General features: G+C 42.5%; 1 protein-coding gene across 1 annotated transcript; it reads left to right on the forward strand.

Moving 5' to 3' along the window:
* Positions 1-9,796: 9,796 nt before the first annotated feature.
* On the forward strand, positions 9,797-24,908 carry LOC140714207 (uncharacterized). The gene is made up of 6 exons (XM_073025195.1): positions 9,797-9,941; positions 12,313-12,395; positions 16,205-16,319; positions 18,740-18,852; positions 23,552-23,666; positions 24,223-24,908. The coding sequence occupies exons 1-6, from the start codon at positions 9,884-9,886 to the stop codon at positions 24,396-24,398; spliced, it is 660 nt and encodes a 219-aa protein (XP_072881296.1). The 5' UTR covers positions 9,797-9,883; the 3' UTR covers positions 24,399-24,908.
* The last annotated feature ends 47,181 nt before the right edge of the window (positions 24,909-72,089 follow it).

Raw genomic sequence — 72,089 nt, forward strand, 5'->3', positions numbered from 1 at the left:
GAAGTTAGAATAATCGATGTTCACGTCATCAGGCTAGGGGCTACCCAGATGGAATATGAGGTGTTGCTCCTACAACCTGAGAGTGGCTTCATCTTGGCAAAGAGGAGACCATGGAACGACATGTCAGCACGGAAATGGTGACTGGATTTTAAATGATTGGCCACCAGGAGATCCTGCTTGTTGCAGATAGAGCGAAGGTGCTCGACAAAGCTGTACCTCAATCTACATCAGGTCTCACCAGTATAGTGGAAGCCATACAGGGAGAACTGGATACAGTTTGAAGCCCTGAACAGTGGTGAGGGAAGAGGTGAGTGGGCAGCTGTCCACTTGCAAGGAGGGAGATCAGTGGGGAGAGATGGTCAAGGGAATCATGGAGGGAATGATCTCAGTGGAAAGTAGGGAGTGGGGCAGAGGTAAAGAAGTGTTTATTGGTAGTATCTCAGTGAAGATGGCAGAAATTGTGGAGAATGATGTGCTGAAACTAGAGGTTCATGGAGTGGTCAATAAAGATCAAAGGAATGGAGGTGGATACAATACGATCTTTTAAGAGACTCCTGGATAGATACATGGAACTTAAAAAATAGAGGGCTATGGGTAACCCAAGGTAATTTCTAAAGTAAGCACATGTTTGGCACAATTTTGTGGGCCAAAAGGCCTGTACTGTGCCGTAGGTTTTCTATGTTTCAATGAACTCTATCCCTATTAAAGGGACAAGAAGATGAAGTGAGAAGCAAGTGAGGAAAGCATTAATGGCAGAGGCAGGGAACCTCCATTCTTTGAAGAAGAAGGTTATCTCTGATGATCTGGAAAGGATAGCCTCAACCTAGGAACAGAGATGTAGCAACTGAGAAAAGGTGATGGCATTTTTACAAGTGACAGGGCGGGTAGAAGTATAGTCAAGATAGCTGTGGGAGCCAGTAGACTTATAAAAGATATCAGTTGACAGTCTGTCTCCAGAGATGGAAACAGAGAGATTGAGAAAGAGGAGAGAGGTGTCAGAAATCAACCAAGTAAATTTGAGGGTGGGAGGACATTGGAGGCAAAATGGATGAAATTGACGAGTTCAGCGTGGGTGCATGATGCAGCACCAATGCAATTGTCAAAGTAGCCAACGAAAAGACAGACATAGCTGGGTATATGTGGATGCTATGGCTAAACCACAGATTTGCAGAAAGTGGAGGAGCTAAAAGAGAAATTATTGATTGCGAGGACCAATTCTGCCAGAGGAGTGGAACTCATGTTTAAGTCTATTTTCTAGAAATAAGCATAGAGCTTAAAGACCATCTTAATGGGGAAATAGAATTATACAGGGACTAGGCATCCATGATGAAAATGTGGTGATCAGGGCCAGGGTATTGAAAGTTGAGGAGATCAAGCGCATGTGAAATACCATGAATGTAGGTGAGAAGGGAATGAACCAAAAGGAATAAAGTTGAGGTACATGGACATGAGTTCAATGAGGCAGAAATAGTAGGCCTACCTGGACAATCAGTTTGTGAATCTTGGGTTGAAAAGAGCAGAGCTGGTTGGGGGTAGTGGATGGGAGCTCTCCAAAATTGATGAGGTTGGTGATGGTGAAGGAATATTCCTTCTTTTTCAGCCCTTTACCTTTTTCATTGATCACCTCCCAGCTTCTTACTTCCCCTCTCCCCTCACATAGCTTCACCCATCACCTCCTACCTTCTTATTCTGGCTTCTTCCTCTTTGCTTTCCAGTCCCGATGAAGGCCTTGCCCCTGAAATGTCACTCTTTCTTCTGTTCCAGAGATACTGCCTAACCTGCTGAGTTCCTTCAGCATCTTGTGTGTGTTTCTCTGGATTTCCAGCATCTGCAGAATCTCGTGTTTGAAATTTATTTAAGGGTGCCAGACAGTGGGAGACTGTTAAAGCAGCAAGAAAAAACCTTCTGGTCCATCAAGCCTTGCCCACACCACAAAGGTTGAAGCATCTGGAACGAACTGCTCAGTTGTTTTCTCCATTACTAAGCTTCCACATTCCACAGTGCAGAGCCTATAAAAAGTATTCACCCACTGGAAGCTTTCATGTTTTACTGTTTTACAACACTGAATCACAGTGGATTTAATTTGGCTTTTTTGACATTGATCAACAGAAGACACTTTCGTGTCAAAGTGAAAACGGATCTCTACAAAATGATCTAAATTAATTACAAATATAAAACACAAAAAAATTGATTGCATAGGTATTCACCCCTGCACACAAGTCTCCAGAAACAGATCTCCATTTAACTAATTATGTGAACTTTAAAACCAATTGGCTGCAGCAGTGATGGTTTAGTGTGTCATATTAAAGGGGTGAACCCAAAGATTATAAAGCTCTACCTGTGGAGAGATGAACAAGAGGTTTACAGAATTTTAATAAAGAACTTGGGGGGAAAAAAAAGCTATGTGAGACTGAGGCATGGCTGACACAGTGCAGGAACACAAGAGAAACGCTGCAAACTATTAGCAACTGAAGATATAACTGGTAATAGTGGATTTAGTAGTGAGTATCTCCACTTTACTTACTTGAAAACCTCAGGGTGAAACCCCTGGAGGAGAGATGATGGTGATAAAAGACCTACTGAAGCTACAACTATAACAAGTAATCTGCAGAGGAGAGTGTCCAAGATCTCTACCATGTAACCGGGAATTAGTTTTGTTAAATCACACAAAGGGATTTGGTCAGTTCCTTTTCGTGTATGTATTGCGAATCGACTTTCCGTGGATGATCAACTGTTCCATCCAACGAACCAAGAAACAAGATGGCAATCCTCCCAAGGTTGAAGAACCAGCGCGGGAACAAAATGTTTAATGACATAGAGGATTCAATGCAGTTGGATCCATAAGTTTAATTTCATTCGAAGGGTCTGAATTTGATTTTCTGCAAGAACTGATCATTTTTGCAAAGACTTTGATAAGTTACTGAATGAGATTTACTTTGTTTGAAAGTTGTGATGTTGGAGAATTGCTGCGAAAGGAGTTAAGATGTATAGTTACATAATTTTTGAATCTTAATTTGTAGACATACTGACTTGAACTGAAACTGAAGTTAACCATAATACCTAAGAATAGGAATTCAATCAGTTTTCTAACTAGGGGTAAATAAAAAGGAAAGGTTAGTCTGTAAACCTTTAAATAGGGAATAACACTAGATCTAATTAGTTAGAGAAATTGGAGTAACAAAGGTTATTCTGATGAATCTCACTGATTCTAACTAAACAGGAATTTGGTTTTTGTTGATATCTGAGATTTGGAACCTAAACAGAATGTTGGATTTTGAATTGTTCTTACTCATGTAAATATTTTGCATATCTTTTTTTTAATAAACAAAACCTACCTCCAGAAGTGTGTGTTTTCCTCTGTTCACTGCCTCTTTCCAATATTTAGAGCTTCTGATGGCCTACTGGCACCTAGTGTGGTACCGTGTAATTTGATTTTTCTCATAAACAGTGCGGTGACAGATCACATGAGATAAGACAACACTACACAAGGCTACCCTGATTCCCCCGTTGTTCCTGCCTGCTCTTGCCCTACTGAACACGGCACCTCGTACTGCAACTATGTTTTATCCCACACTGTAGATCTTCCCAGCCACCATTTTAGCATTTTTCAATGCCCTGGCTGTACCACCTCATCTGCTGCATGGACTTCCAGTCTCTAGTCACTTCCATCCTCCATCAGGCAGCCCTTATAGCTCCCTGTTACCTTCTAAAGCACAGAATCAATTACTTCCTCTCTATCACCTTCATCTGCCAAAATTTGTGGTGACTCTGAACAATCCCTCTTTTGAGATCCAATCCCTCCTCCTATCTATTAAAAAAAAACACTGCAGATGCTGCTTGGCAATCTTTGAGTTCCTCCAGTATCTTCCTTGTTGGTTGCAATATTAACTTGTGCTAGGTTTGCTGATCTTAGAAGAGCTGGTGATCTAAGACACTCACTTGAGGAGGGCTCAGTAGCAAGACTGTAGCCTCACACCACCAGTGACCCAGTTCCGATCCTAAATTCCAATACTCTCCACGAGTTCTCATGTTCACCCTGTGATAGTGTGACTTTCCTTCGGGTTCTCCAGTTTCGTCCTAACAGATCCTGCTCAGAACTGAATCATTGCACTTCCTGAAAAAATACATTTAGAAACCATGCCGTAATTTAAAGGGAAATCAATTGCAACATTACATTATTGGCAAGAGGAACAGAAATGATTCATTTTCCTTAGCAGAGAGTTTGGTAACCATGGCTCATTCACTTTAAGTTCATTGGCATAAGGATAGAAGAGAGTTGATAATGAACTATTTCAGTCAGCACTTGACGGGTGACTGGGATGGTATTTTCAGAAAATGCGACAGAGGCAGATACCCACAGCTCTTCTAAATCTACTTGGATGAGCACATGAAGCCATGTAACCTCCTGAGCTATGGATGGAGAGCTGGGCTCCTCATCAACTCCGAAAAACTCCCGTCCACTGCCACCAGACTCATAGTTACCTTATCCTGCACTGCTCACTCTACCTCCTATCCAAGATCCACAAATCTGGCTGTCCAAGTTGGCCTACTGCCTATGTCTACTCCTGCCCCTCTGAACTTGTATCCTCATACCTCGATTCCATTCTATCCCCCTTGGTTCAGTCCCTTCCCACATAAATTCATGAAACTTCTCATGTCCTCCATCTCCTCAGTAACTTTCAATTCCCTGGCCCTGACTGCCTCATCTCCACCGTGGATGCTCAGTCCCTATACACTTCTATCTCCCATCAAGAATGCCTCAATGCTCTCCGCTACTCTTGACAAATGAACCAACCAATTCTCCTCCACCACCACCCTCCTCCTTCTACCTGAACTGGTCCTCACCTTCAACAATTTTTCTTTTGGCTCCTTCTACTTTCTCCAATCTCAAAGTGTAGCCATGGGAACCCACATCACTCCAGCTTTGCCCGCCTCTTTGCTGGCTATGCAGAATAGTCCATGTTTGAAGCCTTCCTTGGTAATACTTCCTAATTCTTCCTCCACTACACTGAAGACTGTATTTGTGCTGCTTTATGCACCCATGCTGAGCTCATCAATTTTATTAACTTTGCCTCTAACTCCCAACCTGCCCTTAAATTCATTAGGTCCATCTCTGACATTTTCCTCCCCTTTCTCCATCTCTCTGTCTCCACGTCTGGAGCCAACTGTTAACTGACATCTTTTATAAACCTACTGATTCCCATAGCTATCTCGACAATACCTCTTCCCACTCTATCTCCTGTAAAAATGCTATTTCCTTTTCTCAGTTTGTTTGCCTCTGCCACATCTATTCCCAGGATGTGGCTTCCATTCCAGGACATCAAAGATGCCCTCCTTCTTCAAAGAACATGGTTTCCCTCCCTCCTCTATTGATGCTGCCCTCACCCACATCTCCTCCATTTACCGACCATCCACACTCACCTCATCTTCCTGCCACCTTAACAGAGATAGAGTTCCCCATGTCCTTACACACCACCTCTCCGCATTCAACACAACATCGTGTGCAACTTCCACCTTCTCCAAAGATATCCTACCACTAAACATATCTTTCCTTCTCCCCCTCCAAACCTCCGCATTCTGCAGGGATAGCACCCTCTGTGATTCCCTGGCCTATTTGTCCCTCCCCACTAATTTCCCTTTTGGCATTTATCCTTGCAAACAGCCTAAGTGCTACACCTGCCCATGCACCTCCTCCCTCACTTCCATTCAGGGCCCCAAACAGTCCCTCCAGGTGAGGCAACCGTTTATCTGTAGATCTGCTGGGGTCACCTTTTGTGTCTGGTGCTCCTTTTACGGCCTCCTCTACATTGGAGAGACCCGTCGTAAATTGGGGGACTGCTTCATCGAGCACCTCCACTCTATCCGACCCAATTGGAATTTCCTGTTAACCAAACTTTTTAATTCCCATTCCCATTCCTGTTATGACACGTCAGACCATGGCTTCCTTGTTTGCTAAGATGAGGCCATCGTCAGGATGGAGGAGCAACAGCTTGTATTGCACCTGGGTAGCTCCAACTTATGAATATCAATTTCTCCTTCTGGTAAAAAAATTCCTCCACACCCTCTCCTCTTCCTCAATTCCCCACTCTGACCTTTTATCGCTTCTCACATGCCTATCACTTCCCCATGGGTCCCCTCTTCATCCCCTTTCTCCTCTGGTCCTATCAGATTCCTTCTTCTCCAGCCCTTGACCTTTTCCACCCACCTGGCTTCACCTATTAACTACCAGCTAGCCTCCTTTCCTTCCCCCCAATTTTTTATTCTGGTGCCTTTTCCCTTCCTTCTGAAGAAGAGTCTCAGCCCAAAATATCGACTGTGTATTTATTTTCTTAGATGCTGCCTGACCTGTTGAGTTCCTCCAGCATTTTGTGTCATCATTTCTTTAGATTTCCAGCATCTGTAGACTTTCTGGCCTTTATAGTAAGGATAACCGTGTCCATTTCTGGCTAGCATGGACACAATGGCTTAAACAAAGTGTCTCTGTTCAGGTAAGAAAATGAAGCTGGTTAAATCAGTGTTTGCAGATTCCCTTTTCTACTCCTCTTATGTCCAGCTATTCTGGACAGAACTCTCTCTCACCCCTCCCCCATTATCTTTATTGTCTGCGTCACTGGTCATTGCAGGAATTCTCTGAGAATACTTCACATAAAAGTTCTCCGATCTGCCTTCACTTTTCTGAGGGACAGTTTTACATTGATACTCATTTACATTCTCATCAAATTTAACATTTGAACATAGAGCATAGGACATTATAGCACACTACAGGCCCTTTGGCCCCACAATACTGTTCCAACCCTTTGTCTACTCTAAGATCAGTCTTAGAGTCATCACTCTGTGTAAAGAGCCTGCGTCTGTCATCCTCTCTGTATTTTGCTCTAGACACCTTAAAATTATGGCCCCTTGTGTTATCCATTTCCACCCAGGGACAAAGTTTCTGCCTATTTATTCAATACACAATATGCCACATATCATCTAATACACCTCTATCAAGTCACCTCTTATTCTCCTTCACTCCAAAGAGAAAAGCCCTAGCTCGCTAAACCTATCTTCATAAGACATGCCCTCTAGACCAGGTAGCATCCTGGCAGATGTGCTCTGCACCCTTTCTAAAGTTTCCACATCCTTCCTACAATGAGGCAACCAGATCTCCAAGTGTGGTCTAATCAGGTTTTTATAGAGATGTAACATTACCTTGTGAACTCATTCCCCCAACTAATGAAGGCCAACACATCACACACTTTCTTACCAACCCTAGCAACTTCATGGCAACTTTGAGGGATCTTTGGATATGAACCCCAAAATCCCTCTGTTCCTCCTCAGTGTTAGGAATCCTGCCATTAACCCTGTATTATGCCTTCAAATTTGATCTTGTAAAATGAATCACTTCACATTTTTCAGGTTGGAGTTTCATCAGCCACTTTTCAGCCCAGTTCTGCATCCCGTCAATGCCCCGCTGCAACCTACAACACTGTCCACAATTCAACCAACCTTTGTGTCACTGAAAACTTACCTCAAAGTACAACGTAAATTTATTATATCAGTACAAAAACTGTTTGTCACCGTATACAATGCTAAGGGGTTCATTTTCTCACAGGCATTCTCAGTAAATACATGAAACCTAATAGCATCAATGAAAGGCCACACCCAACAGGGCAGACAACAATCAATGTGCAAAAAAAACAACAAACTTTGCAAACCCAAAAAGAAAGAGAAGAAATTAGACATGAAAATAATGATAGTACTGGATTGGACAAAAACAGGGTATCAAATCAGAAACAACAAACCAATTGAGACAGTTTGAAATTATCAGTAAAGCTGAAGCAATTAGTTCAAATAGTAGAACAATTTGATAAAGATATAAACATCGAACTTAGGACTAGATAACTGCAGAACATTAAACATAAAGAAAGGTGCAGTAGAGCCAATAGAATTTGCACAGTTAGTTGTCCATTGATCCTGTTTACAGTTAATGTTCTATAGATTTGCTAAGTGTACCTGCAGAAAAATGAATTTCAAAGTTGTATGTGATAACACGTATGTACTCTAATAATAAACTCCACCTTGAACTTTGAACCTAGAACTCTAAACTGTCTGTTTCTGCCAATGTGTAAAGAAGCTTCACACATACTATATCTCCAGGGATACAGTGAAGTAATAGTGCTGTTGCTAGTCTGGAAATGAGAAGTTGAGACTAATCAAGGAACTGTTACTCTCTCCAACCATGATAGTTTCAGAATTTGCATTCAGTTTAAAAATTACACATTTTTTGTAAATTGGCACAGTTCTTAAAAGAGAAAAATGATCACAGCTTAGTCTGATCTTCTGTAAAATTGTATTCCCATGAAACATTTGGTCTTCCATAAATTCAGCAATCTTTTGTCTGCTTGACAGCAGCGAGAGAGAGTGAGAGACCATTTGAAAGCAGGAACCTTCCTTCAGGAGCAGTAAACAAGAGGGAGAGAGAGAGACTGTCACACGCAGACACCTTCCTCTGGCAGCAGCAAGCGAGAGGCTGGTTGATGGCATTGAACACTCGCCTCGATGATTTCAATCTTCTTCGGCACTTTAATCGGCCGGATCGGTGAGAAATGGGCTCATGCCCCATCTCCAGGCTTCTTGGCCTTGAGGCCGCATGCTTTGCCCGAGTCTCACCAATCCCCCTTGGAGACAGCACAGCACCAGGTCACTCAATTAGCCCAAAAACACACCACCAAAATGTAGATCACAGACACTGAACAGGAGATCACAGACTCCAACAGTGGCAGAACCACATTTGGAAGAAAAAGAAGTCGTAAGAGAAGCAAAAGAATTAGTTTTGTGAGCCAGCTGAAAGATGTCACCCTAGGTAGCATGGTTCACTGGCACTGTACTGTAAAGGTACACAAAAAGCATTTATTTAATAACCTTAGCATTTCATATTCCCATTGTAACCCACACTCTCCCTGACAATATCGACTTTTACCATCTGTTTCCCCAATTCGGGCTAATTTACTCTCAAATTCTAGAATATTGCTCGATCAATTTCTTGGTCATCTTTTTCTGAATTATAAAATGCACACAATCATCAAGCCTCAGTTACAGATTTGTCAGGGATCACAGTGATTAAAGACGGCAGTATAGAATGGAACTGGTGTTGTTTAAACAGCAGTAAGTCTGGGACTTCTGCACAGGGCTTTCAAACACCAATTCCAGGGATTACTGATGGTCTCGGAATGTTGAATCTGTCAGTCTGTTTCACAGCTGAGAAAATGACTGTGACTACGCCCCTCATGATTTTAGTAAACCTCGATAAGGTTAAGTGAACACTTTCTCAACCTATCCGGTCTCAGAACTCAAGTCATCTATATGAAGAGAAACAGTTTAGGTGAAACTAACTGAAGGGAAAGGTTGTTTCAGACACACCGTTGCCTTTCTAATGCCCCAGTGGCTTGTCCATGTAGGGTCAAGATGTTTGAGGAGATTTTTGCCAAAAATGTTCTGTTCTGACTATAGACGCAAAAGAAACATCACACAGTCACAAGATAACAAGTCTCTCTCTCTCCTATTGAGTTTTCTTTCCGCTATTTGATCAACCAATCAAAAACTGCTTTCTCCTTAACACTTCAGCACTGCTGCACTTCCCCAGCTTGGCCAGCTCCTCCAGGGCAGACCTCTGCTTTTTAAGAATGTGTGTGATCTTTCAGAAGTAAAAATCTCCTCCCCAAGTACAAAGATTGCATGGACTTTCCGGCATCAAGCAGTCAATTGTTGGAGGGATTTGTCATTCCACTTAATGATTAACAGTTTCTTTGCTTTGCCTGTCCTCCTTCTCTCAGCATTACATAATATCAACGACCGCCCCAGAACAAGTCAGGGTCAATGAACGGGACTCAGGCAAGTGAACATGGCTCACACACCGGCTGTTCTCAGACTGGTTGGCTTCATCTGGATTCTTGTGCCAGGTACAGTACATTTAAATTGGGTTTCTGCAAATTGCCTTGCCACAAGGAGTGTAAGGAAAAGTGGGGAAGATGGGGTGAAGCCCCTGGAAAATGTGAGTGCAAACATCATCCAAACAGAGTTGAAATCAGAACTATTCTTCGTTCTCTCCCCCCGCCATTTTATTCTGGCATCTTCCCACTTCCTTTCCAGTCCTGAAGTAAGGCCGCGGCCCAGAATGTCGACTGCTTATCTATTTCCATAGGTGCTGCCTGACTTGCTGAGTTCCTCCAGCATTTCATGTGCGTTCCTTTGGACTTCCAGCACAGTTCTAGTGCAGTGCTATTCAGAGGTTTTAGCTTTCTCAGTAACAAGCACAATCCCAAGGGAATTAGGCAGCAGATTGAGAAGTAATGGTTAAAGTGGTTAAAAGTTGTGAGGAGCAGGTTGAAATTGAACAAAAAGCAATTGATTGTATAGGATGCAGCACTTTCCAGCAGCTGCTTCACTGTCAATGGGTTGAGCCCAGCAACTGTGTCACAGAATTTTATAGCATGGATTCAGGCCTTTCTGCCCATCTCATCCATGCCAAACTTTGTGCCCATCGACACTAATTGCACTTAACTACATTGCATCTATATCCTTCAATATGTTATATATTTAACTATAAATCTAAATGCCTCTTTGACGTAGTGATTGTATCTGACCCCACTACCTCCTCTGGCAGTGAGTTCCAGAAATGAAACACCGTTTGATAAATGTACCCCTTAGATCCCCTTTAAAACTCCTCGCCCTCACCTTAAACCCACACCCTCTTGATACCTGACCATGGGTAAGTGTAGCGCTGCACTGCTTCACCAAAGGACTTGAACTCAAAGCTGATCACCATGGAGCAGCAGAACCTTACTTAGGGCATGAGCTGCACCTTGTTGAAATGTTGTTCCACATTGGTGTTAGTTATGCATTATCGACCAAAGGATGCTGGGCATTGACGTTGAGATCACACAATGTTTGGCGTTCACCCCGAATTCACTTGAGCATGGAGCCCTGTGAAAAGCACATCACAGGTCACAAAGGCAGGGTTATTCCAGCATTAGTTAAAGGAGATCTCCAGGAGCTATTCTTCTGAGCATTTTAATATCATCATCATTAATACTCTATCTTTTGGTTGATGTTCACCATTATAATTCTGCCCATTAAAAAAGATGAATGTGGTAAACATTGTCCTGACACAAAATTACCCTCCTTCCTATGTTACTGGGAATGATACTTGCATCTCCAATCCCACTCTCTTCACAAATGACCACAACAACCAATCCTGAATCACACCCCAGTGTCCCACTCCAAATGATTCAATCTCTCAACGTTCTTCCTTCTGTTGACATTCCCTTCCTTTATGTCCTTAAACCTCAAGCACAACACAAGTGTGTGTGTGTGTGTGTGTGTGTGTGTGTGTGTGTGTGTGTGTGTGTGTGTGTGTGTGTGTGTGTGTGTGTGTGTGTGTATGTAAAAACCTAAGGTGGATTTTTTGTGCACAGCAGGGTGTCACTGCTGGGCCCCACGCAAGGCAGACAAATGTATAGCCACTCTAATGGCCAATCTAACCGGAGTTTTGGTAATGAAGCATTTCTATGTTTCTCTCTTTTGGATAAGTTATATCCGTCTTTTCTTACAAGATAGAAGGAAGCCACTTTAGCCCACTGGGTACATGCCATCCCACAGTGCAATGCCATTCCTCTACTAATTTTCCATGAAACCAATTCTACCCACTTTTCCTTTAACGCCACCCAAACATCACCCACCTACACCAGTTTACAGTACACAATCAACCCTTCAACCTCCACAGCTTCGAGGTACAAGTCTGGAGACTTGAGTTTAAAAGCAACTTTTAAAAGTCGCTTGGACAGACACAGGGATAGGAAATCTTTAGAGGGATATGAGCCAAAGGCAGACAAATGGGGCTGGCTCAGAAGGGCATTTTGTTCAGCATGGAACAGCCTCTATGCCTAGCCTTGCTCCATGCCTGGCACATCTATGACTCTGTGACTAGACTTCAAAAAAAATTAACTTGCTGTACAGTACGATAGATAGGATGGAAGGGAACAGGAAATGCAGATTCCTCTTTCTTTGCTCTGTAGCTGGGACAGGTGTAGTATATTTTATAGAGGAGCGGTCCCCACCCTAGGGTCCACAGACCCCTCAGTTAATGGTAGGGGTCAATGGGATAAAGGAGGTTGGGAACCCCTGTATAGAAGATACAGGCTCAGTCTATTAAATATTATGGCTGTGGCATGTAATGCACTAAGTATACAGTGTATACCATGCATACGCAAGAATTGAAAGTATCCTGAGTTTACTTTGGAAAGTTTTGATTAAATATCTTTTTTGCTTTAGGTCTATGTACAAAGGAAGACGCTGGCACTTGTGAAAATGTTACTAACCCTGACAGCTATCAAAGTTTTGTCAACAGCCTACAGGTAAGAGTTTTATTAGCACATTGATCACTGATTAGATTCCTCAATCAGACAGAGCAAAGCGATGATTCAGGTATTGGATGCTGGAGCTGAGTCATCAGACCGCACCATTAAGTATCAATGGGAGCCTTGTAGCAGCACAGATTCAGCAGGCAGAACTGAGGAGCTAATATGAAACACATGGTTTTTCACCTCCATATTGGTTGAGGTTGGGCTCTGTCTCCTTCACTCTACCTGCAGTCCTGCTGTGTTAGGGTACGCTACTCTGAGAGGACCCATGGACCTACTAATAGCCTCAGGAGTGGTCTTCCATTGCCCAGAATATAAATACTTTATGTATCATGACACTTCGTTCATAAACAAAGTGATTCTGATCTGAAGTTCCCTAAACAACAAGTTCCCTACCCATCTGTGTGGTGCTAACCTGAATAACGAAGGTCATGAAACAACAACAGAAACACCGCCAGTCAATCAGCATCTATGGAAAGAGAAACCAGTCAACATGTCAAGTTAGTGACTCTTCCTCAGAACTGGAATCCAGAGCTCTGCAGTTTGATTTATTTTGCATTAGTGAAAATCATGGTCTTGTATCAGTCTCTGACATCAGGGTCTTTCTGTTACCTGATTCTGGATGTAAATTTCTTCTCATTCTGACTCCATGGAACAGTTTCTGCCACTACCTCAGCTTCCAGGGTCCATATTAGTCTTGGCCAGCACCATCAATCTGCTGCTCTACTCCTTTTTCCCAACTGGTAGTTCTTGTTTACTTGCTCAAGGCTTCCTTTGGCTTTGAAACTCTCCATTATATCTTACCCATCATCTCCTTGCTGGAATTTTCCCTGCCAAACCCTCAACTTCTGATGGAAGTTGCCTGATTTAGAAATATCTTGACATTCCTTTGCCATCACTGGGTTAAGTTCCTGGAACCCACACTTTTACAGCACAGTGGGTGTATCCACACCTCAAGAACTGAAGTCATCCAGGAAAACATCTCACCACCACCTTCTCAAACGATGGGCCATCAAGAGCTGTCTCAGCCCATGAAACCCACATCCCTTGAATAATTTTTAAAAAGTCATGAATTCTGAGTGTAAGTCCTGAAGTCCTACTTCATGAGTACGTTCAACATGACTGGAATGGTTCAAGAAGACAGCTCATTCCAACATTTTCAAGGACATTTAAGGACAGACAATAAATGCCATGCAAGGCCACAGAATACAGGAACTGGTCCTGCTTGGTGGAAGCCATTCAGCCCATCAAAGCTATACCAGTGTTTTGTAAAAGAAAACCTGATAATCCTATTTCCTGACCTTCTCTATATCCCTGCAATTAATTTTTTCAAGAACATGTCAATAGATAGGGCAGGCAGTCAGAGACTTTCTCCCAAGGTGGAAATGCTAGAAAACAAGGCTATGAGATGAGCAGGAAGAAGTATAAAGCAAGTTTTTTACACAGGAACTCCAGAAGAATGAGGTGGGCCCTAACTTACTAAATGTGCATGAAGCTTTGCATAGGGATTTTATTGAGATAGCTTCCCTAGCTAGAGGCTCAGAGTGACTGGTCACAGTTGCAGCTTACATGGTATGTGGAGAAATCTCTTCACTCAGAGACTGGAGAGCATGAGGAATTCCCTGCTACAGGAGGATGTGAGGCCGAGACTCTGTATCTGTTTAAGGAGACTAATTAATTTCTCAGAACAAAAGATATCAAGGGGTTTGAGGAGAGAGCAGCAGTATGGTACTGAGAAAGAGGAACTGCCATGCTCTCACTGAAAATTATTTGAAGGGCCGAATGGACTACTCATACTTTGATTTTCAATGCCACTATGTTTGCAAATTTATTCAGCACCCCATCTAAACTAGTCACATCCTTCTTGCATTCACCCCAAAGAAATGTTTGGTCAAATTCAGTCCAGATCCAGACTACAAAGCCACCTTGTAGCCATAAAGGTGCAGCAAGAGGCTTCTTATAACCTGGCATGGATACAACACAAGTTGTCCATCGGTTGGGTCACCAACACAGGCAGCCAAAAGGGGCATCGCTTAAAACTGCTCAGCCTAGTGGATATGCTGATCACAGTCTGATATGCTCAGTGATCCTGTTTCAAGATTATCTGGATCAGGAGGAGAAGCAGTTATGGTTTCTCTATCAGGGTAAGAGAACGGACGAAGAGTAAGAGCAAGAGGAAAGTGCAAGGGCCTGAACAACTCCATTTTTAACTTCAATTGCGAGACAATAAGGATCTCCACATGAATTTTTCAAACATTCCACCACAATTGCCCACTTCACCACACAGCACCTTCCTGGTCTGTTATCAAATGTTCTATTTTCCACCACAATGCCCCACTTCCCCATGCAGGACCCTCCTGAAGTATATTAGCACATTGCTCACAACCACCATGAGGCACTTGCCAACATCTCTCTGCACCATGAATTCCTTCAGGAAGTAGGAGGCTAAGAGTTAAATAAATCAAGTTGCTGAGGTCACCCAATTCTCAGCCTACAGCGTTGAACCATCTCACCATGAGCCAATTGACCAAAAGACCATTGGTGGTCAATGGATAGATGCATGTCCTTAATACCTGAACGTCCTTTGGGATGTCTATAGATTCATGAACCCCGTCAGCTGTTGAATTTCAGCCTCAATGAAAATATTGAAAGTCAATATTAATGGATTTTCCATGCAAGGATTTTCAGGATCATCTGAAAATCTATGCTTGTAATCTGAGCATAGATGGTGAAAATCAGCCAGCATTAATCTAACTGATGGAATACTTTTGAGGGACCAAATAGCCTCCACTTGTTCCTCTGATAATCAGAATTGGATATATTCCACCCTCAATAACAAAATTCATTTCAGACAATAATGGACTCATTTTCCCCAAAATCCTAATCCCTGGTGATGCAGGATGGAATTTTAACCTGTCCATTCTTAGCACATTTCAATCATCGTGGTTGATTGTTAATTATTGACTCATGGAGAAATTGTAGAATTGTCACTCTTCCAACGGAGCAAATATACAAACCCCATGTAATCCAAAAAAATCCTTCTGACTCTACTCTCTAGCTCTGATTAATTTTCCGAAACTCTATCTTTTATGTAACAAGCATAAAATATTCATTATATCCTGAATCTCTCTATTGATTTCAAGAATTTCACCTCTTAATCTCTGCACAAACTTGAATTCATGCAGCATTACCTAAACAAAATGGGCAGCACAGTGGAAAAGCAAATAGAATTGGTGCCCGTCTGCACCAAAGACCAAGATTCAGTGAGGAGTTTGCACGTTCTCCTAATGATCAATGTTGGATTTGTGTGAATAGATTATTGATGGCTAGCATTGACTCAATGGATTGAATGGCCTGTTTCTGCGCTGTATGACTCAGTGAACAGTTCTGATATCCAGACAACTACGCAGGGAAAGAAAAGAAGTTAATGCAAGTATTTTAGTAATTGGTCATAGAATCACAGAAAGATAGAAGAAAAACAGAGGAATTTTGACTTGTCATCAACCACCCATTTACACTAATAATACATTAATCCTATTTTTCTTCTCCACCCACTCTCCCCCAATATTCTCATTAATGTCCTACCAGTTTCTACTATTCACATGCAATTTACAAGCCAATTAGCCTACCAACCCACATATCTTTGGAGGAAACTAGAACACAAAAGTGAAACCCATGCCATCACACAAAGAACATGTAAACTCCACACAGACAGTTTCTAAGGTGGTCAAGGTCGAACTCAGGTCTCTGATGGTGAGAGGGAGAGGCTCTACATCTAACACTGTTTCTCGTTCCCTCCACAGGAATACAGTAACTGTATGGAGCAGGTGATCAACAAGTTGAATGCCACGGAGCACAGCGAACTCTATAGACTGTTGCAGACTGCTGCTGACAATGTGAGGTCTATCCATAGGAAAGGTACTAACACTGGCTTCCACGGAATCGCTGTTTCTGAACCCTGGTGATCCATCCCATTGCTACCTGCACCTACGTCCCTCCTTTCTCAGTGCATTTGATTAGGTGGGATGGGCCAACCTTTTCATATTGTATCAAGATCAGAGCACCCAGCATCATTTTGGAACAGCAACTTAATGGGAGCATGGGTTGAACTTGCCATGTAAGTTCTGTGCTTCTCATTTATCTTTTAAATCAAAACCAGCCAATGAGGTGAGAGGTGAGGTGAGAGCCAATGCAATAATTTCACAAGTTGTCCATACCACAGCCAAACAGCAAAATATTCTGCTGTTTTGCAGGAATGGTGCTAGAGCAGACCAATATGGAATGATCACATTGTGAGGTTAGGCCAGGAACTGGTCCCACAGCCTTTTCAGTACAGCGAGTGTCACAGTGTGAGCCTGGTGGTGGGGCAGATGTTTTGGTGAAAGCTGTCAGCTCCATCCCTGCCACTCTTCCTCATTTTGCAGATCATTTCAAGAGGGACAGAATCACTAATGTAGCCAGGTACAAATTAGATTACGCTGGTCACAAAACCTTTGCCCCTTCCTTCTCCTGTTCACCTTTGTCAACCAAGCCATGGAATCTGCAGGCCTTTGTGGAAAAAGCTCTAGATCATACCAAAGAGAGCATCCATCAGGGGCCCATAGACTCCCATTGCTTGTTCAAAACACAGCCCTGCAATCCACTTCACAGATTTTGTTCCTCCTTCCCAGCCTTTCCATTGTGCCTGACCCGATTAAACTTTGCATACTAGTGTTTTTCTTTCTTCATCACAATGCCTTGCTCTCTACCATCACCAAAAGGACTTTTCATCTCATCATCTCCATGTCCTTTATTCTGCTCTCAATCCCTCTCCTAGCTGGGAGTTTTTCCTTTATCTTCACTTTCCAGCCCCACCCTCCACATTCAGCCAATCATAATTTCCATAATCCCAACAAGATTCAATCATCAGGCACATCTTGCCTTCTCTTCCCTTTCGACATTCTGACATATCCATTGCATCTTAAGCTTCTCTGTCTTCTCATACCACTTTCCCATGCAACTCTGACAGGGACAACACCTGCCCTTTACTTCTTCCCTCCCTCACCTCAGTCCAGAAATCACAATGTTGTCCCCTCTACGTTCAAGAAAACAGACACAGATCACGGAACTGCTTAGCAGAACACCCCCATTCAATTCTCAAGAGAGACCAGAGTTTCCAATCATCCTTACATTCATTCCCTGTACCATTTCCAACTTGACCCCTCCACCTTCAAGTTCCCATATTGTTCCAACATGAACTCAAGGAACAGTATGCATCTTCCAACTAGGTTTGTTACAATCTGTGGAACTTTACACTAAATAATTGTAGGTAGACACCCGTTTCTCCAAAGCTGTAGATGTACTTTGGTCTCAACTTGTTAAGTTTCAGATTGTTCCTGTACTGTTTTATTTCAACAACCTGTAAAGTAATTGTAATTTGACAATTCCTGCCACCTGTCATGTAGATCCCCTCTCTTTGGTTGATCCCTCCTTGACATTTATCTTCTCAATTTTCCAAATCAGGCAAAAGAATCCTTGACCGAAAACGTTAACTGCTTCTCTCCTCACAGGGGCTGTCTGTCCTGCTGAGTGCTCCTGGCATTCACTGTTTCATTTCAAATTTCGAACACCCACATCCTTTGTTTTTTTTTGCCTTTTGCTTCATGTTTTGACATATTTACAGTATCTTGAGGCGGCAGAGCACGAAGCAACTCTGATAGGCCAGTGTCCTTGCAATGTTCGTGGTTCTGGACTGCAGGTTTTCCACAACTTTGGATATTACACTGATTGGTACTTTAAAACGCTTTCAATTCACTCCTTTTCAAATGATAAGTGCTAAAATAATTGAACGTAAAGGGAGTGGGAAACAGGACCCTTGTGATGTCAATGAGAGTGCAGGAACCATGGCTGTGCTGCGATTACAGGGTGCATGGGAATTAATACTTCCTGGCTTGGAAGGTCACATTCCTGGCACACTCTTCTGCACCACAGGACTGCAACAGAAGGCAGCTCACCATTGCCTTCATTGGGCAAATAGGTATGGGCAATCAAATGCTGTCTCACATCCCTTGACTGAATATAAAATAACGTTAGTGAGGTCCTGCTGAGATTAAAAGGAGTACAGGAAATAGGCCCAGCGTATTTAAAGAGTGCAGGAAACAATGTCCTGTGAGGTTAATAGGGCCTTGGGAACCAGGGCCCCAGTGAGATTAATGAGAGATGGGGAAATGCTGAACCAAAAATCCCTAATTGGATAGTGGATTATCAGAGTTTAACTGTAATTTGGCACAGAATTCCTTCTTTTAGATTCTGAGATTGTGAATGCTGGTTTTGCTCCTATATTTGTTCTTTTCTTAAAGACTGTCAGACTGTCATCCCCAAGAACTGCAGCCTCCCCATTGTCCCCGTAAATGGAGGCCTGTTATGTCTCACCATGAACAAGACACGCTATTGCAAGCCAATGTGTAACAAGGTATGTCACGGCAAGTGTTGGATTTTAGTTGCCTTCATCCCTCCTCTCTCTCTGGTGCCGGTGATGGGGAACAGCTCCACAGATCACGGCTGTCACCTTGCTCAGTGAGACCTTCACATGTAACCTCTGCTCCTGAATGTGTGTTGCTGCTAGTGAGTGGTGTAAAAGCTCAGCAGTATGGAGGGAAGTTAATGCTGCTTCAGGAAGAATTCCCTCAGATCAGAGTCATAAAAGGTACTCAGTTAGATTGACTTTGTGAGTAATCCTTAGAGTCATCCAAACTCAGAAACAGGACTTCCAGACAGATGAGTCTACAGCAACCATTAAATACCCATTTAACAAATTTTCATAACATATACCGGTGATATAAACCTGATTCCGAACAAGCCAGACATTAATGCCATTTTATTCTCCCAACATTCTTATCAACGGCCTCCAAATTCACACACTGGGGGAAATTTACACAACCAATTACCTACAACCAGTACATCTTTAGGACATGGGAGGAAACCCATGTGGTCACGAAGAGGGTGTGCAAACTCCACACAGGCAGTGCCCAGTGTCAGGCTGGAGCCTGGGTCTTTGGAGCTGAGGCAGCAGCTCTATGAACTGGGCCACTGTCCCATCCTATCTCAAGTCTTACATGAAGTCATAGAGTTAACTGCATAGAAACAGGCCCGTCAGCCCAACTGGACCGTACTGACCAAGATTCTCACCTAAGCCAGTCCCATTGGCCCGCATTTAAAGCATTCCACTCTAAACCTTTCCTATCCATTTACCTGTCCAAATACCTTCCAAATATAGTTATTGTACCTGCCCCAATCACTTCCTCTGGCAGTTCATTTCTGGCTTTACTTATCAAAAAAGTACCTTGCAAGCAGTGAGATGGTGAAAAGTTCCATATAAATGTAGCTGTCTACACTTGTTATTGAGAATCAGAGGAAAGAGTACACGATGGGAATAATGTCTCTTATGGGTTCAGGCCAGGCTCCCATAACTAGAATGCTTGCTTTATAATCATGCAGACCTTACAACTGAACAACTGAAGTGTTAGAAGAGATTGGAGTCAAGTCAGAGAGTGAAAGACAGCAAATCAAGGTTTGTTAGAATAGGCTATGGCTGTGCTCACATTTGGATTTCCACTCCCCACAGCTTCCTCTGCCTCTCTCAGGAGGTCATGTGTTTACAGCTGGGTCAGAGCACACATCACTGTCTCACATTTTAGTTGGTGTTTTTGAACGTTGTTTTCTACCAATCACAGATCCAAATAAGCATTTGGAACCTGAGGTCTCCTAGTTTTCATAGGTGCACACTTTCCTAGAGGAACGGCTAATTGAATTAGTCAGTGAGGGGGAGAATGGTTGACTCCCTCTTTCCATAGTTGAGTGAAAGAGGAAAGGGAGAGAGAAGTGAGAAGGAAAGGTTGAATAGACTGAGTCTGTATTCTTTAGGTTGCAGAAAAACAAGAGGTGATCTCATTGAATCTTCACTTCCCTTCTTATCTCATCTCTTCTCACCTTTTGCACATTATTTGTTTGTCAGTCTTTGTCTGCTTACATACAGATTTAAAATATAAATTCTATTGTATTTCTTTTCTTTCCTGGAAATATCTGCAAGAAAATGTTAGTATATGGTAATACATACATAGTTGAATAATAAATTTACTTTGAACTTTGAAACATACAAACCTCTTGGCCAAGTTTAAATCAACACCAGATAGACAGCTTTACCCTATATCCAATCAATGACACATGTCTCTGAAGAACAGCCTTGAATAAATGTGGACTTTGTAGAGAATCACACCTTCTTCACCTGCCGGAAGTTGGAACAGACTGTTAGAGATGGTACAGTTATGACATTTGAGCATGCATATGGATAGGAGACTTTTAGAGAGATATAAGCCAAATGTACACAAGTGTATCTAGCTCAGTTCGGCCCCTAGGTCATCATAGATGAGTCGGGCCAATGGGGATGTTTCCTTGTTGTTTAACTCTATGGAAGGCTGTGTCTATCATAACAAGAAAAAAATCATAGCATAAAAAATGGGAGCAGGAGAAGGCCAGCTCACCATTCAAGCTTTCCATTCATCAAGACCATCCTCCAGCTCCACTGGGAAGTGTATTTAAATTAGAGATTGATAGATTCTTGATTGTCACAGGGGTTAAGGGTTATGGTTAGAAGGCGGGAGAGTGAGTTTTAAAAATCAAAGATTAAAAGTTTCAAAGACTCAAAGTAAAATGTACTACTGAAGTGTGTAAGCAGTATACAACCCTGAGATTCATCTTCCCACAGACAGCCAAAGAAACTCAGTGGAACACAAGAAAAACATCAAATACCCAAACACACAAAAAAGAACAAATGACCAAAAAAACAAGAAAAAAGTCAGCAATGATTGAATGGTGGAGCCAAGCTGATGGGCTGAACAGCCGAATTCTGCTCCTATATTTATGACATATGGACTATCCCCATATTGATCAATTCCATTCATATTTCTGCTCTAAAGCATCTCAGTGCTTGAGCCTTCACAACCTCCTGGCAGAGAATTCAAAAGGCTTACCACCATCCCAAGAAAGAAGATCCTCCCCATTTTGAGTTGTCAGCAGGGGGAAACATCTTTCTGGTATCCAGTCTATCCAGGTGTACAATGACTTTGTAAGCTTCCATGAGATCTCTTATTATTCTTCTGAACTCTGAAGAAGCCAGACCTAGTTTACCCCCTCTACTTCTGTGGCAATCCTGTCTTCCAATGAATCAGCCAAATGAATCTGCAGTCCCTCTATGTCAAGTTTATCAGCCTATAGGTGAATAGGTCACAACAATGTACATATTCTAGTAGTTTTCTCAATGAGACTCTATACAACTGCAATAACCTTGGTTTCTGATTAACCTGCAACGCTTTCAAACTCAACGTAGCAGAGGCCAAACTGGTGCATCAGAACACCTGCAGAAGATTCATGGGAGGTGAATAGAGGTGAGAAGTTTCTCAGTGACCAAGGTTGCCAGTAGCTGGTTGGATTGTGGAGGCCTGAAGTCACCCTGTCTTCAGAAAATGCAAGGAAATGTGCCTTCGGGTGTCCTGAGAGCATAACAGAGAATGAGGGTATGTGGTAGAGGATGAGTGTATGGCAATGTGCATATGAATGGAATTATCTGAAGGAGAATAGGATGCTTGAGAAGATGAATGTTGTCTGGAAAAGATCATGAATAGAGAGTACAAATTAGTTAAGAATGTTATTTTCTGCAAGGATAGATTTTCATACGTGATGGTATAGCATCAGAGCAGGTACACTACTGGAGAGCTTGCATCACCAAAGCAGGTAAATTACCTGGGCAGGTATACCACCACCAGAGTGGTACACCACCTGGGCAGGTATACCAGCAGAGTGGTACACCACCTGGGCAGCTATACCACCAGAGTGGTACACAACCTGGGCAGCTATACCAGCGGAGTGGTACATTATCAGAATTTTACACTTCCAGATTGATTGCGATATTTGGTCATGTACAGTGCTGTAGTGGATATACTGCTGAAATGATTGAGTTATTTGTGCTGATGGGGATGTAAGGACAGCTTTAGTCTCCTCAGTGTCTGTTTGATTGGTGTCATTTACTCATGTCTCAAAGTTGCTCGAGATGGTCACAGGATCAAGGAAAGAATTTTGAGATCGACTTTTTTACTATTAGGATCAGAAGACGGCCAAGGGTATTTGATTCCCAGTACATACGCAAACAAACAGGGACGCATGAACTCACAGGTACTGTATGTACAGTCAGGAAAGTACATCAGATGTTCATGTACTCAGGATGTTCCAAAGTGTTTCACAGCCAGTGAAAGTACTTTTGAAATGTGGTCACTGTTACAGCATAAGAAACATGGAAGTCACACAGCAACCACTCCCTCCGTACTAATCTTAACTTTGCCATTGTGTGTGTGTGTTACATAGATTTCCAGCATCTGCAGATTTTCTCTTGATCGTGATTGAATTGCACACAACACGGTTCACAAACAGTGAAGAGATAATGATTAGGTAGTTGATGGATAATCAATCAACCGGGACTAATTAACCCAAAATAGACACACTTGTCTGCACTTGCACAGCTATGTGCATATACATATATACTGTTCACTTCCTTTCAACTCAGAGTTCTTTTATTCTCTTGCCTCCAGCACAATGATGCCGTGTAATGGATTTCAATGCCTGAAGTCAGAGAGACCCATCAACACTTAGTGATTTGGATTCATAGTTACAAGGCCCATGCAGTTATATAGACAGCTCAATTTGTCCATGCTGACAAAGTTGTTTCCCTGAGTAAATCCCACCCAGCCCATATTCCACCACCATTGGTAGCCCATTCCACGCACTCACTACTCTCTGTGTTTAAAACACACACACACACACACACACACACACACACACACACACACACACACACACACACACACACACACACACACACACACACACACACACACACACACACACACACACACACACACACACACACACACACACACACACACACACACACACCTGAGAGGCCCGATGCCAAATGCCTGAGATGAGTGTTACCTGGACATTCTGTTCCACATCCTTGACCGGTGAGCAGGGCTTTCGGAACAGCATTATATGAACACATAGGAGAGGGAGAGTTTTCTTGTGCAGATAAAAAATCACTAACTTGGGTTTACTCTGCACAGGGTTTTGATTTCAAGTTCCTCAGGAAGAGTCGACTGTATGAGAGGTGTGGAGAAGCAACAAAATATAAATGGACAACTCAGTACATTGGAGGGAGTCGGCTGGCTGACTGCTCAGGTGGGTCCCTCTAGACTAGTATCACTAACATGTTGCGGAGGATCTTGACTGAAAATGTCACTGAGGACTTTTCTCAGGGCTCTGGACAGGTGGGAGTGAGTGGTAGTTCAGATCACAGCTAAGTTCTCAAACAGTTGGTGACTGCATGGGAGAGAATGCAAAGGAGATTCCCCAGAGGTGGAACGTTTCAGTTATGAGGAGAGACTGGAGAAGATGATTTTGGTTTCCTTCAGTGGAAGGAGGTTGAGGGGCAACCTGAGTGAGGTGAAGATATGAGGATAAAGATTAGGAATTCTTCCCCATGTTGAAAACCAAAGGGTGTAAGGAGTAAAAGTTCCAGTGAGGGTGTGAGAAAGACCTGTTTTCACTCAGAGGGTTGCTGGGATTCAGGACACATTGGGGGTGATGGAGACAGGTACTCACATGCATTTGAATCACAAAAACGGAGAGGCAGGACATTCCCCAGTGTACATGTTGACTGACTTGTGGACAGTGAATTGAATCCACACAACAGTTGGCTCACTTCAACTCATGCATCTATTTGTTCTGTTCACAGAGAGCTCTAGGGCAGTAAGTGCATACCCATCTCAGTACTTCCCCACGAGCTGTCGAGATGTACTGTACAATCACAGCCTGGAGACCGACCTGATTTCAACCTTTCGAAAGGAAGTGAAGCAAAATGTCGACGGGAAGGTTAACAGTAAAACCATGTGCCTATTGTGTGGCAATTAACCTCCCAACCAACACGGTGGTGCGGGAATCCAGGCCTCCTGTGTCACAAACACTCAGGATCTACTGAAAGCAGCAAAGTTCAACAACATGTCACAATGCTGATTCAACCTACGTTACAACTCAAAGCTTCACCATGTGACAGTCTTAAGCTTTACATTTACCTGAGTTTCACACTGCATGATATTCCCGAACTGGCATTACAGTGCTGAGCTGCACCCTGTTTTTAATTACAAACTTTCTTTAGTATTATCACACTCTATATTGCGTGACCTTTTCCTGGATTCATCTTATATTACGACTCTGAGCTTCACATTGTTACAGTCCTGAGCTTTACGCGAGCTTTAACACCAACCTTTCCCCAAACTCTTTTTTCTGTATCATGACCTTTCCCTGAATTCTAATGCTGAGTTTCTCCTGCATTACAGGTTTAAGTTTTATGCTTTCTGCTGTATTGCATCACTGAGTTTCCTGTTAGACTATAAAATTAATAAAATTACATCAATGGCTTGACCCAAAGTACTATTTGCTATCATCATTAATTGTATTTATGTTGTCTCACTAAACAGAAGCCTTGAACTTTCCCTGAGCATATTAGCATTGCACATAAAAGAACTGGAAAAAAATCAGTGTTGTTTTGGAAATTTATATAAAATAGAATTATTTTTAATCTGTAGTTTTATTTGCATCTGCTGCCTATTAACTGCAGTACCAACTGACTGCCTCTGAGGGGAAGCACCTTTCCTTTAAAATAAGGTCGAAGCGATTGAAATGTTAAGTTACAGGAACAGCGAATTCCATTTCCTCCTGTCAAAGCAACTGGCTGAAGTTGCTCTATCTCCCTAGTACACTCACCCCAGATCTAACAATCAAACTTTGTTCCAGAGGCTGTGAATGTCCTCTGTGACTTGTCCTTTGATTAATGATTGAAGCAGTCTACAACCATCCCTGCCTGATTTTCTCACTGTGCCGAGACCCTTCATCAACTGTTTATTCCCATCCATAGATGCTGCCTGACCTGCTCAGCTCCTCCAAAACATTTGTGTATTGCTCTAGATTTCCGGCATCTGCAGTACCTCTTGTGTTGGTGCATGCTGCACCGACTCCTATTCTCCACTTCCCGGTAAAAGTTCTCCACTTGGGCTCCATTGGATTACACAATCCCGCCAGATCGAATTCTACAGCCAGTTCCCTCGAGCTCCTTCTCCCTCCACCTCCCGCCACCTCCTGCCGTAGAAGAGTTCAACCCGCCTCAGTGTTCGTCACAAAAACTGTTCCCCCAACGTTCTCTAGAACCTTCTCCCAGTTCCCCTTTCCTGATTGGATGGCACACATTCCTAAGCATCCCTTATCATTAACGGTAATGCAAACACTGCCAGGAGAACACCCTGCTTATACAGAAAGACCATTCCATGAAATGCCCGACAACATTAGCAGTAGGTCATTACAGAAGGATATGTGGATGGGAAAGGTTTAGAGGAATATGGGCTGGGTGGGATTTACTCAGGGAAACAACTTTGTCAGCATGGACAAATTGAGCTGTCTATATAACTGCATGGGCCTTGTAACTATGAATCCAAATCACTAAGTGTTGATGGGTCTCTCTGACTTCAGGCATTGAAATCCATTACACGGCATCATTGTGCTGGAGGCAAGAGAATAAAAGAACTCTGAGTTGAAAGGAAGTGGATATAATTGGTCTGATCTTGGCCACTGTAGCAAGCGGCTGCTTCCATTAAGTTAGAGGGCTCCTAGAAGCCAGTCAAAGGAACAGCAATACAACGTGCTGATGGAGAGTGAGAGGAATGAGATTCGGTGCAGAGAAGGATGAGAGGCGTACATGTTCTGCAGTCGGCAAAATCCAAACAAATAAATGAGATGTGATTATCGACCAGCAACTTCAATCTCTCCTAACACGCCCCACGTAGTTCTGGAGGATTTGTTGTTCTGAGTAGACAGGTGCATTTTACTACGTAATACATATGTTATTGTTGCACAGACTGCCACAGGCTTACAAACACCTGACTTACGGATGTCCATACATGTGAACGAGCTCCCATAATATTTACAAATTCAGATGTCTGATGTACATATATTCATTCCTACAATGATAGAATTAGTATCCTCTCTCTCTCTTTCTCTCTCTCTCTCTCTCTCTCTCTCTCTCTCTCTGCTTTTAATTTTTCTTTCCTATCAGTCTTAAGTGGTTTTGATGCCATTCATTACAACACGTGGAGGAACAATTCCCAGATTGAGTGAACTTTGTCTTCATATAAAAATTTGATCTAAGGATGTCTGAAAAAAATGAATCCATTTATTACCCAGGGATGGCCTGCAGTCCAGCTGGCTGGTGTCCTTCTAAGACCAGTACAACAGGGGGAAACACTGAGCTATTGCTGTTAATATCTTTGTTTTCATGTTGTTTCTTGTTTTAGTATTAGCCCTTTCTTGGTGTGGATGTTGTAATGCCCTGGTTAAGATTTCTTCTGCTACGCTGTAGGTATTTCATTTTAGCAAACGCAGTGCGTCCTGCTGGTAGAGTGTTTTGTTTTTGGCAAAAGACAAGAAGCCCCGCTGTTCAACTTAGGAATGTCGGGCCGGCCAGTCAGGATGGTAGGATTTGCAGAAAGTTCTAGAGAGGGCAGGGCGGAGAGAAGTTTGTGACTGACAGTAATCTGGTCTGGGGTCTTGTTGGGTGGGAGCTGCGGAGCAGAACAGAAGGGAAGCTGCTGCAGAATGCCATGGGAAGGAGAGTGCCTGTGGCAAGGAGTGCTTGCTTTGAGCAGACCAATACTCTTGTGTGAGAGCCAGTATATTTGAGATGGACTTCAGGGGAAGTTCAGACTGTGGCGGGTGCTTTCATGCAGACCATGGGTTTGGCACGGTTTGTAATGGTTATATCCAGCTTTGGAAGAGAGGAGCTCCAACAAGCATGTGCATACTTAGGCTGGTTTAACTGTAATGGGCACTTTCATGTTTTTCTTTCTTTTAATAACTGTTTGACAAAGCCGAAACTGGTAAATATATTTTCTTTCTAATATTATGTGGTGTCCAATCTGTTATTTCCTGCCAACCGATAATTGTGTATGGGCAGTATTTACACAGCATTCACTCAAGTCAAGGTTTCTTTAATCAGAGCATCACAACGTTCCTGTTTGGTTGAACTGCAGATCATACCGACCCTGGACGTGTGTTGCTTATGAAAGGTGGCCTTCTCACCACTGAGTCACGTGGCTGTTAGTGGAGTTAGCTAACGAGCCAAGTTTGCATACAATCCCAGTGAGAGCGTCACACGGTGAATTAGTCACCACCCATTTTATGGCAGTGACGTTGTGAACTGAGGGCACGAAGGGTTGTGTGAGTGCCGTCCCTAATGTGCTGGCACGTGTGAGCATCTGTCTCCTCCATTTGTCCCCTGCAGCTTGCCTGAACCTGTCTCAGTGGGGTAAAGGCGGTCATGGCTCACATGATCAAGTACCACAAATAAAGTAATATAACTTTCAGCCATGCAAATAGCAGGCCATAGAAAATTCCAAAGATTATAGAGTTACTAAGTATTGAGTCAGTTCTAGCAATCTCCTTTGTCATACTTTATCAGTCTTATGTTTAAACAAGTTCTTGTTTGTACTGACCTGTAAGCCATGACCACTTTTCTCCTGTTGAGACAGCTTCAGGCAAGGATGTGGAAGCTTTAGAGAGCGTGCAAAGGAGATTTACCAGGAGATTTACCAGGATGCCACTTGGATTAGAGAGCATGTCCTGTAAAGAAGGTTGAGTAAGCTAGGGCTTTCCTTTCTGGAGTGAAAGGAAGTGAGAGGTGATTTGATAGATGTGTATAAAATGGTAGGAGGCATTGAAACAGAGGACAGCCAGCACCTTTTTCCCAGGTGGGAATGGCTAACATGAGAGTGCATAATCTTAAACTAATTGCAGGAAAATATAGGAAGGACATGAGAGGTAGGCTTTTTAATACAGAGCTGTGGGTGTGTAGAACAACACACAGCCAAGGGATCTTATCGAGGCAGATACACTAGGGACACCTAAGAGACTCTTAGATAGGTTTGTGGATGAGAGACAATTGGGGGGGCTCTGCAGGGGTAAAGTGTTAGATCAATCTTGGAGTCAGTTTTAAGGGCCTAAAGGCCTGTATTGTGCTTGGCTGTACCACGTTCTAATACCATGCTCTACTATGACCTCTGTGTTTGCGCGTGGCCTATTGGGCAAGGCATCAGACTAGTAACCTGAAGGTCACTGGTTCAAGCCTCAGCTGAGGCAGCATGTTTGTGTCCTTGAGCAAGGCACTTAACAACACATTGCTCATAACAACACACCGGTGCCAAGCTGCATGGGTCCTAGTGCCCTTCCCTTGGACAACATCGGTGGCGTGGAGAGGGGAAGGCCTGAAGCTTGGGCAACTGCCAGTCTCCCATACAACCCTGCCCAGGCCTACGCCCTGGAAACTCCAGGCGCAGATCCATGGTCTCTCAAGACCGACGGATGCCACCCCCACTATGACCTCTGAACTCTTAACACTATCACCCATTTTTAACCCTTCTCTGTAACTCTTGTCATACGTACACATTCTGAACTCAGCTTAGAGTGTGCAGGTATAATGCCATGGATAGTGTAGAAGACTGGCAAAGAATACAATGGGATATGGATCAGTTGCAGACATGGGCAGAGAAATGGCAGATGGAGTTTAACCTGGACAAATGTGAAGTGCTACTCCTTGGTGAATCAAATGCAGAGAGACAGGACACTGTTCAGGGCAAGGGGGAACTTGGGGTCCAAGTTCATAGCTCCCTTAAAGTGGCAACACATATTGATAGGGTGGTTAAGAAGGCACCTGGCATGCTTACCCTTATTAATAGAGGCATTCAGTTCGAAAGTCAGGAGCTTACACTGCAGCTTGATAAAACTCTATTTAGGCTGCATCTGGAGTATTGCATACAGTTCTGGTCTCTGCATTATAGGAACAATTTTGAGGCTTCAGAGAGGATGCAGAAGAGGTTTACCAGGATGTTGCTCAGATTAGAGGGTACATGCTACAGCCAGTTAGCCTAACCTCAGTAGTTGGGAAATTGTTGGAGTCTATTATTAAGGATGAGGTTTTGGGGTACTTTTAGACTAATGATAAAATAAGTTAAAGTCAGCATGGTTTCTGTCAAGGGAAATCTTGCCTGACAAATATGTTAGAGTTCTTTAGAAACATAGAAACATAGAAAATAGGTGCAGGAATAGGCCATTTGGCCCTTCGAGCCTGCACTGCCATTCAGTATGATCATGGCTGATCATCCAACTCAGAACCCTGTACCTGCTTTCTCTCCATACCCCCTGATCCCTTTAGCCACAAGGGCCATATCTAACTTCCTCTTAAATATAGCCAATGAACCGGCCTCAACTGTTTCCTGTGGCAGAGAATTCCACAGATTCACCACTCTCTGTGTGAAGAAGTTTTTCCTCATCTCAGTCCTAAAAGGCTTCCCCTTTATCCTTAAACTGTGACCCCTCGTTCTGGACTTCTCCAACATCGGAAACAATCTTCCTGCATCTAGCCTGTCCAATCCCTTTAGAAAGCAACTGACTGAAGTTGCTCTATCTCCCTTAGCTACAATAGCAAATGATACCTAAAGGGTTGACGGTGGATATGCAATGGCAAGCATTTAAAGATCGCATGGATGAACTACAACAATTGTTCATCCCAGTTTGGCAAAAGAATAAACCAGGGAAGGTAGTGCACCTGTGGCTGACAAAGGAAATTAGGGATAGTATCAAGTCCAAAGAAGAAACATATAAATTAGCAAAAAAAAAGCGGCACACCTGAGGACTGGGAGAAATTCAGAGACCAGCAGAGGAGGACAAAGGGCTTAATTAGGAAAGGGAAAAAAGATTATGAGAGAAAGCTGGCAGGGAACATAAAAACTGACTGTAAAAGCTTTTATAGATATGTGAAAAGAAAAAGATTGGTCAAGACAAATGTAAGTCCTTTACAGTCAGAAACAGGTGAATTGATCATAGGGAACAAAGACATGGCAGACCAATTGAATAACTACTTTGTTTCTGTCTTCACTAAGGAGGACATAAATAATCTTCCGGAAATAGTAAGGGACCGAGGGTCTAGTGAGATGGAGGAACTGAGGGAAATACATATTAGTAGGGAAGCGGTGTTAGGTAAATTGAAGGGATTAAAGGCAGATAAATCCCCAGGGCCAGATGGTCTGCATCCCAGAGTGCTTAAGGATGTAGCTCAAGAAATAGTGGATGCATTAGTGATAATTTTTCAAAACTCCTTAGATTCTGGATTAGTTCCTGAGGATTGGAGGGTGGCTAATGTAACCCTACTTTTTAAAAAGGAGGGAGAGAGAAACCGGGGAATTATAGACTGGTTAGTCTGACATCGGTGGTGGGGAAAATGCTAGAGTCGGTTATCAAAGATGTGATAACAGCACATTTGGAAAGAGGTGAAACCATCGGACAAAGTCAGCATGGATTTGTGAAAGGAAAATCATATCTGACAAATCTTATAGAATTTTTTGAAGATGTAACTAGTAGAGTGGATAGGGGAGAGCCAGTGGATGTGGTATATTTAGATTTTCAAAAGGCTTTTGACAAGGTCCCACACAGGAGATTAGTATGCAAACTTAAAGCACACAGTATTGGGGGTATGGTATTGATGTGGATAGAGAATTGGTTGGCAGACAGGAAGCAAAGAGTGGGAGTAAACGGGACCTTTTCAGAATGGCAGGCAGTGACTAGTGGGGTACCGCAAGGCTCAGTGCTGGGACCCCAGTTGTTTACAATATATATTAATGATTTAGACGAGGGAATTAAATGCAGCATCTCCAAGTTTGCAGATGACACAAAGCTGGGCGGCGGTGTTAGCTGTGAGAAGGATGCTAAGAGGATGCAGAGTGACTTGGATAGGTTAAGTGAGTGGGCAAATTCATGGCAGATGCAATTTAATGTGGATAAATGTGAGGTTATCCACTTTGGTTGCAAGAATAGGAAAACAGATTATTATCTGAACGGTGGCCGATTAGGAAAAGGGGAGATGTAACGAGACCTGGGTGTCATTGTACACCAGTCATTGAAGGTGGGCATGCAGGTACAGCAGGCAGTGAAAAAGGCAAATGGTATGTTGGCATTCATAGCAAAAGGATTTGAGTACAGGAGCAGGGAGGTTCAAGGCAGTTGTACAAGGCCTTGGTGAGACCACACCTAGAATATTGTGTGCAGTTTTGGTCCCCTAATCTGAGGATAGACATTCTTGCCATAGAGGGAGTACAGAGAAGGTTCACCAGATTGATTCCTGGGATGGCAGGACTTTCACATGAAGAAAGACTGGATCAACTAGGCTTATACTCACTGGAATTTAGAAGACTGAGGGGGGATCTTATTGAAATGTATAAGATTCTAAAGGGATTGGACAGGCTAGATGCAGGAAAATTGTTTCCGATGTTGGAGAAGTCCAGAACGAGGGGTCACAGTTTAAGGATAAAGGGGAAGCCTTTTAGGACCGAGATGAGGAAAAACTTCTTCGCACAGAGAGTGGCGAATCTGTGGAATTCTCTGCCACAGGTAACAGTTGAGGCCGGTTCATTGGCTATATTTAAAAGGAAGTTAGATATGGCCCTTGTGGCTAAAGGGATCAGGGGGTATGGAGAGAAAGCAGGTACAGGGTTCTGAGTTGGATAATCAGCCATGATCATACTGAATGGCGGTGCAGGCTCGAAGGGTCGAATGGCCTACTCCTGCACCTATTTTCTATGTTTCTGTGTTTCTGTGTCTGTCACTTGTCAGCCTATTGGCATTCTGTTCACTGAAGCAATGGCTAGGTCATGGTATCCCTGCAGTAGTTTGGTGAGGTTGAGAGTTTCCTCTTTCGGGATTTACGGGATTGCAGGCAGGTGGTTCGACAGTTCAGCAGTGAACCAGATGACCAGGTGAAGTAAGGGTCGTGAGTGGAGAGCCAGGGTAAGCCAGGATGAGAGGGGTGTTGGGTGAGCTGATGAGGAGGAATTGGATGGACCCACAATGTTCTCCATTGCTTATGTGTATGTTCTGACCATCCCAAACCCAAAGGGGTGTCCTAGCTGCATGCACTGAGTCTGGTTCAGAAAGATGCCTGGTGCACCAGAATCCACTGTCCTGTAGGCGAAAAGTCATCGGGATGTGGAGGAGAACATAGAGTGAGTTTGGCTATGGTGCTGAAAAGAGGGTCTGGGAGGACCTTACCAGATCAAAGATGTCTCATCTCTACCTGGACACAGTAAGCATTTGATGCATGAGTGGTTGGCGGCTCCAGAATAAGCACAAGTTGCTTCTCCACCAATGCTCACACTGTTGGGGTATTAAGGGAGCTCTCCCTCACCGCATGGGTGCTGATGAGGGTCCTGCAGCCTGAAAAGGTTCTGGGAATGAAACTGGGGTTCTGGCCAGTGATCTGGAGGGTCATCCCATAAGCAGCTTGTCAACACGGAAGGCTAGAATGATGAGGGTTTCGAGATCAGCGGTCATCTTCCAGGTTCACAATTCATCTTTCAGCACCTTGAGAGACCACGATGGGAATGGAACAGCAGCACCTTCACTTTCCAGCCACAATCTACCTCAAGGGTCCTGAATTCCATGATGTAATCCAGCATCGAGCATGAGCAGGCAAAGTATCTGATCCACTGCCACCCTTCCACATCCTGGATGGTCAAAAACCCGCTGCATCTCAGCCGTGAATTCCTCACATTTATTGCAAATGGATGTTTTATTGTCCCAGTTACTGGCAGCCCAAGTCAGGGCTTACCCAGTCAGGAGAAAGATGACAAAGGCAATCTTGGCTCGGTCTGTAGGATACACAGATGGCTGTAACTCAAAGTGCAAGACACATTAGGACAAGGAGTTGTGGCATTGGGTTGGGGACCCTTCAAAGCTTTCGGGCACCAGAATACGAGGCTCTAAGAGAGGAGGTTAACTGGTGCGGGGTTGTTGTGATGAGATGGAGAGTTGGTTAAGAGCGGCAAGCCGATGATCAGTGGTGTCCTTCTGCTGCTGGATCGTGTACTCATGTCGACAATCAGCTTCCCCTAGACAAGCAAACTCTGCTGAGTCAACTACTGGTTCACCCATTCTGCAGGAAATGTAGAGGAGGCTTGACCCAAACACAGAGCAGCAGACGCAAGTTAGTCATGACTGATCACTTTAAGAATAAACTGCAAAATAACAGGTCACAAGGGGCCACAAAACAAGAGAGAATGCTGTTGGAAACAATTCTTTTCTTAATACTTTTAATAAGATGTGAGACTAAAGTTGTATTTTTATCATTTGTACTTTTTAACCAACTCATGTATTTTGTGGTGGTTCATCCCTACTTAATTGCAGAAAGCAGCATAGTAACTAAACTAATTGTTTATCACCTTTCTCATTTTTCATTGGCTAAGTAATAACACATTACCTACATGATGTAATTGTTTTAATCATGTATTCTATTAACTAGTTTATTTTTATCTAAGGAATTTTTCTCATCTCACATATAAAAGTGATGGATTTTTCAGAGGCGCCATCTTTGCAGTCTTTGCTGTTCATTTATCTCTTAACATTGTTTCTCAGCTCTTGATTTAGTTTGCTTAGTACTTGCATGTTTGTTTCTACTCTAAAATAAACAATCATTAGAATTAAGACTGCTCGTCATTCCTGACTCCTAGAAGAACCTTAAGGTTCAGAAAAGAAACAGAGAACCAACAAAGGATACTTAACACAACAAGGCTACAGCGAAGGCTAGGAGCAACTGGTTGAGGCCCACTGGTTTGATAAGTGAACAAGGACTGAGGATGAGAGCTGGGTTTAAATAGGCTGCAGGTGATGAGTTGGAAAAGAGTGGCAGGTGACACTGTTATCTGGGTGAAAGCTGGGATGGGGCAGCAACTTTAAATTTTTCTGTGATATTATATCAGAAGATCTGTCCTGGGTCCAGCAGACTAGTGCAATTACAAAGAAAGCAGAGCAGTGCTCCTATTTCCTTAGGAGTTTGCGAAGATTCAGCACAACATCTAAAACCTTGACTAACTTCTATAGATGCGTGATGCAGAGTATAATGACTGACTGCATCACAGCCTGATACAGAAACATAAATACCCTTGAATGGAAAATCCTACACAAAAATTAGTGGATACAGCCCAGTCCATCATGGGGAAAGCCCTCCCCGCCAATGAGCATATCTACTGAGCGTTGTCGCAGGAAATCAGCATTCATCATCAAGGTCCCCCACCATCCAGGCCATACTCTCTCCTTGCTGCTGCCATCAGGGAGGTGCTACAGGAGCCTCAAGTCCCACATGACCAAGTTCAGGATAAGTTATCATCCTTCAACCATCAGGCTCTTGAACCAGAGGGGATAACTTCACTCAACCTAACTTTTCCCATCATTGAAATGTTCCCACAACACATGGACTCACTTTCAAGGACTCTTCATCTCATCTGGAAATTTATTTCTTATTTATTTATTAATTATTATTATTATTATTTCTTTCTTTTCATATTTGTAATTTGTTGTCTTTTCACATGGTTGAAAGCCCAAGCTGGTATGGTCTTTCATTGATTCTGTTATTGTTATTATTCTATTAAGAATTCATTGAGTATGCCTGCAAAAAAATTAATCATGGGGATATATATGTACTTTAATTATTACTTTCTTTGAACTTTGAACAGTTATTTTAGGTCTATTCTCTGGTTGGCAAGCTGTAACTAGTTGTGTAAGACATGGTTTGGTGACATAGCCTCATATATTTACAATTCATGTGGATGATTAGGATTAACCTGACTTTCTAAATGTGGAAGGGTTTCAGACCTCTGAGATGCAGAGGGGTCCAATGCCCTAGGGCAAGATTCACAACAGACTAAATGTGGGTACAACAAGTAATTAGAGAAGCTAATAGAATATTATGGTTTATTACGAAGACAATTAAATACTCAGACGAGACAGTTTTGCCTCAAGATATACAAATGATTCTCTGTTATAGAAATGTTTGCATTCCTGGAAAATGGTTATATCTCAATTTTTTCATAACACAAAGCCAAGTCAAGAGACACGAGTTGAAAGAGATAAAATTGGTATTTATTTACTTTCTCACAAAAACTTACTTCCATATCTCAGTTTTTTGGTAGTAATTTATGAGGGCAAATTTTAGTACTCAAACTGCCATAATGGTGGGGGGGGGGGTGCGGTCACATGTTTGCCATGTTGTGGAGACTGTATCCAAAGTCTAGTAGACAGTATCTATCTATTTATTTAAGGAAGGTGTTGTCCATAGTCAGAGGAATTTTACCAGACTGGTGCTTGAAGTGGGCAAGTTGTTCTGCAAGAAAAGATTGGACAGGTGGGTTTGTGGCGTTTAGAAGGTTTGGGGTATATTGCACATGTGTGTGTATGCATATGTGTATTAATGAGGACAGGTAAATGAGCGTTTTAATGTAAATCCCATGGAGCAGAGTCTCCTTTTCCTTCCATAGAAACCACCAGGGAGAGAGGGAATACAGAAGCATGAGGATTGGATTGGGATGATAAGGCTACACCCAGGATCCCTCAGGTACCTGGAGATCCATGGAAATCTCAAGGAAGTTTACTCATTGAACACGCAACCTGGGCGTGATGCTGTGGACTTTTTTTTGTAATTTATTTTTTATTGAAGTTCATCATCAAACAAACATTTCCATAAGATGAATTTCAGATATTGTACATATATATCATATAGTCATATATGCCACAAATCTCCACATAATCTTTATCTGAGGTATACACTTATAGAAAAAAGAGGAAAGAAAGAACAAGCAAAAGGAGAAAACTATGTACAAGCAGGGAGTGATCTTTTTTTACAACATATTCATTGATTTGTGAGGTTAAAATCAGGCCTATGAGGTGTTATGTAGTTAAACCATTTTTCCCCCGAGTGTGAATCAAATTGTTCCAACTTATGATTAACAGATGCTGTTAATACATAGCCCAGCACATCACACAAACCAATCTTCCATCCTTGGACTCACTTTACACCACACGATGTCAGAGCAGTGCTGCCAGGATAATCAAGGACACGACCCACCCAGCCAACACACTTTTTGTCCCTCTTCCCTCCGGGAGAAGGTTCAGGAGCTTGAAGATTCATAAGGCCAGATTTGGGAACAGCTTCTTTCCAACTGTGATAAGACTCCTGAACGGATCCTGACCGGGGTCTGGGCTTTACCTTCCAAATATCCAGACCTGACTTGTACTACCTTATTTTCCCTTGTCTATTTTCTAATTATGATTTATAACTTAAATTTTTATTATATTTACTTTGATTTGTACTTCAGGGAGCGCGAAGTGCAAAATCAAATATCGCTGTGATGATAGTACGCTCTAGTATCAATTGTTTGGTGACAATAAAGTAAAGTAAAAGTAAAGTATCTTCTCCATTTTGTAAATGTCCATTGTAATTTCCATCCATGCATTTAAGGTTGGGCTCTCCTGTGATAATCATTTCCTAGTAAGAGTCTTTTTACCAGCCACCAGCAGTATATTCATTAAATATTTATCTCTTTTCAACCATTCTTAAGGTGTATACCCAAAATATATGGTCTTACTCTCCAAGGGTATTTCACATTTAAGGATGTCTTGTAGGGCATTGTGTATCCCACTCCAATAGTCTTTGATAACGGGGCATTCCCAGAAAATATGATAATGGTTTGCATTTTGATTTCCACAATTTCTCCAGCAAACAGGGAGGTTACTATCATAATGGGATTTCTGAGAGGGTGTAATAAAATATCTTACCAAGTTTTTCCATCCAAACTCCCTCCATTTCTGTGAACTGGTACACTTCCATTGATATCTCCATATTATTGTCCATTCTTCCTCAGATATAATTATCCTTCCTTCCTTCTCCCATTTTGTTTTAATGTATGAAGTCCAATGTGTTTTAAGATTTGACAAACCCTTATATACACTTGAAATAATTCTACTACCGTTATCTGAATTATATGCTTTTCTAAATAGCTCTATCAAACATGTTCTTGCCTTGGTTACATTTTTAACCGTCCTATTAACATATTGTCACATCTGTAAATAACGATAAAAGTCTTGTTTTTCTAATAAGTGTTGCTCTTTAAGCATTTCAAAACTGAACAGTGTTCCTTCTTTCATTATATTGCAAAAAACTGTTATTCCTTTAGCTATCCAGTCCTTAAATCTAGTATGCAGTTTATTTGGCGTAAAATACAAGTCATATGCACACCATTTAAGAATTGCAATATCTCCCTCTAGTTTATATTCTTTTATAATAGTTTTCCATATTTTAAGAGTCCATTTCACCCATGGATTATCAATAGTATTTATGTACCTTTGTAGGTTGTTATCAGCCAAAATTGCCTGTATGGGGATGGGAAATATCCCTTCCTCAATGTTTTTCAATTGAGCATCATATGATGGGTTACACCAACATATCACATCTCTCAACTGTGCTGCAAAATAATAATCTCTAAGAGAAGGTAGGCCCTATCCCCCCTTTTCCTTTGCTAATTGCAAAGTTTTGAGATGAACTCTAGGACTTTTACCTTGCCAAATATATCTTGATAGCATTTTGTTCTATTCATTGAATTGATTTTGATTCATCTTCATTGGTAGGGTCTGAAAGAGATATAATAATCTGGGCAGTATATTCATTTTAATAGATTCAATCCTTGAACTGAGACTGAAAAAAGGAATTAAGTTCCATCTTGTTATATCTTCCTTAATTTTTTATATATAGACTGATAATTGCATTCTGATAATTTTGCCAAATCTTTTGGCATAACAATGCCCAAATATTTGAAAGACTCTGTTTGCCATGCCCAGGGATATCTACTTTGAATTTCTCTTGGTGGCTATAGTTATATGAAAGTAATTGGGTTTTATTTATGTTGATTTTGTTTTTGTATCCTGATAATTGAGCATATTGTTCAAAGGATTGCATCAACTTAGGTAAAGAGTATGTTGGTTACCCTAGGTCGATCAAAATGTCATCCATATAACAGGCCAATTTATGCTCTGTCCCTTTAATGTAATTCCACTGATAACTTCATTTTGTCTGATGTATTGAACTAATGGTTCCAGATATAATGCAAAGAGTAGTGGTGACCATGCACAACCCTGTGTTGTGCCCCTTCCTAGTGTAAAGCTATTTGATAAATGTCCATTGATTTTAATCCTAGCAGTAGGGTTGTCATATAGTGCCCATATAGTTTTAATAGTTGTGTCATGAAACCAAATCTATGTAAGACTCTGTAAAGAAATTTCCAATTAACTGAATCAAATGTCTTTTCAGTGTCTACGCTTATCACTATTGCTTCGATTTTATTTTTTTTGTATATGATCCATAATGTGGAGTGTCCTTCGTATATTGACTTGTGTTTGGCATTGTTGTATAAAACCTGTCTGATCATTATGTATCAGTATGGGTAGAAACTCTTCTAATCGTTGGCCAAGATGGAGGTAAATAATCTATAATCTACATTAAGAACGGATATTGGTCTGAATGACCCACATTCCATTTTGTCCTTGCCCTATTTTGGTATAACTGAGATTATCGCTTCCTTCCAGCTGGGTGGCATTTGTGGCTTTTTTAGAGCCCAATTCATTGTGGGGAGTAAAACAGGAATTAACTCATTTTTAAATTCTTTGTACCACTCTGATGTATATCCGTCTGTTCCTGGTGACTTGCTTAATTTAAGCCTACTAATTGCAGCTTTTAGTTCAGCTTCAGTTATGTCAGCAGTCATCGCTCTATTTTGTTCTTCGCTTAAAGTGGGTAACTCTAGAGAATTCCGGAAGGTGTCAATTTGGGTTATGCTTCCCCCTGGAACTTTGGAAAACAGAGTTTTGTAAAACACTTCAAAAACTTCTTGAATTTCACTTAGCTTATTTTTTATCATTTTTGTTCCTGGATCTCTAATTCTATGAATTGTATTTTCTGCTATCTTTTTTTTTTCAGTTTCCACGCCAGTATTTTCATAGACTTAGATCCACTTTCATAATGTCTCTGTTTTAGAAACATTAAATTTTTCCTGATTTCTTGCATAGCCAAACTATTAATTTCATTACTAATTTAAAAAATTTCCTCTAATATATCCTTTGCCAAATTCAATTTGTGTTTTTTCTAGTTCCTTCAGCCTATTTTGTAATTCCTCTAAAAAAATTCCTTATTTTTTTCTTATATGAAGATACCGCTGTAATTTCCCTCTTAAAACAGCCTTCAGAGTATCCCACAGAATGGGAGGTGAAACCTCTACATTATCATTGAATTCTAAGTAAAGACCAATTTCTTTTTTAATTTGTTCCTTAAAGTACGGATCATTGAGTAGACTTGAATTTAGTTTCCAAATAATGTTCTTTGGTTGTAGGTCAAAATCAACAGATAAATATATAGGTGCATGGTCACTTACATCTATTGTCCCAGTTCCACAGGTGTTTATTTTGTCTTTGTCTTTTCCAAATGTTTTAAAATAGTTTATTCTTGTATATACAGAATGGGGGCAGAATAATGAGTGTAATCCCTTCTGTCAGGGAAAAGGTCCCTCCATATGTCAATTAGACCAACATCCTCAAAAAGTGTATTAACTTTCTTATGTAAGGATTTTGTTTCATAGTTTTTTCCATTGGAAGAGTCTAAGTTTGTTTGTAATTGTAAATTTAAGTCTCCCCCACATATCAGGATACCTTCTGTTTATGTTGCCATAATATTAGTAATTTTCTGAAAGAAACTAATATCACTTCCTGGGATTGCATATATATTCAATAGAGTAACTGAATTTCCATCTATATTCCCCCTTACCAGAATATATCTGCCCTCTTTATCTCCCATTTCAAATACTTTTTCAAAATTTAGCTTACCTGAGATAAGAATAGCAACTCCTCTCCTATGTCTTGATTTATATGATGAGAAAAACAAATTGGTGAAGCCCATTCTCCTTAGCTTTCCATGCTCATTATCACTTAAGTGATTTTCCTGTAAATATACTACGTGGGCTTGTTCTTTTATCATTTTGGGTAGAATTTTACTGCGTTTGATTGGATTTAACAGCCCATTGACATTAAAAGAAATGAATTTTACTTTGTCCTTAGCCATATGTAGCTATCTGTCAATATATCATTGAAATTAGCAGAATAAAACTTAATCGATCTACTCTCTGAACAACTAAGAACCAAGAAACGCGAATAATAAAAAAAAGGGAACGAAGGTGTGATTCCAAGGCTGAGGTCTATAGTAGATGACCCTGGGTTGAACTAGAGCAGTGGTTCCCAACGTGGGGCGTATGCCCCACAGGGGGGTAATTTGATTTTTAAGGGGGGTAATTCGAGAATGAGTTATTAACAGTGAATTTTTTCTAGTAAGTCTGTGTGAGTATGAGTGTGTGTGCAAGTTAATACATATGTGTATATACAGTATGCATACATAAAAATACTTGTGTGTATGTACATGTGTAATTGCGTATGTACTGTATATATAGTGTATCACCATCATTACAACCATCAAATGGCTTTCATAATTAAATTAATGAATTGACTGATGTAGGAAGAACGAATGAACAAGTCCAAACGCGTAAGAAACTCGTACGAGCTCGCGCCAATGCTGCTTTTTGCAGTAGCTTTCGGTTCTTGGTGGTGTGAAGGTGTGTACATTGCGTCATCTCTTTTAAACGGTGTATCTGTCTTTGTATGCTGTAGAAACGAATCGGCATTGTTTTATTTATTTATTATTATTATTATTTTAATATCACTTAATGTTCTTTTTTTTACAATTTCTTAGTAATTTCTTCCTCAGAGCTTTAACAATCCTTTGGTTCTTTTATTTTTCTCTTTCATGAATGCCATGTTCTTTGGAAGCTTGTTTAAACCAAGTTAATGGTCTTTTAGGCTTCCTCCGGGTGAATAGGAGTTCACTTTTTGAATAATAACAATTATATATCACCACAGGGGGCATCAGGATTTTAGAGGTGATTAGGTGGGGCATGGCCAAAAAAAGGTTGGGAACCACTGAGCTAGAGGAAACATCTAGCTGTGGGGGATAGCCCCTCCTACCTGTGAGTTGAGGGCCCCCATTGCAGTACCCATAAAAGATAAGTGAACAAATCTGTCCATTACACAGAAAAAATTTCCCTGTGTATTCCTCCCATATATATATATATATATAATATATTATATATATTATATATATATGTGTGTGTGTGTGTGTGTATATATATATATATATATAGATATATATATATATATATACTCATTTAGGTGGGGAAAAGATGAATGAATAATAAAGAATAATTGAGTAATATAAAATCCACATTATAATAAGTATTTCTTTAGGTAGGTATAGCATCAACCCTTTTAAATTTAGCCAAACCTTATGGCTCTTCTGGAGGGGGTGAGGGCTGTCTTCAGAAAACTCACACTCTCTTCCTGATATACTTCTCTCGACCTCCTCCCATCCCCTGCTCTCTCAATTCACTCACTATTTCCCAAGCAGAGCGGGATATCTGCTCAGCCAGGCTTTCCCTCGGTTCAATCATGCTGATGGGCAACCCTCTGGCCTTCATGTCTGTAGTCGCCTCTTCCGCTGTCTGATACAATTGGATCCCATCTTCATAAAACACTTGCAGTTTAGCAGGGTACGGAGTTTGGAATGTAATCTTTCCTTGCTTTAATATTCGCTTTACTTCAGAGTATTCTTTACGTTTCTGCAGGACTGCCGGGAGGTAATCTTGATCAAAATATATTAATTTCCCATCCAAAAACACCCTCTTCTTTCCCCAGGCCCTTTGTAGAATCTCCACCTTGGTACTGTATCAAAGGAATCTAATTACTATTGAGCGTGGCTTATCTTCTCTGTCTCCAGTAGGCCTCGGGGCGAGCGCACGATGCGCCCTCTCAATTTCAAGCTCCATAGTCAAAGGAATCTCTAGCGCGTCCCGCAGCAACTTTCCTACAAGTTCTATCATGGACAAACCCTCCACTCCTTCGGGAACATTGTATATCCTGATATTTTTCTGCTGTGATCTTCCCTCCTGGTCAAGCAATTTACTTTCTTGTTGATTTAATATTTTTACTTAGTATCTTACTTAGTATCCGTTCCATGTTTTGCACACGATCTTCCACCTTCTCAATTCGTGTCTGCCACCACTATTTTTTGATTGACATTGGCGAACTCTGACTTGATAGCATTTAGTTGCTGTTTTATATCTTTTTGAAATCCCCACATCTCTTCCAGAATTTTTGTCATATTTGCTGCTTCGCCTGAACGGGGCCCGTCATCAGCCTTGCTACCACGTGTTCGGGTAGGATAGGCGCTCACTGCTCCCCTCTCATTCATAGGATCTGCAGTGTTGCTTTTTTAATCTCCATTCTTTTTCCCCATTCTTGTCCTCCTTATCAATTCCGATAAATTCAAAAGATCTTATATTTGATGGATTAACGGTGCAAAATATGTGCTTTTCCGAAGGAGATATTGACTTAAGCTGCCATTCTGTACGATGATGTCACCAGAACCGGTTGATGCTGTGGACTTTAATAAGATTAAATTCACGTGTGTGTGTGTGTGTGTGTGTGTGTGTGTGTGTGTGTGTGTGTGTGTGTGTGTGTGTGTGTGTGTGTGTGTGTGTGTGTGTGTGTGTGTGTGTGTGTGTGTGTGTGTGTGTGTGTGTGTGTGTGTGTGGCTTCAGTGGCATTCAATGTGCATCAGCACTCAAGAATATAGCATGTAAAGAACGTGTGTGCCATCTAGTGAGCAAACGTCTACAGCACTGCACAGACGTGAAATGCTTGGTGCATTCATGAACATATCCCACAAGGGACAAACCTCCGTATCTCTCCCATGAATCAAAGGATCGCCATATCTCTCCTGTATCCGAGAAGTGTCCCTGCTTTCCCAGTTAACCGAGGATTCTGCATGTCTCCTGTGTATCAGACAAGGTGCATGTCTCCCTGTCTATCTGAGGATTCTCCATGTTCCCCGTGTATCAGAGGATTCTCCCTGTTTCCCCATGTATCTGAGGATTCTCCCTGTTTCCCCGTGTATCTGAGGATTCTCCATGTTCCCGTGTATCTGAGGATTCTCCATTTCCTCATGTATCTGAGGATTCTCCCTGTTTCCCCGTGTATCTGAGGATTCTCCATGTTCCCTGTTTATCTGAGGATTCTCCATATTTCCCCATTTATCTGAGGATTCTCCCTGTTTCCCCATGTATCTATGGTACATATTGGTACCAATGACAAAGGCAGGAAATGGAAAGAGGTCCTGAAAAAGGACTACAGGGAGTTAGGAAGAAAGTTAAGAAGCAGGACCGCAAAGGTAGTAATCTCGGGATTATTGCCTGTGCCACGCGACAGTGAGAATAGGAATAGAATGAGGTGGAAGATAAATGCGTGGCTGAGGGATTGGAGCAGGGGGCAGGAATTCAGATTTCTGGATCATTGGAAGCTCTTTTGGGGCAGGTGTGACCTGTACAAAAAGAACGGGTTGCACTTGAATCCCAGGGGGACCAATATCCTGGCGGGAGGTTTGCTAAGACTACTGGGAAGAGTTTAAACTAGAATTGTTGGGGGGTGGGAACCGAACTGAAGAGACTGGAGAAGAGGAGGTTAGCTCACAAATAGAGAAAGCTTGTAGTGCGAGAGAGAGGATAGGCAGGTGATAGAGAAGGGACACACTCAGACCGAAGGTTTGAGATGTGTCTATTTTAACACAAGGAGCGTTGTGGACAAAGCGGATGAGCTTAGAGCATGGATCAATACTTGGAGATATGATGTGGTGGCCATTATAGAGACTTGGATGGCTCAGGGACTGGAATGGTTACTTCAAGTGCTGGGTTTTAGATGTTTCAGCAAGCATAGGGAGGAAGGCAAAAGAGGTGGGGGTGTGGCACTGTTGATCAGAGATAGTGTCACGGCTGCAGAAAAGACGGACGCCATGGAGGGATTGTCTACGGAGTCTCTGTGGGTGGAGGTTAGGAACAGGAAAGGGTCAATACTTTACTGGGTGTTTTTTATAGGCCGCCCAACAGTAACAGGGATATTGAGGAGCAGATAGGGAAACAGATCCTGGAAACGTGTAATAATAATAGAGGCTGGATGGAAAATTTTAATTTCCCAAATATCAATTGGCATCTCCCTAGAGCAAGGGGTTTAGATGGGGTGAAGTTTGTTAGGAGTGTTCAGTAAGGTTTCTTGACACAATATGTAGATAAGCCTACAAGAGGAGAGGCTGTACTTGATTTGGTATTGAGAAATGAACCTGGTCAGGTGTCAGATCTCTCAGTAGGAGAGCATTTTGGAGATAGTGATCACAATTCTGTCTCCTTTACAATAACATTGGAGAGAGATAGGAACAGACAAGTTAGAAAAGCATTTAATTGGAGTAAGGGGAATTATGAGGCTATCAGGCAGGAAGTTGGAGGCTTAAATTGGAAACAGATGTTCTCAGGGAAAAGTACGGAAGAAATGTGGCAAATATTCAGGGGATATTTGTGTGGAGTTCTGTACAGGTACGTTCCAATGAAACAGGGAATTTATGGTAGGGTACAGGAACCGTGGTGTACAAAGGTTGTAATAAATCTAGTCAAGAAGAAAAGAAAAGCTTACAAAAGGTTCAGAGAGCTAGGTAATGTTAGAGATCAAGAAGATTATAAGGCTAATAGGAAGAAGCTTAAGAAGGAAATTAGGAGAGCCAGAAGGGGCCATAAGAAGGCCTTGGCGGGCAGGATTAAGGAAAACCCCAAGGCATTCTACAAATATGTGAAGAGCTAGAGGATAAGACGTGAAAGAATAGGACCTATCAAGTGTGACATTGAGAAAGTGTGCATGGAACCGGAGGAAATATCAGAGGTACTTCAGTATTCACAATGGAAAATGATCTTGGTGATTGTAGTGATGACTTTCAGCAGACTGAAAAGCTTGTGCATGTAGATATTAAGAAGGAGGAAAGCATCAAGTTGGATAAGTCGCCAGGACCAGATGAGATGTAACCCAGGCTACTGTGAGAGGTGAGTGAGGAGATTGCTGAGCCTCTGGCAATGATCTTTGCATCATCAATGGGGACAAGAGAGGTTCTGGAGGATTGGAGGGTTGCGAATGTTGTTCCTTCATTCAAGAAAGGGAGTAGAGATAGGCCAGGAAATTATAGACCAGTGAGTCTTACCTCAGTGATTGGTAAATTGATGGAGAAGATCCTGAGAGGCAGGATTTATGAACATTTGGAGAGGTATAATATGATTAGGAGTAGTCAGCATGGCTTTGTCAAGGGCAGGTCATGCCTTATGAGCCTGATTGAATTTTTTGAGGATGTGACTAAACACGTTGATGAAAGAAGAGCAGTAGATGTAGTGTATATGGATTTCAGCAAGGCATTTGATAAGGTACCCCATGCAAGGCTTATTGAGAAAGTAAAGAGGCATGGGATCCAAGGGGACATTGTTTTGTGGATCCAGAACTGGCTTGCCCACAGAAGGCAAAGAGTGGTTGTAGACGGGTCATATTCTGCATGAAGGTTGGTCACCAGTGGGGTGCCTCAGAGATTTGTTCTAGGACCCTTACTCATCGTAATTTTTATAAATGACCTGGATGAGGAAATGGAGGGATGGGTTAGTAAGTTTGCTGATGACACGAAGGTTGGGGATGTTGTGGATAGTGTGGAGGGCTGTCAGAGGTCTCAACGGACTTTGATAGGATGCAAAACCTGGCTGAGAAGTGGCAGATGGAGTTCAACCCAGATAATTGTGAAGTGGTTCATTTTGGTAGGTCAAATATGTTGGCAGAATATAGTATTAATGGTAAGACTCTTGGCCTTGCGGAGGATCAGAAGGATCTTGGGGTCTGAGTCCATAGGACGCTCAAATCAGCTGCGCAGGTTGATTCTGTGGTTAAGAAGCTGTATGGTGTGTTGGCCTTCATCAATCATGGAATTGAACAGGAGTCAAGAGGTAATATTGCAGCTATATAGGACCCTGGTCAGACCCCACTTGGAGTACTGTGCTCAGTTCTGGTCGCCTCACTGCAGGAAGGATGTGGAAGCCATAGAAAGGGTGCAGAGGAGATTTACAAGGATGTTGCCTGGATTGGGGAGCATGCCTTATGAGTGAACTCATAGGTTGAGTGAACTCGGCCTTTTCTCCTTGGAGCAATGGACGATGAGAGGTGACCTGATAGAGGTGTATAAGATGATGAGAGGCATTGATCATGTGGATAGTCAGAGGCTTTTTCCCAGGGCTGAAATGGTTGCCACAGGAGGACACAGGTTTAAGGTGCTTGGGAGTAGGTACAGAGGAGATGTCAGTGGTAAGTTTTTTACTCTGAGTGTGATGAGTGCGCAGAATGAGATACCAGCAAAGGTGGAGAAGGCAGATATGATAGGGTCTTTTAAGAGGCTTTTAGATAGGTACATGGAGGTTAGAAAAATAGAGGGCTATAGGTAAGCCTAGTAATTTCTAAGGTAGAGACATGTTCGGCACAACTTTGTGGGCCGAAAGGCTTGTATTGTGCTATAGGGTTTCTATGTTTCTATGTTTCTATGATTCTGAATGCTTCCCATGTATCTGAGGATTCTCCCTGTTTCCTTGTGTATCTGAGGATTCTCCCTGTTTCCTCGTGTATCTGAGGATTCTCCCTGTTTCCCATGTATCTGAGGATTCTCCCTGTTTCCTGAGTATCTGAGGATTGTCCATGTTTCCCCAACTATCTGAGGATTGTCCATGTTTCCCCAACTATCTGAGGATTCTCCCTGTTTCCCCGTGTATCTGAGGATTCTCCCTGTTTCCTGTGTATCAGAGGATTCTCCCTGTTTCCCTGTGTATCTGAGGATTCTCCCTGTTTCCCCAACTATCTGAGGATTCTCCCTGTTTCCTGAGTATCTGAGGATTGTCCATGTTTCCCCAACTATCTGAGGATTGTCCATGTTTCCCCAACTATCTGAGGATTCTCCCTGTTTCCTGTGTGTCTGATTCTCCCTGTTTCCCTGTCTATCTGAGGATTCTCCCTGTTTCCCCGTCTATCTGAGGATTCGGCACATATCCCTCTGTATCCAAGGCTTCTCCATGGCTCTTTTACTGAGGCAGCCTCCCTGCCTGCCACATTTCAGTTGTGAAATGATACAAAGGGCTGAGGGATAAGGGATGTTACTTCTTTCCCCGTCACTGCCTTTTTAACGATTCCCTTATGGCACCAGAGCCTTACATTGAGATGATATTCAGACGTCGGTTGCTCTAGGATCAGCCGACAGTGATCAGAAGGAGCATTAGATCTTATATCCTCTTCTGCTTCATCCTTCATGAGGAAGATTCAGCCTTTGTCTTTGGCATGACAACAAGAGGGAGAAGAGGCGGAAATGGAGGAAGGAGAGGGAGAGGAAGCTCCTTTCTGCACTGTTGTCCTTACAGGTATTTAAATGTTGATGAAAGAGAGAAAAACAGGCTTGTGGGAAAGGGGTAATGTTGGAGGACTGTTTCACATATTTCTAAAACCTTACCCACTGGTGGCCATTTAGAAATTTATTTGGGGATGATGTAGTTCTGTTTGGTAAAGAAATACGATTAACATCAGGAGTTGTTGGATATATGAGCTCAAAATTCATATTTCTCAGGGGCCTCTGTGAGCATTCATTTTTGTACACTTCTTGGTAAAATATGAAGATAAAAGCAGATATCATAAACGATCCTGTAGGCTAGGCAGCATCTCTGGAAAGGAGCACAGTCGACAATTTGGGCAGAGACTGAAGAAAAAAAGATGAGAAGTCAGAGTTAGAAGGGAATGGAAGAGGCACCAGGTGATTGGTGAAACAGAGGGAGGAGGGGTGAAGTAAAGAGCTGGGAAGTTGATTGGTGAAAGAGATACAGGGCTGCAGAAGGGGGAATCTAATAGGAGAGGACAGAAGACCATGGAACAAACAAAAGAGGAAAGAGCACCAGAAGGAGGCGGTGGGCAGGCTTGGAGATAAGTTGAGAGAAGGAAAGGAGGATGGGGAATAGAGAATGCAGGGGGTCAGTTGCTGGAAATTAAAGAAGTCAATGTTCATGCCATCAGGTTGGAGGCTACCCAGGCAGAATATAAGATGTTGTTCCTCCAACCTATGTGTGGCCTCCTCGTGGCAGTGGAGGAGGTCATGGATGGATGTATCAGAATGGGAATGGGAAGTGGAATTAAAATGAGTGGCCACTGGGAAATTCCACTTTTTCTGGTGCTCGGCGAAGCAGTCTCCCGATCTACATCAGGTATGTTGCTCAGATTTCCAGCATCGGCAGATTTCTCTTGTTTATCATTAGCAATCGTTCTAGTTGCATTTTTCTCTGTCTCTGAATGGCAGTAAAGACATTCACTGAAGAGTAAGTTTGCCCTAAAAGCTGTAAGTGTTGGGAACTTCCCAATAAAGTTGTTACATGTTACAAGATTGGTTTGCAGATGCAGCAGGCTATAAAGAAGGCAAATGGAATGTTGGCCATTGCTAGAGGGGTTGAATGTAAGAGCAGGCAGCCTATGCTGCAACTGTACAGGGCACTGGTGAGGCCACACCTGGAGTACCGCATGTAGATCTGGTCTCCCTACTTGAGGAAGGATATACTGGTTTTGGAGACCATGCACAGGAGGTTCACCAGGTTGATTCCAGAGATGAGAGGGTTAGATTATGAGGAGAGATTGAGTCACCTGGGACTGTACTCGCTGGAATTCAGAAGAATGAGAGGAGATCTTATAGAAACCTATAAAATTATGAAAGTGGTAGATAAGATAGAGGCAGGAACATTGTTTCCACTGGTAGGTGAGACTAGAACTAGAGGATATAGCCTCACGACTTGAGGAAGTAGATTTAGGACAGTGATGAGGAGGAACTCCTTTTCCCAGAGAGTAGTGACTCTAGAATTCTCTGCCCATTGAAGCAGTGGAGGCTACCTCAGTAAATATATTTAAGACAAGGTTGGATAGATTTTTGCATAGTAGGGGAATTAAGGGTTATGGGGAAAAGGCAGGTAGGTGGAGATGAGTCCATGGCCAGATCAGCCATGATCTTATTGCATGGTGGAGCAGGCTCGACAGGCCAGGTGGCCGACTCCTGCTTATGTTCCTTTGTGCGTAGGTGGTAAAACAACATCTGCCATTGCCACTTTGATGTTTACTTGCAAATCTTGTTCGTAAACAGGGAAGTCACTAAGAATTTCATATCACACACAGCACAATCCTCTCAAATCAACCACTCAGTCCAGCCACTCAAATTTAAGTTTATTGTTGTCATAGGATTCTATATACAGGATATAAATGCCATGAAAATTAGCTTTTTGTGGCAACACCACAGCATATTACATGGGCAAACATAAATGAATGTAAACTTAGTATAAATTATACCAAACTTACACATGTGAAAATAGACAACAAAATAAACAATGATATTAAGACCATAAGACATAGGATCCATTATTCAGCTTAGCCACAATTTCCTCCCTTCTCCCCATATCCCTTCATGCTCTGGCCATTCAAGAATCTATCAACCTCTGTCTTAAATATTCATGAAGTCTTGGCCTCCACAGCTGCCTGTGGCAAAGAATTCCACAGCTTCACCGCTCTCTGGATGAAGAAATTCCTCCTCATCTCCATTCTGAAAGGATTCCCTTCTATTCTGAGTCTATGACCCCTGGTCTTAGTCTCTCCACATCCACTGTATCAAGGCCTTTCACCATTCGATAGATCTCACTGAGGTCACCCCTCATTCTTCTGAATTCCAGTGAATACAGGCCCAGAGCTATCAAATGCTCTTCACATCACGCCATTCAAACCTGAAATGTGCCCTATACCTTCTCTGACTGACACCTCCCTTTGCTGAAACCCTGAAGACCTAAAGCCTCAAGATCATCACTCTGACTCTGCCCACTCAGACGACAGCCACTGACTGCTATGCTTGCACCTGCCTTCCTTTAATTTACTCTTGCTAATCAACCCTAAGCGCTAATTGATCACTGGTCAAAGCTGGCCGCCGTAACCCACTGCTGCCTTTTGTACTTGGGCAGTGGACCTGATTGAAGACCCCTCCTCTCAAAACTTCCAATGTCTGAATTGGCCGCTGGTCAGATCTCTATTTTCACTGTAGAGATCCATTGCTGCCTTTTGTATTCAGGCAGTGGACCTGATTGAAGTCGCCTCCTCTCGAAACTTCCAATTTCAGGATTGGCCGCTGGTCAAAGCCCTTTTAACACAAGGTTGAGGAAGAGAAAAAAGTACATAATCCAAGGTATTTTTAGGTTTTATCTGGTTGGCTCAAGAACCTGATAGTAGTGGGAAAGAAGCTTTTAATAAACTTTGAGGTGTCTGTCTTCAGGCTCCTGTACCTCCTGCCCGATGGCAGCTTTGAATAGACAACTTGGTCTGGATGGTCCCTGATAATTGATGTTGCCTTCCTAAGACATAACCCCTTGTGGATATCTTCAGTGGTAGGGGGAGCTGTACCTATTATGGACCAGACTGAATTCAGCTCTTCCTGTAGGCTCTGTGCGAGCAATGATACTGTGCCAGATAGACTCTTTAACAAAATTATAATTTGAAGTAAACAAGATTTAAATAGTAAGTAGAAATTCCAAAAGGTTTAGAGAAACCTGAAAACCCGGCCAGCAGGAGCCATCTCTGCTCTTCAAGACTGCTTTGAGCACACTGACTGGCACATGTTCAGGGAGGCTGCAACCGATGGGAACTCTACCAACTTAGAGGAGTACACAGCATCAATGACCAGCTACATCAGCAAGTGCATCGATGATGTCACTGTGTCCAAGACCACCACTACATGCGCTAACCAGAGCCATGGATGACTGCGGAGGTGCATGTGCTGCTGAGGACCAGAGACTCCACCTTCAGAGCAGGCAACAAGTCAACAGCGAGGGCCAAACTGTCCTGGGCCATCAGAGAGGCAAAGCGTGCGCACACCCCGCGAATCCACAGCCAATTCCAGGACAGCGGCGACACACGGTGCATGTGGAGGGGCATTCAGGACATCACCAACTACAGGACAACAGCACCTGCCTGTACTGGTGATGCGTTGAACAACTTCTACTCTCATTTCGAGGCGGAAAATGACATGGTGGCAAGGAAGACCACTCTTCCTCCCAATGACTAGGTGCTGTGTCTTACCGTGGCCAACATGAGGAAAACTCTGTGCAGGGTCAACCCACAGAAGGCTGCTGGACCAGACAATATTCCTGGCAGAATGCTCAGAGGATGTGCAGACCAGCTGGCACAGGTTCTCACTGACATCTTCAACATCTCCCTCAGCAGCGCCACCATTCCAACATGCTTCAAGGCCGCCACCTTCGTCCCCGTGCCGAAGGAGTCTTCAGTGTCTTGCCTAAATGACTACCGTCCCGTTGCACTTACATCCATCATCATGAAGTGTTTCGAGAGGCTCATCATGAGGCACATAAAGACCCTGCTGCCCCCCTCACCCACCCCCTGCAGTTTGCATACCGTCCCAACCATTCAACAGACGATGCTATTGCCATCACACTCCACCTGGTCCTCACCCACCTGGACAAAAAAGACACATACGTTTGTATGCTGTTCATAGACTTCAGTTCAGCATTCAACACAATCTTTCCTCATCACCTAATTGAAAAGCTGAAACTGCTGGGCCTGAACACCTCCCTCTGCAACTGGATCCTAGACTTCCTGACTGGGAGACCTCAGTCAGTCCAGATCGGGAGCAGCATCTCCAAAAGTAACACACTGAGCACTGGGGCTCCCCAGGGCTGTGTGCTCAGTCCACTGCTGTTCACTCTGCTGACCCACGACTGTGCTGCAACTCACAGCTCGAACCATATCATCAAGTTCGCCGATGACACAACCGTGGTGGGTCTCATCAGCAAGAATAACAAGTCAGCATACAAAGAGGAGGTGTAGCAGCTAATGGACTGGTGCAGAGCCAACAACCTGTCTCTTAATGTGAACAAAACAAAAGAGATGGCTGTTGACTTCAGGAGGGCATGGAGTGACCACTCCCCGCTGAACATCGACAGCTCCTCAGTAGAGATCGTTAAGAGCACCAAATTTCTTGGTGTTCACCTGGCAGAAAATCTCACCTGGTCCCCCAACACCAGCTCCATAGCCAAGAAAGCCCAGCAATGTCTCTACTTCCTGTGAAGGCTGAGAAAAGTCCATCTCCCACCCTCCATCCTCACCACAACCTACAGAGGATATCGAGAGCATCCTGAGCAGCTGCATTACTACCTGGTTTGGAAATTGCACCGTCTCAGATTGTAAGACCCTGCAGCGGATAGCGAGATCAGCTGAGAAGATCATTGCGGTCTCTCTTCCCACCATTACAGACATTTACACCACACGCAGCACCCACAAAGCAAACAGCATTGTGAAGGACCCCACGCACCCCTCACACAAACTCTTCTCCCTCCTGGCATCTGGCAAAAGGTACCAAAGCAGTCAGGCTCTCACGACCAGACTGTGCAACAGTTTCTTCCCCTAAGCCATCAGACTCCTCAATTCACAGAGTCTAGACTGACATCATAATTTGTCCTCTACTGTGCCTATTGTCTTGTTTATTAATTATTGTAGTGCCCTGCACTGTTTTGTGCACTTTATGTAGTCCTGTGCAGGTCTGTAGTCTAGTGCAGTTTTACATAGTCTAGTGTAGCCTTGTGCTATCTCACATAGTCTAGTGTAGTTTTGTGTTGTTTAATGTAGCACCAGGGTCCTGGAGGAACATTGTTTCATTTTTACTGTGTACTGTACCAGCAGTTTATGGTCGAAATTACAATAAACTTGAACTTGACTTGAACTTGACTTCAGAACAACGGGAATTTTTGTCCTGATGTATGTTGTGGGAAAATTAAAACCACCAAATATCCAGAACATGATTAAAGAACACTTAGAGAAATTTGATAGGATTGAACAGGACGGATGTGATTTTGCAAAGGACAAAACTTGTTTGAAGAACTTAATTGAACTCTTTGTTAAAATAGCTGAAGTGAAAAGCAGATTTATGAACTGAGATATGAGTTAATCAAGGTTTTTGGAGGAGATTCAGCAAAATTCAGTAAGGTCAGATGGAAGGTGGTTTACTGACTCTTACATAATTTTCAGGTCCTTGTGCAAATTCTCGGCGACTGAAGCAGCCCATACCAGCATGTAGTCAACCGAGGTAAGCTTGAAGTATGGATTGGTAATAGACCTGAGAATAATGTTGGGCATATCCATCAAGAGAAATGCTGACCATCAACCCTTGTATTTCAGTGGCATCCCCATCATCAACATTATGGCAGTGTGTGATGAGGTGACATTCATGCAACAAAGATGCCAGTCAATACTTCTGTCAACAATAGAAGATCCAGCTACCTAAGCTAAATTCTTCACCATTAAAATCTTAGTAGTCGTTACTATTCAGAAAATCAGATCAGCCACAATCAAAATTGTACCTGTAAGAGCAGATTAGTGACTGGGTAACCTGTGTTGTGCAGATAATCTCCAAACACTTCGCAAAACCATTCCACCATCTGCAAGGCAAGTCAGCAATGCGATGGAAGAATTTACTTTTTATCCAGATGAGTGTGGCTCCAATGCATTCCTGTAGTCCATTTGGTTATTACTCCATCTACAAAGAGAAGGAATATCGGGGACCTTCTCTGGCTGGCTGGCACCTTTTAACCAGTCACTTTAGGCAGACAAGGCTCCTCAGCCATGGTTGGCAGCTCCTCTAGGAGAAGGAAACCTCCACTGCCTTGTAATTATACCCACAAAGGGTAGGTTTTGGGAGTAAACCCCAAGGGAAAAATGTGGAGCTAGGTGTGGTGAACTACATATACCTGTCTGGACTGCTCCTGTGGCTCCTCCCACAGACCCCTGCTGACTGCTTCTGTGACTCCTCCCACAGACCCCTGTATAAAGGCGATTGAGGCCTGATGCCCGGCCTCATTCTCCAGGATGTAGTGTTGTTCATTCTTCCAGTCAATAAAAGCCTATATCTCGTTTCTTACGTCTCAGAGTGAGTTATTGATGGTGCATCACTAGGCAGTCCAATGTTGGGTCCAACATTGACTGAGAACTCCTGTGATGCTGTTGATGCCAGATTGTTTGGTCTCTGTTGTTCCTTTGGATTCATCAGATGTGTGGAGAGAGGGAGCTTGCAGCATGGGCAACAGCTTGCTCTCCATATCGTACTGCCCTGGCCTGTACACCAGCTTGCATATCACATAGACAGCTGGGACACAGCATCCATGGTCAAACCCAACCAACCGAGGGCCTCATACCTGTTCGGCTACCGGTGACTGGTGGTGTTCCGCAGGGGTTGGTGTTAGGCCTGCTTCTTTTCACATTATATGTTAATAATCTGGATGACAGAATTGATGCCTTTCTGTCCAGTTTGTGGACAATACTAAGATAGCAGGAGTGTGATGCAGAATTGAAGAAGCAGGGAGTCTGAATATTGAAAGGCCTGGATAGAGTGGATGTGAAGAGGATATAGAGAGTCTAAGACCTGAGAACACAGCCTCGTGATAGGAGGACTACTGTGAGGAACACTGTCACTTTAAAATAGAGATAAGGAGGAACTTCTTTAGCCAGAGGGTGGTGAATCCACGGAATTAATTGTCACAGATGTCTGTGGAGGCCAGGTCATTGGGTATTTAAAGCAGAGGTTGATAAGTTCTTGATTAGTCAGAGCATCAATGCTTTTGGGGAGAAAGCTAGAAAACGGAGCTAAAAGTGATAATAAATCAGGCATGCTGGAATGATGGCGCAGACTCAGTGGGCCATATGGCCTAACTCTGCTCCAATGTCTTAAAGTCATATGGGCTCTTGCCAGCCTCAATATTCATTCCCTCCACCGCCCACACACTGGTTTCAGTGCATGCCATGGACATAATGCATTGTTACTTTAGCAGCATCCCTCAGGCACAAATCTCTACTGTTACAAAGGACCAGGGTAGCAGGCTCAGAGAACATCAGCACCTGAAAGTTAACTCCAAGTTGCACAGCTCACATCCTACTTCACAGTGGTTGGTGTAGGGACCACTTCTTTCTACATTGTATGTCAATGATTTGGATGATGGAATCGATAGCTTTGTGGCTAAGTTTGGGGACGATACAAAGATAGGTAGAGGGGCACGTAGTGTTGAGGAAGCGGGGTGGCTGCAGAAGGACAGGTTAGGAGAATGAGTAAAGAATTGGCAGATGGAACACAGTGTTGGCAAGCACTTTGATAGAAGGAACAAAAGTGTAGACTCAGACAGGACTTAAGAACTTTTTAAAAGCTATTATTAATGCTTTTTGAGATAGTGATTTAGATGCATATCATATTTTTTACTGAGTTAAGTATTGTATGTAATTAGTTTTGCTACAACAAGTGTATGGGACATTGGAAAAAAGCTGAATTTCCCCATGGGGATGAATAAAGTATCTATCTATCTATCTATCTAAACAGGCAGAAAATTCAAAAATCTGAGGTGCAAAGGGACTTGGGGGACCTTGTGCAGGATTCCCTAAAGGTTAGCTTGCAGGTTGAATTGATGGAAAGGAAGGCAAATGAAATGTTAGCATTAATTTTGAGAAGACATGAATATAAAAGCAAGGATATAATGCACTTTATAAGGCACTGATGAGGCCTCAATTGGAGTATTGTGAGCATTTTTGGGCTTTTTATCTAAGAAAGGATATGCTGATATTTGGAACGGTACAGAAGAGTTTCAGGAGAATGATACCAGGAATAAAAGGGTTATCATATGAGAAGCGTTTAACGGCTCTGGGCCTACACTCGATAGAATTTAGAAGAATAAGGGGGGTAGGTTCTCATTGAAACAAGTCAAATGTTGAAATGCCTAGATAGAGTGGAGATGGAGAGTAAGGTTCTTATTGTGGAGGAGTCTAGAATCTAAGGGCACAATTTCAGAATAGAGGAATGGCTATTTAGAACAGAAATGAGGAGGAGTTTCTTTAGCCAGAGGGTAGTAAACATAGAAACATAGAAAACCTACAGCACAATACAGGCTCTTCGGCCCACAAAGTTGTGCCGAACATGTCCCTACCTTAGAAATTACTAGGGTTACCCATAGCCCTCTATTTTTCTAAGCTCCATGTACCTATCCAAAAATCTCTTAAAAGACCCTATCATATCCGCTTCCACCACCGTCACCGGCAGCCCATTCCACACACTCACCACTCTCTGCATAAAAAACTTACCCCTGGCATCTCTGTACCTACTCCCAAGCACCTTAAACCTGTGCCCTCTTGTGGCAGCCATTTCAGCCCTGGGAAAAAGCCTCTAACTATCCACACAATCAATGCCTCTCATCATCTTATACACCTCTATCAGGTCACCTCTCATCCTCCATCGTTCCAAGGAGAAAAGGCTGAGTTCACTCAATCTGCTTTCATAAGGCATACTCTCCAATCCAGGCATCATCCTTGTAAATCTCCTCTGCACCCGTTCTATCGTTTCCACATCCTTCCAGTAGTGAGGCAACCAGAACTGAGCACAGTACTCCAAGTGGGGTCTGACCAGGGTCCTAAATAGCTGCATCATTACCTATCAGCTCCTAAGTTCAAATCCATGATTGATGAAGGCCGATACACCATATACCTTCTTAACCACAGTCAACCTACACTGTTTCTTTGAGCATTCTATGGACTCGGACCCCAAGATCTCTCTGATCCTCCACACTACCAACAGTTTTACCATTAATACTATATTCTGCCATCATATTTGACCTACCAAAATGAACCACTTCATACTTATCTGGGTTGAACTCCATCTGCCACTTCTCAGCCTAGTTTTGCATCCTATCAATGTCCTACTGTAATCTCTGACTGCCCTCCACACTATCCACAACACCCCCAACCGTTGTGTCATCAGCAAATTTACTAACTCATCCCTCCACTTCCTCATCCAGGTCACTTATAAAAATCAAGAAGAGTAAGGGTCCCAGAACAGATCCCTGAGGCACACCACTGGTCACTGACCTCCATGCAGAATATGATCTATCTACAACCATTCTTTGCCTTCTGTGGGCAAGCCAGTTCTGGATTCACAAAGCAATGTCCCCTTGGGTCCCATGCCTTCTTACTGTGGAATTTGTTGCTACAGGTGACCGTGGGGGTCATTGGGTGTACTTGGGCAGAGGCTGGTATGTTTTTGATAAGTCACGGTGTGAAAGATTACAGGGAGAAGGCAGGAGAATGGGATTAAGAGGGAATATGAGTCAGCCATGCTGAAATGACGAAGCAAGCTCAGTGGGCCAAATAGCAGAATTCTGCTCTTATCTCTTAATGGTCGTATGATGTGGTCCTAATGTGGGTAAATTGGGTTATTGTAGATGTGCAAAAATTGTCAGAAAGAAGATAGTGGGCTGAAAGGCCTGCTTTGTGCTGTATATCTCTATGACTCTAAAACTGTAGTACATAGAAAATTGGGGCTCTCATACTTGGAATATAGAAATCTACCATATGGGTGGAATTAGAGGTCAAATGTAGAGTCATACCTCAGCCATATCTGAAAAACTGTGTCCCATTATAAAGGAATGATCTGCAATCACTGGAGGCATTTCCGAGAAAATCTCTTAGGTGTGATGGATAGTCATTTCCTAGGCCTCTTTATCATGTTTTACAAAGCTCACTTTCTAAACATAGCAGCTGCCACTTGTAAAATCACAAACAATTGTAAGTAAACTTTCAACTAACTGTTGTTTGACTTCTGGTCATAAATAGTGTCAGTATGCAGTTCTTAAAATATAAATGGCAAGCAGTAATCAGCTTGAAATTAAAACAACTACTGTCTATGGAACAGCTTTGCAAACAAGCTCTATCGCAGATGCTCTGTCTGTGAGAAGTAAGATGTAGTTTATTGCTGCTTCAGAGTGCTGGATAAGACAATGGGTTGTTTAATTTGGCTTGTTTCAAACAGACAAGCTCATCCTAAATTGCTTAATTCAAGGAAACTTGCAGACCAAATGGATAATATTATTTAATATATCAAATAACTTAAGTGTTTATAATTTGGAAGGTTTATGTATTGAAGGAAGTTAGCTTTACAGAATTAATTGTGAACTGTGAACATTAAGCTGAAATCTATCTTTCCAAGATGCTTGCAGATCATTTGTGTTAAAAGGGTATCTGAGGAAATACTGTATACACATGAAGTCACCCAAATGGTAAAAAAAAAGGTAGAGAGCAGTTCAGGCTTATTGGGATTGGTTGAAGAACATCAAGAAGAATGATATGAAGACTGGGTAATTGGGTTCATTCTTCTGGCTTTGATTTCTAGAACAGACGATTCATTCATCTGGATCATCGGTACGTCTTTTCAGTTCATAAAAATTTTACCTCTGCTTTGGAAATCCGTTGTGTTTTTGAAATGATTTGTAATTTGGGACTGTTTTATAAGATAGAAATCCTTTCTGAATTTTAAATAAGTTTTAACAGTGTTGTTTGGATTTAAACATATATCACTGAAAATAAATGAACTGTGTTTAAACTAGTTTGTTAGCTCGAAGTATCTTCGTGGTAGGGAGAGGAGGCTGGGCCCACCGCTCAAATGGTGAGTATTGGCTAAAATTCGCCAAGGAGAATGACCAGGGAAGTGAACTATTCTTTAAAGACTGGGTATGATTAAAAATGGGAATCTGATCTGAATGTTAAAATTGATGGAAAAAATTGGTCAAGATTATGTTCTGATAGTATGAGAAATACAATAAATGTTCAACTTAGATTAATACAATATAATTTTTTACATCAATTATATATAACACCACAGAAAATAAATAGATTAAATTCAAATATGTCTGACCAATGTTTTCGATGTAAACAAGAAATTGGTACTTTTTTACATTCTCCTTGGTCTTGTTTTAAAATTCAACCATTCTGGATTAATTTAAGACTTTTATTGGAACAAATTATTGGAGTACAACTCCCACATAGGCCATTATTATTTTTATTAGGAGACATTGAAGGGACAATAACGAAATTTAAATTGAATAAGTATCAGAAAAAATTTATAAAAATTGCTTTGGCAGTAGCCAAAAAAGTTATCGCAGTTACTTGGAAATCTGATTTAAATTTAACTATGGATCGTTGGAATAATGAAATACATAGTTGTATTCCACTTGAAAAAATTACATATAATCTAAGAAATGAATATGATATATTTTTGAAAATTTGGTTCCCATACTTACAAAAGATAGGATTAGATACATAGGTCCTTTGAAGATAAAATTATAGTAATTGGGGAAAGTGAAAATAAATATCAAAATTATTTTGAACTCCATGGAGCATGTGGGGATCCTCCGATATCCAGGCAATCTTTCTTTTCTTTCTTTCTTATTTTTTCTTTCTTTAGATAAGGGTTAAGGGGGGGAGGGTTAAGGGGAGGGGGGAGGGTTAATATCATTTTTCTTACTATTTTATCACTACATTTATTTTTTGTAATCTCTAAAATTTAATAAATAAATATTTTTTTTTAAAAGAAAGAAAGAAAGATTGGGTAGTTACAGTATAGCATTTGAACAACAGTGATCAGACATCAAATGTATCAATCAGGACCAAAATAACCATTTGTTCTTTCCAGGGTACCCCAGTATTCTATAAGGTCATGGCTGATCCAACGTTCCTCATCCACTTTCCCACTCTTTCCCTATACTATTGACTGACCAATTGATTTAAAATCCATCCCACAGCCTCCACGTCAAGAATAGCAAAAATTCACAACCCTCTGAGTGAATAAAATCTTCTTCATTGTAGCCTTGGCCTTCAATCATAGACTCTCCCTCAAGGAGGTTTTCTCTAGTAACCTGCCCAGAATCTTATACACTTCTGGATCACCGGTCTTGAATGCCACAGATCTAGCTCTCAGCAGACTACAAATCTCCTGGCTCATCCAAGGCTTTTGGTTTGGGTATGTGCAGTATGTTCTCGAAGACATACACTCATCTAGATCAGTCTTGATGAAATAGTTCACATCTGTGGTGTATTCATTCAGACTCAAAGATAAATCATTGACTATTTTCCAGTCTACCAACTCAAAGTAATCTGTGAGTGCTTGACCATACCTTCTTGGGCCTCGCCACTGGTGCTGTGGTCTTTAGTCTCTGCCTATATGCTGGGAGTAGAAGTACAGCCAGGTGATGGGACTTTCCAAAGTGTGGGCATGGGGTGGCATGGTAAACATTCTTGATGTTGGTGTAACAGTATCAAGTGTGTTAGCTCCTCTGGTTCCACAGGTGATATATTGGTGGTAGTTGCTCAACTTCTTCTTCAAGCTGGCCTAGCTGAAATTTCCCACAATAATAGGGAAGTATCAGGGACCCCTGTTTCATGGCTGTAGATCATGGTGCACAGCTCCTCCAGTGCCTGCCTGATTTTGGCCTGAGATGGAATGTTTTAGGTAGACTTACACCTTCTGTTACTGCTCTCCCACCCCACCCTATACATGCCTACAGCCAGTAGTGTGTATCATCCACAAGAGCATTGTAGTTACTCACCAAAGCTTCCTCAACGACTCCCAGACCTGAAGCCTCTGCCACAAGAGAGACAAGGACCGCAGGTAGCTGTCGACTCTCTTCCAAGTCACATCACCATTTCTTCATAATTGTTCAATCTACGTCCTGCAACTCCCACCCATCATCTCTGAGGGAGTCCCTTCACCAGGACTGCAGTCATTTACGACAAGAGCTGACCATAACTGTTGCAATGGGCAATAAATTCTGCAAATTACTGTAAAAGAATCTTCATTTTTAATGTAGTATTCTCATTGTAAAAACCATTGAAGATTTTATACCTCACTGTAAGCTGTGACTGTATTTTATTGCTCTACTAAAGTACAATTACAGTCTTTCTGAAGAAGCTTTCTGGGTAGAATATTGATCATTATGTGGTGCCATTTTCTACATTCATGATTAAAAATACTATAAATATTAATTTGTATGTTGTTGCATTTGTGTTTCAAACTTCACCTTAAATTCGCATAAGACCATAAGATATAGAAGCAGGATTAGGCCATTGGGCCCATCGAGTCTGCTCTGCCATTTCATCCCGTCTGATCCAATTTTCCTCTCAGCCCCAATCTCCTACTTTCTCCCTATATCCCTTCACGCACTAACCAATCAAGAATCTATCAACCTCTAGGCACTCTAGAAAATTCCTCCTCCTGGAATCCAGCACCAACCTGATTTTCCCAATCTACCTGCATATTGAAATCCCCATGACTATTGTAACATTGCCCTTTTGGCTGCATTTTCTATCTCCCATTGTAATCTGTAGACCACATCCTTACTACTGTTTGGGGTCTTTATTTCACTCCCATCAGAGTCTTTTAACCCTTGCAGTTTCTTAGTTCTATCCGCCATGATTTAACACCTTATGTCACTTCTTTCTAATGATTTGATTTCATTTTTTACCAACAGAGCAATGTTGCCCCTCTGCCTTCCTGCCTGTCCTTTCCATACAATGTGTATCATTGGACATTAAGCTCACAGCTATAATCTTCTTTCAGCCATGACTCAGTGATGCCTACAACATCATACCTACCAATCTGTAACTGTGCTGCATATTCATCTACATTATTCCATATACTGTGTACCTTCAAATATAACACTTTCCGCTCTGTATTCACCCTTTTTGACTTTGTCCACCTTTTACCTTGCAACTCATCCTGTTAACTGCAATTTGGGCTTAACAACAGCCTCTCCTCATGACACATTGCCTCTGTTTGTAAGCCAGCTACCTCCTCTTCAGCACTATTATCTGCCTTTCCTACGATACTTCTTGCATTAAAATATATGCAGATCAGGACATTGGTCACTCCATGCTCAACCTTTTGATTTCTAACTTCGTCTGAGATCTGCCTCCACAACCTCTCCACTAACTGTTCTGGCATTCTGGTTCCCATCCCCCTGCAACTCTAGTTTAAACCCCACCATACAGCATTAACAAACCTTCTCGTTAGGATACTAGTCCCCCTCCAGTTCAGGTACAAACCGTCCCTTCTGTACTTATCCCACTTTCCCTGAAAGAGAGCCCAATGATCCAAAAATCTTATGCCCTCCCCTCTTACACCAACTCCTTAGCTATGTATTAAACTGCATTATCTTCCTAATTCTGCCCTCTATAGTACATGACACAAGTAATAATCCTAGAGGTCTTGTCCTTTATCTTAGCACCTAATTCCCAGAAGTCTCTGTGCAGAACCTTGACACTCATCCTACCCATGTCATTGGCACCTGCATGGACTATGGCTTCTGGTTATTCTCTGAATACTGAGGACTGAATCTGAGATATGTCATACCATGGAACCTAGAAAGCAACATACCATCCAGGAATCTCATAGTCACCTATAGAATCTCCTATCCTTTCCCCTAACTAACGAATCCCCTTTCATTACAGAGTGCCTCTTCTCCCCCCCCCCCCCCCTTCCTTCTGAGTCACAGAGACAGGCTCAGTGTCAGAGATCCAACTGTTGTGACTTTCCTCTGCTAGGTCACGCCCCCCTCCCACCGACAGTATCCAACCTGCTGTTGAGGGAGATGGCCACAGTGGAGCTCTGCTCTGGCCCCCTAGACTCTTTCCCCTTCCTGACTGTCACCCAGTCTCCTGGGTCCTGCACATTGGGTGCAACTACCTCTCTAAATCCTATCTATCACCCCTTCAGCCTCCTGAATGATCAGGAGTTCATCCAATTCCGGCTGCAGCTCCTTAATGCAGATTGTTAGAAGCTGTTGCTAGATGCACTTCTCGCTGTTGTAGTCGTCAGGAACACTGGAGGTCTTCCTGCCTTCCCACATTCTGCAAGAGGCGCATTCCACCATCACTTTTGTATCTCATTACACTTCCTTCAAAATATTGGTGCTGTTAAGTAAAATCAGGTTTAAATTTCTTGTTTTGTTGTCTATAGAGTCCTTCAATCTGATTGGCTTCTGCACTTGCTGCATCTGGATATCTTGAACCCTCAGTGTTGGAGGAAATGGGAAATCCATGTCACGGGGATCATGGAGCAGATTTTTTGAGAGCAGTGCTACCTTTTCTTCCTTGACTGGAACATCTAAACCATAGGAAATAGAGACCCCTTCCACAATCCCTGTGAGATGTTACTTGTCACTGTTCCAATTTAAGGCCACAGTTAGGGGGTTTATCATGTCACTGAGAGCAGGAACAAAATAGAGGGGAAGTGGAAGGAAGATGCCACATCAATAACATGATAAGAAAAGACCTCATTCATCCTAATGAAGTCTTGGGATATTGACAGTCGACAAAGAAAATGAGGAGATACTGAAATATGGGTTAAAAGTATCTTAGTGGTTCCAAGTCAATGAGAAAAAGAATCTAGATCCAGGAAAGAAGTGATTGCAAGGAATATTTTAGCGGACCAGGTATGACCTAAGAAGGGCCATTTTAAGAGCAAAACAAACCCAATTCCGATTGAAGTTAAAGACAGAATCAAATGCACATCAGCTCTGGCAGGGTTTGCAAGAAACTGACTTCCTACAAAGCAAAACTTAACATCATGAATGGCTGTAATGCTTCAATCTCAGATGATCTAAGTGTCTTTTATCCAGCTTTGAAAGGGAGAATATAACTACATCTTTGCAAATCCCTGCAGCATCTAGTGACTAAGTGATTTCTTTCTTGGCAACCAGTCCAGAACATCTTTCAAAAGAGTGAAGCCTCACAAGGCACCAGGCCTGATGGGGCTCTGTACACTTATGCCAGCCAGCTGGTGGGAGTGTTCAAGGACATCTTCTCACTGCTGTAGTCAGAGATTCCTACCTGCTTCGAAAGGGCAACAATCATACCAAGAAGAATAGGTTGAGTGAACTCGGCCTTTTCTCCTTGGAGTGACGGAAGGTGAAAGGTGACCTGGTAGGGGTGTACAAGATGATGAGAGGTATTGATCGTGTGGATAGTCAGAGGCATTTTCCCGGGGCTGAAATGGCTGCCTCAAGAGGGCACAGTTTTAAGGTGCTTGGAAGTAGTTACAGAGGAGATGTCAGAGGTAAGTCTTTTACACAGAGAGTGGTGAGTGCATGGAATGGGCTGCTGGCGACAGTGGTGGAGGCGGATACGATAGGGTCTTTTAAGTGACTCCTGGACAGGTACATAGAGCTCAGGCTATGGGTAACCTTAGTAATCTCTATGGTAAGGACATGTTCGGCACAGCTTTGTGGGCTAAAGTGTCTGTATTGTGCTGCAGGTTTTCTATGTTTCTAAGAACAGGGTGAGCTGCTTCAATAACTATCGCCCAGTTGCACTTATATCTACTGCTATGAAATGCTTTGAGAGGTTGGTCATGGCTAGAATCAACTCCTGTCTAAGCAGGGACCTAGATCCACTGCAGTTTGCCTATTGCCACAATAGGTCTACAGTGGATGCAATCTTATTGGCTTTCCGCTCAGCCTAGAATCACCTGGACAATAGTAATACCTACATTAGGCTGCTGTTTATTGATTACAGCTCAGCATCAACACAATCATTCCCTCAGTTCTAATAAACAAGCTCCAAATCCCAGGCCTCCGCACCTCGCTCTGGAACTGGGTCCTTTACTTCTTCACCAGGGGACCACAGTCAGTGTGGATTGGAAATAACATCTCCTTCTTGCTGACAATCAACATTGGCGCACATCAAGGATGCATGCTTAGCCCACAACTCTACATTCTCTGAACCTACGATGGTGTGGCTAGGCACAGTTCAAAAACCATCTATAAACTTGCTGATGGCACAACCACTGCTGGCAGAATTTCAAACAATGATGAGAAGACGTATAGGAGCGAGATAGATCAGCTGATTGAGTGGTGTCGCAACAACAACCTTGCACTCAACGTCGGGAAGACTAAAGAATTGTCTGTGGATGTTAGGATGGGCAAGTTGAGGGAACACATGTCAGTCCTCACTGAGAGATAAGCAGTGGAAAGGATGAGCAGATTCAAGTTCCTTGGTATCAACATCTCTGAAGATCAATCCTGTGCCCAACATATTGACGCAGATGCAACGAAGACACAACAGTGGCTATTTATCATTATATATAAGGAGACTTGATATGTCACCAAAGACACTCGCAAATTTCTAGAGATATATCATGGAGAGCATTCTAATTGGTTGCATCACAGTCTGGTATGGAGTGACCACTGCTTAAGATCAGAAAAATCTGCAGAGAGTTGTAAACTTAGCCTGCTCCATCATGGGCTCTAATCTTACCAGCATGCAAAACTGCTTCAAAATAAGCCGCCTCAAAAAGTGACAGCCATCATTAAGGACCCCCATCACCCAGGACATGCCCTCATCTCATTGCTCCCATCAAGAAGGCAGTACAGGAGCCTGAAGATTCACACTGAATGTTTCGGGAACAGCTTCTTCTCCTTCGCCATTAGATTGTTGAATGAACAACGAACCCATAAACATGGCCTCACTTTCCTTTGCTCTCTTTGTGTACTACCTACATAATTTAATATTTTATATACTGTATATAATTTGTAGTTTTAAAAAAATTATGTATTACAATATATGCTGCTACAAAACAACAAATGTTATGACATATGCCAGTGATCTCAAACCTTATTCAGGTTCTGATGTATGCCTATAATATGCAACAATTAAAGTTTATGTTGTTTACCTCATCAGCAGTTTGACCCGGCAATTATGCTTCATTCGGAGTGTGATGAGATTTGGTATGTCACCAAAGACATGAACAAATTTCTACAGATGTACTGTAGAGAGAATTCTAACTGGTTGCTAGTACGGAGGCCCTATCCCTAATGCAAAGGATCTAAAGATTGCTACAGAGGCTTGTGGACTCAGCCAGCTCTATCATGTGCAATGTCATCAAAAGTTGGTGATTTATGAAGGTGACATCCATCATTAAGGGCCCTCACCATCCAGAACATGCCCTCTTCCCATTGCCCTCATTAGGGAGGAGGTGCAGGAGCCTGAAGACACACACTCACTGTTTCAGGAAAAGTTTCTTCCCCTCCACCATCAGATTTCTGAACAGTCCATGAACACTTCCTTGCTATTCCTTGAGTTTTTGGTACTATTTATTTATTTAATATATCTCTTGTTGTAACCTATAGCAATTTTTATCTCTGTGCTGCTGCACAAAAGAACAGATTTCTTGATATATGTCAATGGTAGTAACCCTGATTCCGATTCAGTGGTGGAGGGAATGAATGCTTTTTGATAGTGAACACAGTGCTAATTCAGTCGACTGTTCCCTGCTGAATGGTATCAGATTTTTTGAGAGTCATTGAAGCCATGCTCAATCGAGCAGCTGGAGAAGATTTAATCACATTCCTGATTGCATTGTAGACGCTGGAAAAGCTTTGAGGAGTCAGGGGTTGAGTCACCAGCAGAAATCTGATGTTCTCTTGCAGCCTCGGGTTCCTGTGTCTGGAATGTGTTGAGACAGAAATCAAGTGCTGCTGGAGGATCATCATCTCATTGAAAGATGCACTTTGGTCTTCAGTAAAACAAGATGTCCATAAAGGAATGCTGCTGACTGACTGACAGCAGGGGTAGCTGCTGAGAAACACTCTGAAGTTCAGTGCTGTCAAAGCAAAGACCATGTGTGGAATGCCTACAGCCCAAGATCCTACTGTCTCTTGGGCAATGAGGGACAATGAGGGACAATGCCCTGTATAAAAGCCTGTCAAGCCTTTGTGTCACCCGGAGTGACAATGGTGCTCTGTATACAAAATAAGCTCACACTAAATCACCAATAGATTGCTCAGGGTCAACCACAAGACACCATGGCCAAGAAGGTTCACCAACATTTCTACTTCCTCAGGAGGTTATGGAAACTTGACATGTCCTCGTTGACCCTCACCAATTTCTATAGATGCATCACAGAAAACATCACAACTTGGCAGGGCAACTACTCTGCCCAAGAAACTGCAAATTGTTATGGACACCACTCAGCACATCAGAATCCAGCTTTCCTCCATGGTCTCTGTCTGTATTTCTTGCTGCCTTAGTAAATCAGCCAGTGTAATCAAATACCCCACACACCCCAGGCATCCTCTGTTTTCTCCCTTCCTATCAGGCCTGTGGTGAACTACATATACCTGTCTGGACTGCTCCTGTGGCTCCTCCCACAGACCCCTGCTGACTGCTCCTGTGGCTCCTCCCACAGACCCCTGTATAAAGGCGATTGAGGCCTGAGCCCGGCCTCATTCTCCAGGATGTAGTGTTGTTCATTCTTCCAGTCAATAAAAGCCGATATCTTGTTTCTTACGTCTCAGAGTGAGTTATTGATGGTGCATCAAGGCCAAAGATATAAAGGTCTGAAATCACACATCAACAGGTTGAAGGACAGCTTTTATCCAAGGTTACAAGACTATTGAACAGACCTATAATATGATATTCTACAGTCAAGATGGACTCTTGCCCTCACAGTTGATCTCACCATGACTTTGAACATTATCTGCCTACACTGCACTTTCTCTATGACAATAACACTATATTCTACTTTCCCCTTGAAGTACTGATGTAATGAAATCATCTTTATCAACAGCTTGCAAAACCAAGTTTTTCACTGGACCTTGGCTCATGTGACCATAATAAACCAATTACCATTTGCCATTACAATAGTATAGAACCAATAACACTATGAATACATAGACTGAACAACACTGAATGTAAAGAAAACCATTGCTTTGCAATTCTTGTATTTATTTCTATGAGGAATGCTTGTTCTGAAATTTAAAAGTTGAAATGGCTAGTACTGTGATTTCTGGTCAATAGTGAGTCCTCCCAGGTGGGAGACTTGGTAATGGTATTGACAAAGGCAGGTGTTGCACCTCACCCTCCCCCCATCAGAATGGATTGCCTCAGCACAGGTTGCATCAGGTAATCCCATGAAGGAGTAATGTGCATGGTCAGCACCTTCTCCTCAGCTCCAGATGTTGCAATGTGTTTTACAGGGTAATGGCAACGAATATAGACCGCTTTGCCTGTTTATACACGTTCCAGGCATTGATGTGAGGTTTTCACAAGTCCCCAGTATCAGACAGTCATAAAGAAAGAATATCAGGAAGTCATCACAAACAGAGAGTGGTGAAAGTGTGTAATATGTCACCACCTCACAGTCTGAGGTGAAGTGTGGAGATACATTTAAGGCCAGGTTAAATAAACACAGGTAGAGCAGAACGGAGGATCGTAGGCATAGATGAATAAGGTTGGTAGAAGATTCAAGTGGAGCAAAAAAATGAACAGTATGAACTGGTTTGGCTGAATGGTCTTTCTCTCTGTTATTTATTCCAGAACTTTCATCGTGAGTTCATAAGAAAACAATCTCTGGACTGGTAAGCCAAGGCTGCAGCTTTCTGCTGGAGGTTGTGTGATTCACCTCTCACAACTTTACGCTTTTCACAAAGGTCTGAGCTGTAAGCAGCTGCTTGAAACAGGTAGCACTTGAGATGAGGTGAAACCTGGGTCACTGGCGTAGTGCGAAGCAGCACTAAATGCTGCTGTACTGTAGCACTCCTTTCTTTGACAAAGCAATGACATCAGTTCCACCCCCCTCTCCACCTTTCACTGCAGCCCTTCACCTCATCTCTGGCATGAATACCTTTTACTCCCTTTTCATTCCTACTTTGCCACATGCTTTTGTTTACAATTGGCTTACGATTGGCCAAGAGCCAATTAAACCATCAGCAGGATACTGATTGCTGGAGAGGGGGAGAACAGAACTGCAACATGCAGTGACAGATATGGGAACAGCTCTCCCCCATCAGCACTCAGGGTAATCTTACAAATGATAATACTATTGAAACCTTTCCTTCACCCGGTACTGAGTTACAAAAGCATTCAATGCTGCTCTTGTGAGTTTAAGCTTCTCAAAACATTGTTCCTAACCCACATTCAACTTTCCCTGAGGGTCACAGAACAGTCAATAGTTCAATAGCTCCATTTAACATCAATGAATGTATACAATATACAGCCTGAAATTCTTGTACTTTGCAGACATTCACAAAACAGAAGAGTGCCACATAGAATGAGTGGCAGCAAAAATTGTTAGAACCCCAAAGCCCCCCTACTCCCGCTCCCATACACAAGCATCAACCCTTCCCACTTACTACAGCAAAAAGCATTGGCATCCCTCACCCACCAAGAAATCAGCAGCAAAGGCCCCAATAAAGATCATGATCTGCAGTACAACAAAAATGAATCAATCACCCAAAAATTCACCATGCCACAGGATCGCTTTCTCCCCCTCATAAAGGGGCAGAGGGGTGTCACACTGCAAGAGAAAGTCTAACAAAACCAAAAAAAGCTCACTGATTGTGATGTTAAAGTCTGCCGCATCACTTTTATTCCCCACGTTCTCCAACTCAAGAATCAACAGCAAACTTGTCCCAACTGTCGAGAGAAAGGGAGAAAGAGTGATTCAAGTACAGAGATTTCCAACAGCCGATCCACTGTTCACAATGTTCCATTTTCTCCCACGACTCTTCAGTTGGGCGACTCCGGCATAGAATCAGCTCTACAGAGGCATTATCAAAGATTATAGCTGCAGGAATTATTCAACAGCTCAAAAGCTTGATGGAAAAATGCTCAAAGGTTCATCAGATCTTTTGACTTCATTTGTATGTTTTGCTTCACAAAATAATTAAGGTCTGAAGCATTTGAAAGCTAGGAAGGAAATGGAAGGGGTTTTTGACTTCGTCTGTCAAAGTTCAAGATTCAAGATTGCTTAATGTCATTTCCTATACAAAGGTGTAAAGGAGAACAAAATAATTGTTAATCCAGATTCAATGTAGCAGAAAAAAAACACAAATGATAAAGAACACAACAATAATAATAATAACAAACACAATAAAAATAAACATAAGAAAGTCAGCAGATGTTGGAAATCCAAAGCAACACACACAAAATGCTGGAGGAACTCAGCAGGTCAGACCTTTTACCTCTCCCACCTATCAGGCTTCACCTTTCACCTTCTAGCCAGCCTCCTTCCCCTCCCCCAACCTTTTTATTCTGGTGTCCCCCTCCTTCCATTTCAGTCCTAAAGAAGGATCTCAGCCCAAAATGTCAACTGTTCATTCATTTCCGGAGATGTTGTTTGACCTGCTGAGTTCCTCAGGCATTTTGTGTGTGTTGCTGCAAATATAATTAGGCAGGTAAGATAGCTTATATCTTATAGGTCCAGAGAGGTGCTGCTTGTTCTACCATCCACCTGTTTACATTCTGCCTGTTTTATATCTATCTTTATTATATCTACCCATTATACACTCTGCTTATTTGCTCCCAACTACTACACACTTTTTATAAACTGCATTTAACGCCCTACACTGTACCTTGGTACAGCAATATAATTTACCCACTCACTCTCCTTACAGTCACATACATTACACCTGCCCACTATACACGTCCTGTCTCATCCATGTGTTCCACACCCATAATTTATGTATGCTTCCAGCTTACACTCTCCTTCCTTACGCCTGTCTGCCGTAAGTGCATTCAATGTTGCAGTATATCACAGCTTTTACACCCTCCCATCCACTACATCCTTCTTATGTCTTTAAATTGGGTCTTCGGTCTCTTTGCACCCTTATCCTATACGTATACGCGTTAAACTCCACCAGTGTGACACTTGTCTACTCTGTACCCACCCTTCAGTTTACACGCACTCATACGAACCCTTTCACTTTAACAGTCCTTAATGCACTCTGAATATTCATACCAATTTAACAAGTTCATTTTATTTCTACCCATTCTGCACCCTGTTCCTGTTAGCACTGGACTTCTTACACCCTATCTACATATATACATATAGTACCTGTTTACTATACATTATGCGTGACACAACGCATTTTGTACCCATTTCATGTTCAGCTACAATGTAGGATCTGTGACACTGTCCCAAGAGAAGGGTGGTTAAGACTAGCGGATATTTTTACTTGAAACACATCAACAAAACAGTGATGGCAGTGCTGAAAGTTTGATGTGCAGGAGGAGAGTGGGAGATACAGGGTTCTCCCACTTCAACTGAGCCCATATTTAAGAGATTCGTCTGGAGATCCAAGATGGAGTGGGTCAAATGGACCACCATGCACAAGTCCCTGGACAACAGGGGCAAAAATGTTCCCAATGTCGCCCTCACCCTGATGGCCAGCTTCGTGTGTGGCTGCATGAGGTTGTGTGTGGATCCCAGGTACGTGGGCACCAAGTACCACTACGTGCCCAGGTTCTACCTGTCGCCCTGGCTACGAAGGATGGGTCTGGCCCCTTTCCCGCGCAACACCCCTGTCAACTGGTTGTTGCCGCCATACCTGTCCTTCGTAGAGAAGTTCTTTCAGGTCAACACCTTTGACCATCAGGCAGTGGTCAGTAAGTAAAGTCCTGCAGGCACTGCAGGAGAAGGACGTGATGGACACAGTGGGGTGGTTCCCTGAGCAGACCGTCCAGTTCATCTGGCAAAATGCCTCATCGCCAGACCTCACCAATAGGCACCAAGACCTCGCCGGGCTGGCGGTGAGAGGTGCCCTCCCAGTCCGATCCCTCCTGTACACCCGGAATGTCGTCTCCACACCCCTCTGCCCACGGGAGGACTGCAGTGAGGAGGAGTCGGTGACCCACCTCCTTGCACACTGGGGGTTCGCGGAGAAGGTGTGGAGGAGGATGGAAGGGACAGTGTTGAGATTCATCCCCAGCAGCTGCTGACAGAGGACTGTCTGATCTACAGGCTGTTCCCGGGGACGCACACAGAGA

The sequence above is a fragment of the Hemitrygon akajei genome, chromosome 21 (assembly GCF_048418815.1).
Source record: "Hemitrygon akajei chromosome 21, sHemAka1.3, whole genome shotgun sequence".
NCBI lineage: Eukaryota > Metazoa > Chordata > Chondrichthyes > Myliobatiformes > Dasyatidae > Hemitrygon > Hemitrygon akajei.

Excerpts from the sequence above, each read along its gene's own strand:
- LOC140714207 (XM_073025195.1), top strand. The coding sequence starts at position 9,884 with ATGGCTCACACACCGGCTGTTCTCAGACTGGTTGGCTTCATCTGGATT. Across the intron at positions 16,320-18,739 it reads GAGGTCTATCCATAGGAAAG|ACTGTCAGACTGTCATCCCC; the intron begins GTACTAACACTG and ends CTTTTCTTAAAG. Across the intron at positions 18,853-23,551 it reads GCAAGCCAATGTGTAACAAG|GGTTTTGATTTCAAGTTCCT; the intron begins GTATGTCACGGC and ends TACTCTGCACAG.